Consider the following 72,089-nt stretch of genomic DNA (forward strand, 5'->3'; position numbering starts at 1 on the left):
TACTCAGCAAGTGCATCCAGATCCTTGAGCAAAAGCAATCCCACAGATTCCAAGACAGGAATAACCCAGTCTGTCTCTCCTAGAATGTTCTTTTTGTGCACTATGCAGACTTACCACCTTTTACAGTATGTAGGGTTTTTGATTTGTTGGGGCTAGCTCAAATGGCAGATTCCCTAGTGTTGACTAACCAGGTGGCCTTTGCCAAAAGTGTATCCCAATGCTAGAATGTCCCAGAACCCATTGCTCTCAGTGTAGTCTTTAACAGCTCATTGTATTGTTTGTTTTTCACAGAGGTTGATGTATGATGGGGGATGTGATATACCTACTCGATGCTATGATCTTTGGTCCAAATGTCTATGAGGTTGTTTTGGAAATGAGTCCCCTTGCCTGACTCAGTTCTTTATGGGGTGCCATGTCACTATTTTGTCTTATAAATTTGTCTTTTAAGACCCAGATAGTGTTTTGGGTAGTGGCATAGGGTATGTTTCCAGCCATCTGGCAGTTGCTTCTGCCATTGTAAGCACAAGGCACTCGCTTTAGCATGTTTGTGCGGGTGTGATATAATCAATCTGCCAGACCTCACCATATTGGTATTTCAGCCATTCTACTCCAAACCAGAAAGGCTTTAACTGCTTGTCTTGCTTGATTGCAACATGTTTCACAATCATGGATAACCTGTTCAATAGTGTCCACGGTCAAGCCCACGCCTCAATGATGCATTTATATGCCCATCTGTATGTTGCATCTGTTCCATGATGGCATGAAGTGTCATTGACCAGGGGTGAGTTTGTGGCATTTTTTTTTCATACTGACCATTATGATCAGGACTAAATAATCATCAATCAACTCTTCCAAATCTACAGAAATTGTTTAAACATAATAGCTCAGACACAGACCAGCAATTAAGTCTCACTGAAAGCTCAAGTAAGCATCTGTTGTTAAAAATAATAATAATAATAAGTAAAATAAAATAAATCTCTTCTTTGAAAGCTGTTACTCTTTTCAAGGGAAATATGTCAAATGCTCTTACAGATTTACAGTTTTTAATTATCTTTTTTAATCATTTCAGAAAGAATTTCCAAAATAGTTTTGATTAATTCATTTGCCTTATTTAAAAGAAAATAAACTTTGAGCAAGTCTGTCTTATCATTAACAATTTAAAATGTTTTAGATTAATCTTGTCTGTGAATATATTAGTAGCAACATTTCACATTCAATATTTTCATCCCATTGAAAGGAAAACACGTAAAATTTATATCCCTGATCCATGTATGTGTAGAGAGACATATTTTAATTTTAAGATTGGTTTGAAATTCAACAAAATGTATGATGAACTGGGAATCACCTGAGCTAGTGACCTCAGTCTATTTGTTTGCTGGGAATGGAAATTCCTAGCCTTTCAAGAGAGTAAGCCCTTTGAACAAAATGTCTTATAAGAAAAGTTCTGTCTATCCTCTTTCAGTGGTAAGAACAGAGCAAAGAGTTTTCCAAGCTGAAACTATTTTCAGAAATGAAAATAAGTTAAAGAGGAAATACAAAGTGACATATCACTTTCCCCAAAAGTTCATAAACTGACAGTAGAAATGTATGTGATGTTGGACAATGAAGCTCATTCAAATGATTTTCTAATGCATACATTTACTCTAGAGAATTCCTACATTGATTTTGGAAAGTTCCCCAAAAAAAAGAAAGTGAAGGTAACTCAGAATTTAGTATATTACTGAAATAAGTTAAGGTACAGGAAGCCTTCCTCTAAAGTAAGAACTAAAACCAAGTATTTTAAGTGAGTTATTTTTGATGGCTTTATGGCAGAAGATGACAAAAAGACAATTTTTGGCAGAAGAAAAAAATTGTAGTGGAAAAAAAAGCTGTCTGTTTATGGATAATTCTTAGAGATCTCTAAAATCTGTGCAGTTATTTCAGGCATAGTTGGTAGCAGTATAACCAGTACTCCCAATTATATGAAAAGGCTTTTGTTATGGCTGACTGTATTTGTTATGTATGTATGAATATAACCACAGCTTGAAAGGAAAGGAAAGAAAAGATGTCAAATACTAGATGAGAGAAATGAAAAAGAAGACTAAGGAAGAAAAAGAAGAGAAGGTGTTTAAGAGAAGGAGAGCAATAGAGTGAGAAGGAAAATAAGATTATTTGGAACAGAAAAAAAGCTTGAGAGATGCCTACTTGGGCATCCACTTTGCATAAAAATAAAAATAATAATAATAATAATAATAAAAAAAAAAAGCAGGAGGGAAGAAGGCACAAAGAGCTCAGATGCTTTCTGGAATGACAACCAAGAGCCTGGAAGCTTGGAAGCTCCTGCTCCGCAAGGACTTCTGTAGTGGTTCTGTGGTCTTTCCTAAAACCTAAGACTCACAATGTCTCAGTGTAGTCTATCTTTACTTCTTTGAGAAGTAAGGCAAGAGCAATAGCTTTCAGTAACAGTGTCTCATATTTGCAATAATGTCTAAAATTCTGTGATTAATATGTAATCCAACATTTGAGCCCTGTACAAACACAAAGAAACTGTGCCGATTTGAAAATGACACCCCTGAGCTTTCTTCAGATCATGCATTACTATATTCTGTGTATTGTTTCATGCTGATGTGGAATTGTCTTTTAGAATGAATTCCAGAAGGAATATGGTAATATGCCACAACTATGAATTTTGCTAAAGACTTGTTGGAAACCACGGGAGGAAGCAATGTCAGCTGGCAAATCAACTCCGCAGTGCTCTCTGGCTTAGCCCTTATTCTGTAAACCATATGCTTCTCCATGTGCTTCGTTTTATCAGCTAATGTTTCAGACACTGGCTGATACAAGATTCACAGTCTACTAATTTTCAGTGGCCCTCTAACGTTTTTTACAGGAGTGCTTTGGCCCTTTAAATGCTTTCAGGTGCTGAATCAAGGCTGAGATGTACTACAAGCTGTAAAGAAACATTTTGCTTCTTGCTGGTCTCTGCTTAACAACACGCAGTGGAAAACTCCTCATTTTTTTTTTCTAGGAATATCAGAGGGAAAAAAAAGTTTCATGTTGAATGGGAAAAGTCAACGTTGGATAGCTACACAAGAAATGTGTAAAGAAGTTCTAGGTACAGACGCAACATTAGTTAATCACAAAATTTTGGGCATCTCTACTCTTGTAAATAGGATAGATTTGTAAATTTATCTTAATCATGAAAGGCAAATAATTGGGTAGTTAAGCTTGACTAATATGGATCAAATTCAAAATGAAATTTAGATTGCAGAATATCAGAAATTCCTCTTGAATATTTATTTATTTATTTATATGTTTATTTATTTTCACTAGAGGACTGGTTAGCTTTTCAGATAAATATTTTTCAGGCTTTATTTATTTATTTATTTATTATCAGTCAATAAACCTATGTTCTTACATCTTTGAGGGTTTCAGGAATCTAAAAGTGAATTGCTTGTTGCATGGATAGGTGGAGTTTTCACAGCAGTGCTGTGAAATGGCCAGAACAGCAATAGCAACAAAATATCTGTTCTGTCACCCGGGACTATGAAGTCAGTGAAGGAGTCATTCCCAGATAGTGAGCATGACCTTATGGGGTCCTGTTAAAGCATGAAGGGAAAATAAACGGGTAAAAGGAAAATCATGTGAATTTCCCTAGGTCCCTTTCTCCTTTAGCAATAAAAAACTTTACTGAATTTCAGTGTCAAACAGGAGTGAAAAATTGAGAAGAATGGACTCATCAGATCTCATATCAAACCTCTCTCTACCCATGGTATTACTTTTTGGCTCTGCCTTAATGCAACAGCATTTTTATTTCAATACTTAATCTAGTTAAGGGGAAAAAATGTTCTGGATCATGCATTCTCTCTTCATATCTACAAATCTGATTGCCAGAATCCTACAGTGGTAAGGTTGTTCTTTGTGTTGATAGCACATAATAGAGATATGCATATGCTCATTTTAGTATGTTATCTAATTATCTATATGTCTAGTACACAAACTGCATACATATAAGACAAATGGTAGAGGAAAAAGAACAACAATAAGTATGAAATGGAGGTTTTCATCAAACTGGTTTTACTTAGAGAAAAAAAAAAAAAAAAAAGCTTTTAACTATAATAAATGCTTCAAGCTATTCCTGGAATAATCCAAGAGAAATGAAATGAAAATGAGGTACATGAAAGCTTCTGGGTTTGCAATAGTAACAGCTGTGTCTCAAGAACCTGGGCAAAGGAGTTTGTTATTCAAGTACGTCTGTTTTAAATAGCATTTTCAATTCAAGCATACATCATTCTCCATTAAAACAAAGAAAAAATCCAGGGTTATGCACACAGTACAAACACTATATGATCTTCACTAGACAGTCTTATAATCAAACACCATGTAATTAGTTCAATAATTGACTGCCAAAAATATGCTGTGATTCTATTAAATGTACCCTTACAGATTTGTGAAAAAGAATAAATATTCTAGGACCAATGCCCATTTACCCTGTTCTGTTCCACATGAAATAAATTATATTAAATCAACTGAATATCTGGAAAGAATTAAATCATCATCCCTTGTTGGCAAGCCTAAAGGAAAAAGCACAAGAAAGCAGTTTTATATAATAAAAGTTCTCATGTTTCATGGAGTAAAAAAAAAAAAAAACTGCCAAAGGGAAAGGGGTTTTTGTTGCTTTTGGTTATTTTTCTTTTCAGATAATATATTATGGATTTCTCTTTTGTTCCCTTTTATTATCTTTATTCAAAGTTACAAACATAGTACCCAAATTTATTTAAATTAAAATAGTTCAAACTCTGTCACAGAAAGTCCTATAGGAACAAACTTTTCTCACAAGCAGCTGATACAGTGACAGTCACTGGCATTGCACAGTAGCAATCTAAACAGAATGGCCCCCTCAGCAGGACTCTTTTTAATGACAGAAATGTCTAGAGTTTTTACTACTCTCAAGGTCTGTTTAAAGTAGCATGTGGGTCAAAATCTGCCTTTGTTAATGGTGTTTCAGAGGTGTAAATGAAAAGACTTTCTCCAACAGACCAAACTCACCACTGTCTTTAAATGATTTACCTCAGAGCTGCCTTTGGTTCAGTGCTGGAGTGTTACAAGCCTCATGACACTGTGTTTTAATTTATATTTAGTTTTGGTATAAGATTCTTGTATATTAGCTATTATCATTGAACTCCCATAAAATGTTCAACTCCCAAATCTCATTTAATCTGTACTCTGATGTGATAACATGTTGACTTTCACCAGCTAAGGCTGTGTCCTTCAGCTTTTACTAAGGAGAAACCATAAACTATGAATGCTATAGATTACAGATGAGATGTATATATCCACATAACAGATAGTAACTTAAAATTCTAGTTGCTCACAGAAAATCTCATTTCTGGTCTTAGCAACTCCATTCATTCATGGGACTCCTCTTACATCTCATGTCCTTCTTCAGCAGGTTTTAGTGCTTCTCTCAGTCTCTTCTATGTCCTGCTAATCTCCCATTGCTCTTTTTCATTAAATAAATCAATTTGTTCACACAGAGGTTTTTAACCTCTGTGGTGAGGATTCCCCAACCTTCTACTGAAGGCTGCATTAAAGAAACCTCACTTTGAAATGGAAAAATATGGAACTTTTCCTTTTGTAATTCTCCACTGTGCTATATATACTTGTTCCTTCCTGCTGTTCACTTCTCCCCAGTTCTGTTTTAGGGCCCCTCCTTTCTCCTGCTGTGATCTGAATTTTGTCACCATATCATGGAATATCCAAATTGGAACGGACCCATGAGGATCATCGAGTCCAGCTCCTGGGTCCCCAAAGGACCGCCCACAAAATCAAATCTTGTGTCTGAGAACGTTGTCCAAATGTTTCTTGAACTCTGGCATGCCATATTATTTCCTATGTTTCTTGAACTATTACTCTTATGCATAAGTTGTGTAAGGATCTTTGTAAAGCTCATTATTAGAATATCTTCCTTCTGATCTCCTTGACAGAAATTCCATGGTTTTTTGTTTTGTTTTGTTTTGTTTTTTCTCCCTTCTATCTCTTGACACACATGATCATTTGCATGTCCTCATGCACTAAAAATTTAGAGTTTCAAATCATCTTCCTTGCCTATTATTTTGAACACATCACACTGTATTTGATTGTTTTTACTGACTCCCTTTCCCTAGTTGATAGAATTCAAGATTCTGATCTTCAGGTAGGGCTAATTTATTTGAACCAAAAGCCACAGCTACATGATCAAATTCATATATTTCTGTGATTTTGTGCTAAAAACTAGGAAAGATTTTTATCTCATGTTTCACTGGACAGTTCCTTCATAATCTATTTCTCTTACAGTTAGAAAACTTTGACGTTTCCACCTGAATTTAAACATGGCCTATTTAGGCTCATTTGCTATGGTGCTAGCTTTTTTTTTTTTTTCTTTTTTTTTTTTTTTTTTCCCCCTAGTTATTTACAGTGAATCCTCTGACTACCAAAAAGAATCAGCAAAATAGCTGTGGGCATCTGGGCAAACAGCACTGTAATCACCACATTGCTCATCAAAGGACAGAAACAGAAAGAAAGCACACAATTTGTACAATGCAATTTGACACTGTTTCCCTTGTGCTTGCATGGAGAATTTTCCTCTGCACCAGAGATGGAATAATTCCCTCAGTTTAAAGCTGGATGAATCTGGATTAATCTGGGTTTCCTGACTTCAGGAAACTTGCACAAGCTGAAACTTCCCCATGAATGATTCCTTTACACATTCATCAGCACAGCTTTTTGTGAAAACAGAACATTACTGATCTTGAAACAGCACTGAGTCACACTACCTCTGCAGTTACTTTGAACACTGAATTATTCCTTTTCCCTTCCATGTCTAATCTACAGTTTGTGCACTTACCCAACACTTGGCACACTTGCTTAGATGTGTTGTTTAAGTTCAGGTTTGTCTCTTTTGGACAAAAGACAGTACTAAAATTCCGTTCAATGAAGAACATTACCTGAATTTTAGCTGTGTTGGTTATGCTAGATAAAAGGTCATTTATCAGTTAATCCAGATCCTGCTTCTGTTAATGGTAACACAGAGATGACAGAGCTCATGCAGCTAAGACCACATGGTAACTTGTTGCAGATGGTGGGCTGAGCAACTACTGACTGAGGTTTAATTTTAAGCGGTGAGAGTCACTGACACGTTATGCAGGCAATGAAGGAAAACAAACAAACAAAAGCCCCTCAAAAGACTATCCTGTAAATCAAACTTCTAAAAGACTTCTGATTGCACAAACTTGAAATTCTGTCAAGCTACTGGGATCCCATATGTGCATGTCTAAGTCTGCAAGAGTCTCGGTGTGGCGCATAAAATAGACTTTTGGAAAATGCCACATACGTTTCAAATAGAAAGTGAAAAGCAATGTTTTCATACATCTGTTCAACCAAAAAATAACCAAAAATATTAATGTAGTGTTTGTTTTTCTTTCTTTATTATTTTTTTTTTGGGGGGGAGAGGGTGAAAGGAATATTCCCCTTTAAGCATATGACTAATACCTGACCTTTAAAATGGTAGAGAAATTCAAAAGTCACTCTTCAACCAATATTAGTTTCTTTTACTGCCATGCTAATAGCAATCTGCACTTTTGCTGAACTGTTATCTGGGATGATATTTCTGAAAACTAATTTTTTTTAAGATGTTTTCCAAATATTTCATTAATAGAAACAGAGGTCTGACTAACATATTTCTTCTTGTTTACAGCTACATTATTTTGCAGATAATTTATAAATCACCATGCTAATTATAACAGCTAAAGAAAATTAATATTTCCCTTAGAGTCTATGAGAAAAATCTTGTGTGATACACTAAATTCTCACATTCTTTGTGCATTAGTGTCTCACAGGACATGTTCCCAAGTCTGCTCAGAAAACAAACAGTTTAAAAGAGAAATTAAAAAACAAATAAACAGAAATATTGGCTGACGGGTGGTGCGTCTCTCATTTGCAGTGCCAGAGGTCCTGGAGTCAGGCTGTGGCTAGCCGCATCACAGCCTGGCTATGTCTGTCTCATTTTGCACAGTTGGCTCAGTTGCTTCTGACCTGCACTCCCAGCCACAGCACCCATGGGGAGCCCATGCTCCCCACTGAACACTGCCATGCCTCCTCCTGTACCTCTCAACCCAGCTGCCTGGCAGCTGTCAGCTGGGACCAGGCACCCAGAAGCAGATGAGAACCTGCAACTGTTTGTTATAGTCCGAGTGGATCATCAAACAGGACCCATGGTCTTTCTGAAGCTCTATGAGGAAATAAATCTTTGGTTATAGCCTGGTCAGTCCCTCATCAGATGACCTAATGAAGGTGTTGATATATGCATTGTGTCACTCAAGCCACCTGCACGCATCTGTCAAGCAGCATGGTCTTGTCTCTGTCCACAAACCAACCTGTGAATACTGTCTTTTGCTAGGGAGAGCTGTAAGGAGGGCTACTAAAGCTGGTGTATCCCCTTGCTTACCCTGTTCCCTTTTCCTGGTGCTGTTGGTCATCCCAGGGACCATGGAGGAGAAGCTGTTACCTTTCTCTACAGACTGCCTAAAACTCCTAGTGCTATTTTATTATATGACTATAGACGGGACCTGCCAGTGAATTGTTCTGATGTAAAATTTGAGATACTGCAAGTAATTAATACTCATGCATTTTCCTGCAAATTCAGTGAAAGCAGAGATTGTTTTCATGTTACAAGCAGAGTTACATAACAACATTCAAATGCAAATAATCAAACAATTATTCTATTCTACTTTCAAGCATATTTTAGAAGCATATTTACAATTTCATATCCAAATATCATAGGAAAAGGGGTTAAATTTATGCTAATCAGGGGAAAAAACTTAAATCATAGGATCATAGAATCATAGAATATCCTGAGTTGGAAGGGACCCTTAAGGATCATCAAGTCCAACTCTTGACACCGCACAGGTCTACCCAAAAGTTCAGACCATGTGCCTAAGTTCACAGTCCAATCTCTTCTTAAATTCAGACAGGCTCGGTGCAGTGACCACTTCCCTGGGGAGCCTGTTCCAGTGTGCGACCACCCTCTCTGTGAAGAACCCCCTCCTGACGTCCAGCCTAAATTTCCCCTGCCTCAGCTTAACCCCGTTCCCGCGGGTCCTGTCACTGGTGTTAATGGAGAAAAGGTCTCCTGCCTCTCGACACCCCCTTACGAGGAAGTTGTAGACTGTGATGAGGTCTCCCCTCAGCCTCCTCTTCTCCAGGCTGAACAGGCCCAGTGACCTCAGCCGTTCCTCGTACGAAATGTTCTCAATTTCAAATTTGCTCAGGATATTGAGGACAATATGACACCCATTCTGCTATATAAAATCTTTTACTATTTTTATACATGACTTAAGTACAGTATGATAGTTTTTGTCATTTCTTTTGAATAAATGGGTAAATCAACATTTAATACATAATACAAATACATAATACAAAGCCTCTGCTCTACTGAAATCCAAATCTTTCTCTTATTGAGCCTTGTTTCTGGTTTATTTTTCCATCCCAAGCAAAACATTATGCATCTTTTAGTGATAAATATGATAACCCAACTCTGAACTGTACTTGTTTAGCCAAGCAAAAACATTCTAAAGTTTTCCATCTCTGTGGCCAGGAACAGACTTTTCCTGAAAGGGTCTAACACCACCAGTCCACAGGCTGGGTTGGAACAGCAGACAATAGCTTGGATGTTAATAAAAAACATTCTGCTACACCACATGCTTGCATACTCAGCAGTGCTATCTTATGTTCAACTATGATTAAAGAAAGAACAGAGATTTCTTTCCCAACCCCTCCTCAAAACTGATGAAAATTATACCTCTTAAAGAGCAAACTGTAAGTTTGGTTTTAGAAGAAAGGCAGCCATCTAATGTGAATAGAATATAACCCAAGTATGTCAGTCTGAAGCTCTGACTCCAGCCTTTGGGCTCGGCAGGATTTTCTGAGACTGTTTTCGTTAGTGAACTGCATTATACTCTTCATTTGACTGTATGCTTACATGTAACTGATAGAGAAACTAAGCACAACAAGCACTGTTGTCATCACCTAATTAATTTTAAAAGCACAAAGAGATTAGTAACAGGTTAAAAAACCCTAAACCATTATGATTTATCCAGCAAAGTCTTCAGAAAATGCATCTCTCCACCTCTCTTAAAGTTTCCATGGTGCAGTTATCTTAGGCACCAATCTCAAGATAGATTACGTTTCAGCATTACTTGCCAGTTGTGTCCAAACTGAAATTATTAAATATCCTGAAAAATATATATTCTCTTGAGACTTGTGAGTCTAATAAGGGGAAGAAATGCAAAATACAAAATTTATCATAAAGCTTATTTCAGACCTGTTTTAGCTGAGTTTGAATAATCAGAGCTTTCTCATTTCTAAGTGCTTTTCTAAGTTAACCATATGGTTTATTCACATATAATATACAGTAATAATCTGACAAGCTTTTCATCTCCTTGAAAAATTATAGCATACAGAAAGATGGAATAGCATATTGTGATGGATTTAACTTATGGGCTGATTGTACGAACAAATGTCAAAAAGGTAAAATTGGAAATGGAATTAATGGACAAACTTTGAATTTTACAGGAGAGTCATGCAAACAAGCCAGCTTAAAGATGATTAAAACTAATAGGTTTTGGACCATGCTTATAGTTTTCAAGAACATTTAATGATTTCAGAATTAGATATTGCAGGTTCTAAATCATCCTTTCCAATAGAAAAGTGTGAACCATTCATTATAATTATGGATTTAGTGTTTAATTTTACAGTAAATGTGCATAGTCCCTGTTAAAGCCAGTTTATAACTAGGAAATTCTAGGTCTAAATAGATATGATATTTACATGTGCAATAAAACCATATTCTGGGTTCTCATTTAGACAAGCATCATAGTTTGGCAGACCAGACTGCATGAAAATGTTCAGAGATCTAACTAGTAACAATCAATGCTACCCATATTTGGTATACAAGTGACAACTTTCAAATAGACGTGATATTTTTATTTTTATGGAAGTTATATGAAAAGGAAAACAACAACAACAACAACAACAGGACAGGCTGTACAAAATAGTGAAAATTAAGATTTGAATGACAGGAAGAAGCTACATGATGTGACACTTTAATCTGCCTACATCAAGCACAGAATTAAGAGATGACAATAAAAGTAACTTCAAAGGAAGAGACTAGCAACTGTCATAGAGCATGTAACTTGAAAGAAAATTTGAATCAAATTTTGACCAAAAATGAGGAATGATGAAGTGAGAAATAATACATTTACATTAATACATATATAATGGGTATTTAGTTGTATCTATGACTCATTAAAAAGTTATTTCCTTTCCTGCATGGACTGTTTATGCAGAAATAATTAAAACTAAACAGGACTTTACTAGCAAAAACAATTGTAGCTATCTTACATTTTATGTATAACTCTATTTTCCCTCATGTTTATCGTGATTTCCACAAAGGATGAAATATTTGGAGCACTCTAAATCCTTCTTTTGTACTCTGTTTAACTTTGATGAGCAAAATGGAAATGCTAATCCCTTCTGCAGACACATGATTTCCTTCCTTTCTCCTTCTCTCTTAGACATTTGTTTTTCTGTGCTCCAGCCTTTGTTCTCTAGTCCCAGTGAGGTTCATACGATGCACTCTTTTTCCCAGGGTCCTAGGGTGAATGAGGTTCCACAGTACAGCAATTCATGAAATTCAAGTGATACTGAGACAGGCAAAGGATGTGTCAAAACAGCTTCCTACCTCTCCATCCTCCCCCTATGCCTTTGGAACAAACAAACAAAAAGGACAGCCAGGGCATTCAAAACGTCAGGAATGAACACTCTAAAAAGAAAAATGGGCTGAATTTTAGCTCTGCCTTTGACTGCAGCTAGCTTCAATGATTCCAGGATTTCATGCTGTGGTCTTCCTTTGATCTATATAATTCTGACCACATATTTAGAATTTGAAAATAAACAACAAACAAATATTCAGGAAATAAAAATGTCATATACAAGAACAAGAAGAGGAAAACATTTGTTTGGACATGAAGCAGACTGTCTAGTACAGTATGCACCTTAGTAAAGTTCTTCATGAACGTTCAGTGGAAACAAAATGTAGTGCCAAATACTACTTTCATTTAGAAAATTAAAACCTGTCTAATTGGATTTTGTTGAGGTATATATAAGCAGGTTAGAGGGCATTGGTTGAGAAATCATATTATGAATTTTAAAATATATATTTTTAAAGTTCACAATAACAGCTGTCTTTCCAAATAATCTGGAGTGCATGTAGAAGGAATTACACCAATTTATGGTCTCTTCTCTATACAGAAATTAAAGAGAACAAGCAATCACTGGGGGCATTTTATTATAAAGGGTACATGTGCTACCAAATAATCTGAAACCTGACATAAATATGTAACAGTTTACAGTTATTTTAAAACAGACTGAGAAGTTCAAACATAAAGCTTAATATATAAATCAGTAATTAAAGTGATACACTGTGTAATATTTTATTACTTCAATCATTACTTCTCTTTTAGTACATGAAAAGTAAGCTACATATTAGACAGAACTTTTAGGGAACTAATGTAAACTTGTGTTTTTGTTGTTGTTGTTGTTTATTGTGTTTTTTTTTGTTGTTGTTTGTTTGTTTGTTTGTTTTGTTGTTTGTTTTAGGAAAAGAAAAAAAGAAAAAAAGCATAGGTTCAAATATATAAAGAATCTGCCAAAGAGATCAATTTTAAAGTTTAAGACCAATGTTTTCCATATCCACTGAGGTGACATACTTGTAACTTTATTTAGAAAAGATGTCTCTTGCCTTTGCTTGGCTACCCTATAGCCTTTGTCTTAGACCTAGTGCTCAACATCATTCAACCTGATTTTTTATTTATTTGTTATTTTTTCTGCTTTCTTTTGTAAGGGCCATACAGTCCCTTCCTTATACTAATGTTAATGTTAGCAATCTAGTGCTAATGTTAACATGCTAATGTTACCTGCATTTTGATCACTTAACATAGCATATCCTGTGAAATTAATGTCTATGGACCTTCCACACATGAGTAAAACACAAGTGTCTCCCTTGACATAAATAAGCATGTGCTTACCACATAATGCAAGTGACCCGGATTTATTCATGTGGCTGATGCACTTCTGATCACAAAAAATGATCACATGGAAGAGCTGAGGGAAAACCAGTATGTCTTTTTGAGAGACTGTGTACCCTGAGCTGTTGAAGTTACTGTTAACAGTATATAAACACTCACGTAATTCCTCTCCTGTATGTAGACTAGTCCCTGACCCAAAAGAAGGTGGCCTTTCAATTTAGTACGATTGTTTTTTATGAAGGTACATAAACATCTTCATTGACTGTTCTTACTCTATTGTTTCATACTGGGAGTATCTTTTAGTCAGGAACTAAGTAGAAGCAATCAAATGAATGACTCATTTTGGGACTCTTGTGTCACTCCTTCCAAAGCTGGACATCCTTCCCTCCTTGTTTAAAATCAACAAAAGATTTTACCAGAATTGAAGTAACAGACTAAAGATCTGTACTTCTGTCTAGGCTGGCAGACTGAAAACATGATGATAGAGAATCTTAGTACTATAGATAAACTCTGTTTCTGAGGAAAAGTTAGGATTTTTCATTCCATGGAGAAGCTACTATTTTTCTCCCACACATTCTTCATTATCACAAGTTTCTGGGGATGAATCTGTGAGGCCCAAAGCAAAGCAAAGAAAAAAAAAATACATTTATAGTAAATGGATGCTGACTGTCTGAATCAAAGGCTTTATAATCAAGGTTTTGGAAAAACAAGAGTAGGACAACCCTGAGGCTTTGGCACTGAGTTCAAGAACACAGTTAGGAGTCATTGCACCTCCAAGAGCTGGGAGAACTGAAATGGAAACAAAGCAGTCTCAAAAAACCAAGGGAATAAATTAATTCATTTAGCATTGCCAGCAATTATTCAATGGGAATGCATTTTAGCTGGGAATGTGTTAGGCAATGACTGCAGCTGGATATGCTTCTAGCTCAAGTCATGCTTCAAAAACTACTGAATGCAATGGAACTCTTCATTAACTTTAGTGAGCTTTTAATTAAGCCCAATTTACTAAGTCAGACAGAAAGATTTAGAGACAATCGGATAAGTTTGCAAGACAGTAACTTAAACTGCACAATGAGGCCAGAGGATCTGGAGAAAAAACAAATGTCTGTGAAGCAACTAATGAAAGGACATGTGAAGATCACTCCCAAATGTTCTTCAGTCAGACTCAGGAATTTCAATATCTTCTGTGATAACAGAAATCAGAAATCACCAGGCAGTGATCTGAATCAATAGATATGCCACTCAGTCTCCAAATATTGGTTCTTTAAATCATAAATTGTGTTCCTCCTGAAAAACAAACCCAAGCTTTTTTTTTTTTTTTTTTTTTTAATTTTTATTTTTGATCCTTTTATTTTAATTTACCAAACTTGAAAAAAAAAAAAAAAGAAGCAAAAATTTGCAAAGGATTAATTTGCAACATTTGTTCAGAACTTTGCTGTATGGTTTGTATGAAATGTCACCATCTTCAAGTAAGCTTCTATTACTCTAACAAAAAAAAAATAGCAATAGCAATAACAATATTTATAAATTAGCATTTGCCTTCAAATTCATTTTATTTGCTTATTTGAATCCTTTTTTTTTCTAGAAAAAACAACCAGCAAAGCATATTGTAGTCTGATAGGAATACAGGAAGACATAAATAATCAGATTAAGTTAAGATCTGTTAAGTCCAAGTGGTGTGAACTTTATTGGTTTAAATAATAAATAAATAAATAAGTAAAACTACAAACCAAAAGATGCAAAAGTTTCAGGCCCTAGATTATAATATGTCTAAATCAACTTAGTTATGTAAGGGATTGAGAAAAAAAAACAACCAAACAAACAAAAAACATTAATATAGACCTGAAGTTGCTTCAGGTAAGATAATTTTTCTTCAGCAAAAATATAAGATTGGAGTCTTTTGTACAAGAGTAATCAATGCACACTCAGCCTATACAGTCAATATATTTTGCAAATTAAAAAGACAAATTGAAAAGGAGTATTTAAAAAGTAAATCTTTTTTATACTTTTAGCATCTTATTTGTTGCTGTACTTCATCATTTAAAAGATTTACTTTCTAAATGCTGGCTCTCAATGTCTTTTTCATTTACAAAATATATCCTGTCTATGTGCAGAAGCATAAAAATTACCAGTAGTAATAAGAAGATGAAATGATGCATTTTACTGCAGAAGGTATAACTATTTATTTTGTTGCGAGGAAGGAATATACATCAGCTCTGAAAACAACTTGGTCATTAACTTCAGGAGTAAAGTACAGTACCTTTAGTAGCTACCTCAAGAGCTACCTCAAAGGTATTGACATGAAGAAAAATAGCAACAGGAAACAGTACTGTGATATTCCTGCTGTACTTATTGGAGGAAAGAATGTGAAGAAGGAAATGAAAGATATCTGATTTAATGATTTGAGGCCCAACTTTTTATTGAATCATGTCATAATGAATCTGTCATCCAGGAGTAGTCATAGTATTATAAGGTACTGCAGACTTGGCTCAATTGACAAAACAACAAATAATACTTAGTGCCTCACTATATACTCACATGGCCTAAAATATCACAACATCTATAATTATCTGCTGACAGAGGTGTTACTCTTCTACAGATTCTTTGACCTATCTGCTAAACACTTCAAATGTCTCAGATTGCCTAGACTAGCATCAGAAGTTTGATGTTGGACATTCAAATTATTGAGAGATTGCTTAAAATTTTAATCATGTTTTCCGTGTCTCATACAAATTTGGGTTTTCAGGTTAGTCTTATTTGAAATATGCATGTATATATGTATATGTGGTGGAAGTTGAAGAATATATGTGGTGAAAGCAAAGGCAATCAGGTTTCCTTAGTACATTGAAATCTTCTACATTACCATTACATTCCTCCATAGATAAGCAATGTTTTCTAGCTTTTCTGAACTTCTAGTATATATAGTATATATCTATATGCTAATGTTATATGTATATCTATATATACATATATAGATATATGTTAATTTATCTATATATGTATATAGATATATATATATCTATATATGTGTTATAGGATAATGTTATAATGTATATCTATATGCTAATGCTAGTATATATCTAGGATATTGATAACATTAGAAGGTACATTTAAAAGAAGACATGGAAGAATGATGAAAAACTTCAGATGAGTATGTTGTACAAATTAACAGTAATACAAAAGTAAGCACAGCATCAAGCAGTAAGCGATAATATATAAAACACAAGCAATATAGAAAAGAGGTAGATAACTTAACTTCTGCTAAGATTGTAAAGCCTACCCTGGTGTAATAAAGTGCATGCTACTACAATACATACTTATTATTTACAGTATATTATAGCTGTTTGTACCAATTAAGGAAGTGTTATTTTCCCTTCAAAATAAAAAACATACTGGAAAGTGTAGATCATGTAAGTATTGCCTCAGAAGTACTTAGAAAAGGAAGAAAAAAAAAGTAAAAAAAAAAAAAGTACCTCTAAATACATATTACCAACAGCATATGGAAATACATTAAACTATCATATTCAAAAAATGCCATAAAAATATATATATTTCATATTTGATTCAGTTTGTTCAAATCTTAATTTTGGAAGTTGGAAAATGTATATTTTTAGATGATCAGGACACCCGGAAGATTGTTTCTGGAATGCAATTAAGAGTGTTATTTTTAATATTTTAAGTAACAGTGTGTTTTTCTAGCTAACAAAAGGCTAAAGGTCAGCCTTGATGAAACTACCATAAATTCATGAAAGTTAAATTGGGAATTGTCTCAAAGTCTCAAAGTTCTGTATTGATTTTCTTACCAATTGGTTACATTCCTTTATACTGCCAGTTTTATCCTGTGCTTATTGTTTACATCTGCATACTGAGACTGCAATAAAGAAACTAACCGTAAATATATACAGTTCTTCTTTGTCTAAGCATTTTATTGCAAACTTTTTAATGTATTAAAACATCCCATCTATTCTGAGCGTTGATCATACATTGCACATATGTTCTTCATCCTTCCTGTTATTACAGAATCTATAATGGATGAAAATGGATGAATTAAAAACAAACAAACAAACAAAAATATTTCTTCTTTTTAGTCAGGTTTTTGAAGATACTGGTAGGAGCAGTGAGAAATTTTAGTGGAAGAGGTAAAAATCTGTGATGTGAAACAAATGTTATTTGCATACAATAGATCTTTGTTTGATCTCACTAAAATTCAGTTCGGCAGAATTAAATAGAAAGGTGTTTAAAGCCTGAGAAACTATCTGGGCTGAGGTCCCCAGTTGAGGGTAGAAGCTGTACCACCTCCCACAACCCCAGAATGCCACTGTCATTGGTCAGGGTCTAATATCTCTGGCTCTGCATTCTGCGTAACTCCATGTCATTTGAGAGATTGGAAGGAAAAGGTAAGTTTTGGTACTTCTTTCTTAGAACAGTTAATTGGATTTTTAAGTTTGGAAATAATTTTATAGTATTTGTTTGAATTTATCATGTAAAATACAGATTCAAATGCTGCAGACTGAGGAGACTATTTGTTTTTCTCTGGATATGTTCCTTCCTGTGAGGATGGAACACAATCTTCCTCAAAATATTTGATCTTACAGCTACTGCAGATGCCAATATCATTACAGCATGTTCCAATATATTACACATAAGGGAAGTAGAGAGAGACACTAAAATTGCTCAAGTTAATGCAGATACTACAGGTGTACATACATAGCAATATTTTTTACAGAGATTAATATTAAGTTTGCTGATTTTGTCTATATTTATAAAATTATATACTTATAAAGCCATGTGCCCTTTAAAATCTTTTATTCCAAGGAAATGTAAAATGTAAACAATTTTGAATAATGGATAATTTTATATTCAGGGTTTGTTCAGAGAAAAATTACACTGAATACGTTATTGTTATATTTTGGAATTAATATCATTTATATGATATTTATATGATCGTTTGAGTTAAATGACATGTAAAAAGGAAACAAGACTAAAAACATTCCTGTCAAAAATAGGCAGAAGAAAATATAGATAAATGTATGTGTATATATATATGTATATATATATCAGTATGTTTCAGAGATTGGATGTATTTTATTTTATTTTATTGTAAGGAAACAGAAAACCTTTAATAATCTTGGAAGCTAATACTGAAAGGTGCAATTCAGCTAAGTCTGCTCAAAGACAAGCCAATGTGATTCAAACTACTCCCAGCAGCAACTGAAAAGTCTTTTTGAATAAAGCAAACGAGGGAAAAATGAACGTCTTGTGTTGCTGACCATCCCCAGAGGAATTTCATATCCTCATGCCTAAACCAGATTCATAAAGACCTCTTTTCACAAAGCTAAAATTCAGGCTCTTGCTCAGCACACATTTCAAAAAAATGTCTCACGCATTTCTTAATCTCTTTTAAGTTTTAAAATGAAATATTTATGTATGTGTATAATGGCATCACAACAGGACTACAGTTTATGAGACATGCACTGCTTATTTTCATTGTCTGCACTTTTGGTGAAATTAGGATAAATCAAGGTGTAAGTAAAGAATGTTGAATAGACCCTTGTGTCAGGCAGCTTATATGATATACATCACTTATATGGAAAAGAGTGCATGAACAATAATATGTGTGATTAGTGTGATTTTTTTATTTTATTTTTTTGCTATTTTACTAAACTACGGAGCATCTTAATGGGTGACAATTCATTTTTGTAGTTCTGGCCTCCAAGGAGAACAGGTGACTGTACTATGCTGCCATTACTCACTACTTTAAAAATTATGTTGATTCAATGAAAGAAGGAAGGCTACTCTCAATTATAGGGATGGCAAGAAAAGTGACTACTTTTGATTTTCTTTCCCAAACCTTTGCAGAGGTCATGTTCCAAATATGTCACATCTTCTCAGCACATAAAGTGATATTCTGGCAGAACAGCTATTGGGTGAAAACATACTTTGATTATGCTCATCCAGAGGCAGCAAGGAAAGAGGTACTGATGTCTTCTAACATTTTGGTAGAGGAGAAAGACAAAATTATACTGGACATTTCAAAGGATGGTTTATTGTGATAGAGAGAAGAAAATATGTCTAGCTAAACTTTGGCTAGGTTCTCAAAAGGTCTTTTCTCATCATGCATATGAAATAGTTGAAGAGGAAAGGGGAAAGTGGAAAAAGATCAATATACCTTTTACCTTTTCATATCCTTTCTCACTGAGGCCAGTTTATTTTTATACTGTTCTGATATAGCAAAATTCTATAGGTCCTTCCTCAGTTTTCTAAATGGTAGTATGACAAAATTCATCTGCAGAAATTCTCTTATCCAGGGACTCTTCATGAAACAAACAAGAATAATCATTTGAGTTATCATGAATAAATATGAACATCAAAATCATTGTTGAATGCATACATGCATACAAAATCATGTTGCAAGCATTGCAATTGTAAGAATAAATTTTCATAGATTCCTTGCAATTACCACTTTACCCACGTTTTGTCCATTTTCTTCTCATTCAGGAAAGAAAGCAGAATGAAAACCTTCATAAATATTTTTATGGGATTTTTTATCTTTGAGACTGTTGGAGCTGTGCCTATCACGGACACTGTAATTTATGATTCTGAGTTCTATGATGTGTCACTTGGAGAGCTGCCTCACCCATTTGTCTATGTTGAAAATGAGCAGTCTGACCAATCAGAGGTAATCATATATATATATATATTTTTTTTTCTATTCTTCCAAAGTGCATAAATGCAGTGGCTACTGATGACTTTTGTTGTCCTTAAAAACATTTATCAGACAAACCTACTCATGAAGTTACTATTGCCATTTGTTAATCAACAGTTAACAAATAACACACTTTAGCAGTACTTTACATACTTTTATAACATACTTTTAACAGTACAAATAACACACTTTAGCCCATTCATAGTTTCTCCAGCCTACAAATGTGAACAAATTATTTTCTGGTTTGTGTGTGTGGTAACCTTTAAGAGAGCAGAAAAAGCTTCCCTCTGATCTCCTTGCTTTGCCACAAATTGTGTTAGAGACTGTCCCTGTGATTTATTTGTCTGGATGAAGGACTGAGGCAGCTGACTTACGACATCCAGGAATTCCCATGAAATGCTGTTTCCTGAGGCTATTTCTCATAATAATAAATATGTTAAATGCATATTTATTTCAGTCTATAAACACCAGTGATTTCTATTTCTATTAGGAAAGTGGGCAAAAGAAAGTAGGAAAGGAAAAGGGAAGGAACTTGAATTGAAAAACAAGAATAGAAGAGAGATTACTGAAGAAAAACTATTGAAATTTTGTTGTACTCTAAGACAGTGGAGCCTCTAAAAGGAAATGACTCAATTTATTGAGTTTAATGCTCTTTTCCCCTCCCAGATTCTTGTATTTCTCTACATTACTAAAAAGCTCAATAAATGCCAATCTCACTCTGCTTCTTAAACATGCGTAAAACGTCCGAGAAAATGATTTATGCACTGTGTGGTTCTGGACTGAGTGGGAAGAGGATGTTCATAATAGAGTGAAAAATATTTCATTTTAATAATAAAAATAAGGGGGGGGGGGGGGGGGTTGTTTTGTTTTTGTTTTTACAAATAGTATTTTTGTAGTCACTCACGTAACAGTACATAAATTGTGAAAATGTGCTCCTCTGAGTGATTCATCAAGGTGAGTGTTTCATCAATGTGAGCTCAACATTGTGCAGTAGCCTTGAAATCAAAGTATTAAGAGGGCATTTAAGAGTGAACATGTCCCAAAAGAACTGGAAAAATAAAAATCATCTCAAAGGCTGCATTAAGATCAGAACTTCACTCTTCAGGGGAAATATATTTTCTAATCTTAGAAAGACTATGAAGAACTCCAGACCAGAGGAATGATTGTGCCTTTGGTCTGCTTCCCAGTGACATGCAGAATCAAACACATTAATACATCTGGGCTTTCCTCACTGAAACTGTCACCTTTTGTCAATGTATGCTTGTGCTTTAATTTTTTTAGAGACAGTGATTAAGTAAGAGTTCCCAGGCTTTTCTTTCTATTTGAAAATGAACCCTGTCCTATGGATTTTTCAGTAATATATTGAATATTAGGTGTTATTATCCTGTGCTCTCTCTGTGAGATTCTGACACTGAGGGAAGGTATGGCCCGAGTTTCTTGAGGGACAGTATGGCCTAAGTTACTTAGAGAAGGATAGAGATAAGGCAAGTTTTCTGTGGTTCTCTTCCAGTTGAAAGGAAATTCAAGATGATCAATATTACACCCAAAAAGATACATCAGGTCTTATCTAAGGTTGCTTTATTTAGGAAAATACAGAAATGGAACAAGATTAATAAATAAATAAATATTTAATTTATCTTGTAAATTTCTTTTCCTGAGGAGGATTTTCTCCCATTGCTGAGCTTTTTAGCCAGCCTTCTTAAAATTCTTCAAATGAAGGTCATCCATCATAGCAGTAGGAAGGAATGTTACTTTCCAGATGAATGGACCTCCCTGTGAGAGCTTTTTTTTTTTTTTTTTTTCCCAGATCTTTAGCCAAAATCTTTCTTTGCTTACATTCCTTTTAGTATGTACCACCCAAAAGAAGCCTAAGCATTCATAATTTCCCAAAACCCAAAGGAGAATTCAGAGTGGTCAGTGTTGTAGAGATCATGCAGCTTTTATTAATTTTCATGCCAGTGTTTAAAGTGATATTTCAGACACTCTAAACAGTATTGCTCTCACTTATTTTAAACACAATATATTTGATTTCTCGATCATTGTTACAACTTTCCTCCCTATGATCCTGTTACTATAAAGATACAAAAGTCTGGTCCCTATGTGTAGCTCTATGTAAAAAAAATCAGTATTTATGCAAGGTCAGAGTTAATTTTTGTTATGCATAGTTTAAATGATGAGCAATACCACAGAGACCCAGAAAAATAGCAAGCCTTCATTTGCTCCAACTGCTCTGTAGTAACTCTTTAGCATCTGATTTGCATTTTGTTTTAGAGATCTCTGAATCAAGTCTTTAGCTTGCCAAAATAACGGAGAAAGGCTGAAATAACATTTTCTGTCATTGCTAACTGAATTTTAAGATTTTAAATTGAAGACATGCAAACATAAATCATTCTGTATAACAGATTTTTAGACTCACAGAACTGCAAACTTTTCCTAACACATTTTTAAACTCATAACAGAATTGCAAACTTACCAAGCTCATGTCCAACTGGTATGTTTCATAGGAGACATACCAGTGTTTGTACTTCAAATGAGTTCTATGAGCTTCTGTTTATTTCAGAGAAGTGAGACGCCTATGTATCTCAAAGAATTGAACTAAAGTGATGTCATTTACGTCCTTTCCAGAATATTATCCGGTGGGTCCTGTAATCCAACACAAGATGTTCAACCAGCAAAATGAAAGAGGTAGTTAGGAAAGGATTCCTCTCACTCATTCTGTGTGGTTAAAATTATGTGTTGCAACCCAACACCACCCTTCAAGATACAGATAAATCATTTTTTTCAGGATATCTATCTTGGTCATCTAACTTTAGATGAACCCTAGGTACCTGTCTCAGGTTGAGCTCTGAAAATTTAAATTAATAAAGTTAGGTGAGAGTGATTTTGGGTTCATGACTTCTTTTATATTTCTGACACACTGAAAGTTTTTTTCTTATGAAATATATATGCCAAAACTAAAGTCTATGTGTATGTATATACACACAGACTTCATTGGCTTGTGAACAGGTATCTGAGCATACTTTATTGAGATAATGGTTGTTTGCATTTTTCCACATGAAATCTGCCTGTGTCTCTTTTGCTCATAAATTTTGCATCAGCTTTAGGGTTTGGAAAAGTTATACTTAACAATGTAAATCAGAGGTTCTCTAGCACTGCTTGTCAACATCAGCATGTCTATTTCTTTCAGTCTTATCATTATATACAATATATATACAGGGAACACAATTTTTAGTGCAAAGAGTTTGCAAAGGGAAAGTGCTTGCAGATGGGAATTAGTTAGAAGACTTGTATTGAATCCTGAATCAAAGTTATGCATTGACATCATTATCATGTATTAGATACATCAAATTTAGGCTACGAAATCTGTGGTTTCCAAGTTTCTAGCTTAGTGAGATATGGAAGTCCTAGCCAACACTTTGCAGCCAAAGAGCATTTGTTACCAAGAAAACCTTAGAAACACATCACTTGGAAAGAAAATTTTTATAAAGACTTTAAGGAGAAAAGTATCAACCATATCAACCACAGATAATTAAAAAAAAAAAAAAAAAAAAAAAAAAAAGAGTATAATAAGTAAATAAATAGATCTGTATAAATAAATAGATCTATTACCAAGGTCCTGAAGGAGAAAGGGACTGCAAAGGCACATCATCACTGTAAGGTTATGTACAAGCGTTATGTTGGATTTATCTTCTGAAATTGACAGTTACAACTGCATAAATATGAGTTTCTGTTTTGCCCCTTTCCTTCATAGTATTTTTTTAAAATTATTATCAATGAATATTTATATCATGATTGGATCCAGGTATCTGATTAAATAAGAGACTTAAGAGTATCCACTTTTATAAAGTATATGCTATATCTTTGAGGAACACATCATATAGTCTTTTAAAATAATTATGAATTTGTAAAATTAAGGTATAATAAGCTAATAGCAAAGCTTGTAAGGGAATTAAATTTGAAGCTTTATCCAAATATAGGAAATTGTCTACTTTCTGAAAAGTTTTGAATACAGCTCTTACTTTTACTCAGCTGTTTATAACTGATTACATGCATGTCTATGGAGATATTTCCACAACAGATAAAATTTTCTGTGGATTAATTATTATGAAATACCTAAGTATTTTGCCATATAGCAAAAGCAAAGAGCAAAAATAACACAAGACAAGAAGGAAGGATTTGAAATATTATAATAATTCCTAAGTTCTACCACAACAGCCCACAAAGAGCTAGTCTCACCTGGTTAGCTACATGAAAAGATATAAATATCTGGTATACTAGCTAAAATATCAAGTACTTAACATTTTAATAACGGACATGCTAATAGTTATCACTAACATGGCTAAACTGAGAAACTGCATCCTTTCTCTTGTCTCAGACTGGGTGAGATTCTCAAAGTAGTTGTCCTGGTCTGAAGACACCTAATTTGGCCAACTTGGAGTCATTACTTAAACATAACTATCACCACATTTGAAATTTCTGTGTGAGAGGTGTCAGCTGAAAGATCACAGTGATATTATACCTTTTACAATAGATGTTTGCTACCTTGATATCTTTGATCACTTAAACATTTTCCCCCAGACATCCAGCCTCATGGCTTCTGGCTTTCTCTACAGCTTGAACCAGCCTCCAGTTTCTGCTTTTCAACTTCCGGTCCCAAATTAATTTTTATTAATAAAAGGGGAAATAGTAGCTGTGGGTAAAACAGTGGCAGCAATTGATGCTGGATATAGAGCTCAGACTACAAGTTCAAGCAGAAGTAGGAAATATATATTTTTTAAAATTGTGCAGAAAAGAAAAAAAAAAAAAGGGAAAGAAAAAAAAAAGTTCTCTATTCTCTTTTTGACATTGGTGTCCCTTATTTTTAGAGTTATGTAGCAATAACTATTGCTATCATGTAGAATGTCCCTCTGAATGGCAGGGAATGCATAACTGCTGTGCCTTTCTCCTCAGCACTTTACATATTCTTTACATATTCTTTACAGCATATTCTTGTTGTAAACATGTCACTAAATGATCGTTAGCTGATTTTGCATACAACAGGACATTCTTATATAGATGCACTTGAACAATTAGAAACTTTTATAGATTTGAAGATGCAGCAGCTTGTGAGCATTGCATCTGTATCACTGTGGGTGGGCTACATGCAAGTACCAGTTTGAAGATATTCAGATGAAATGTCTTAGCATTGTAAGCTGTAGGAATGAGAGGAAGCACAAATCTGACACCAGACTTTGGCTCTGATATCTGCTAAAAAGTGTGACTGTCTCTATAAGGTCTCCTGTGCAGCCAAAGGAAGATGGACAGGCACTTCAGGAAGTTGGTCCATGATATATGTGGGCTGAACCACACTTTGGTTGTGATTCTCCTTTCACTGTTTACACAGGGAGTTTAAGGAGACAGCTAAATCAGCTAAACCAGACGTTTTAATTCTACTTCTGAAGTGGAGAGAATACAATCCTTGTTAATAAAAGCAATCACAGTGCATTTAGGAAAAGCCAGGCTGGTGAATTGAACAAAAGCATGCTCAGCTCCAGCAGTGCCTGATCTTCCTGAAATGCATGAGGCAATGGGCTTGAGATGCTGAACCCTCTCCATGACAGGCAGCTCTGGAAGTCAGGCTGAGGTAGCTTCTCACCACAGGTCCAAGAGTTGACAACATTCCTAGTAGAAACTTCGACTGTCTGAGAGACCTCCTACTTTATTTGTATGTGTTTTGGGTCAGCAGGATCTCCTATGGAAGACTTCATTAAGCAGCTGGGACTAGTTTTCAGATCTTTTGTGCCTTTTAATAGTGCAATGAGTCCTGTTCTGATTTCTAAAACAGGCATTACATTTCCCTGCATTTTTATTTGTCTTGCAAAATTTCAGCACTGTTCCAAAGAATAATGTCTGCTGCAGGTTAGCTTAGGAATCTCATAGCTTTCAAACCAGAAAGGTAAAATAAAATCTAATTTCAAACAGTGTTGGAAAGAAAGTTTGACAATTCATACTAATGGAAATCCAGATTACTTCCATTTATAAATTTCTGCCTTCTCAGACAACAGAGTTGGTAAGTAAAATCCCTGTACTAATGCTGTGCAGCATGAATATTTTACTCACTTAAAATCAGACATAGCATAGCTACACTGGCTACTGATACAAGAAGTTTTAGGATACTCTGTGGTTAAAATGATAATAAGGTTACTTTTCCTTCTAAGATTAATTAAAAGAGCCTGAGAGACTACCTACATTTTCCAGGACAAAAGCCATAGGTATAAATTTCTATATAACTGGGTTACAAGTGCAGAGCTCTGTAACTTAGTTATTGACTTTTCTGAACAAAGTATGAATAGAAATGCATGTGTGTATGTGCATATGTGCATGTAAACCTCACTAGACAACAAAAATACTTTTTTTTTTTTTTTTTTTTTTTAAATAAAAGGGAAAAAAGAAAAGGTTAAGGGTTTAAAAGAATGGCCTGCATTGATAATGAAAGATATTGTACCAGACTATACCAGTTCCAGAACCCTGTTACAAGCAGCAAAACTGAGAATGTGTTTTTTATAGCGAGACTGAAGGTCCTGCACTCTGATAACACTGCAGTACAGACAACCTCCCAGTGAAGACCAGCAGTAGGCAGGAAATAACGTCTTAGAATATAACATACTATTCTTTTCCATGTTAGCCATCACGAAAACACATTAAAAATGAGGAAAACAGGCAGTCTGCAGCAACCTGGCATAAGATTCTTTGGTGGTCTCACATCCAAGATGATAAGGTAAAAGACTGCCCCATAACAGTTGACTCTTAAAGGAGTCACAAAGGTTAGTTTTCAATGCTGGTCAAGAAGAACATTGGCATGATGAGGAATCAATAGCTTGTGTCCCTTGTTTTCTGTGTGGAACAAAGTGACCCTGGCCAGACCACTCAGCATAACCATATAACCATGCAAGTGATTAAAATCTGAGGGAATGAATGTGAGCAAGTAAAATCCATTTACTTAGAAATTTTGTAAACAAATGTCCCCTTCCCTGGATCTCACACAGATTTCTGTTACAATAATTTCCCCAACCTAACTGTTATCTCTGAAGTTCTGTAAGAGAAAATGATAATTTATCTGAGCTGCAGAATTTGCAACCTAAATAGTTATCACAGCAAAATCTCACAGATTTATCTTTAATATAGAACAACATAAGAAAAGAAGGCCTTAAATGGAAAATTCATAAAGAAACAATTATGAGCTATTTTTGGAAAGAAAAACAAACCAATAACCTCTTCCATAATTAAGGCATTTTCTTGTAAGCATTTGGTAGTTTCAGTGGGGGAACTAGTTCCTTTTGGTGGACCAATGTGTGGTACAACAGTCCCTTCAAGGCTATAATGTCCTTTTTAAGCTAGGAACTTCAATTTGTGCTTTTAAGCATATTTTCTGCAGTTAAAACTAAAGCACTGAAACAGGACAAACTTCAGATTCTCCAGTGGGTTTAAGCTTATTACATGCAATACATCAACTTTGATCTTAAAAAAAATTATCAAAATCTTTCATAGGCATAAAACGATAGACAAAACTTCAGAAGTAAAATGTGGTAACTGATGGCTTACAGCCTTGCTGTCTGCCTCATTAAATCTCTATAATCTTCTTTATTTTGGTACATTGTGGATTTGGATTATATGGATCCACAGTTCTCATATAGCTTACTCATCTACATTTCCACTCTGTTCCAAACCTTCTGACTAATACTACACAGACTATTACCCCTGCCCTGAAATGTTATCATATAATTCAGCCTTCTAAGCCTTTTCTAATCTTTAAAGCTTTACATTTTTTCTCACCTCGTCCTTACACAAAGGCGTACCTACAGAACCTATCCCAAAATAAGTATCTGTGATTGGTGGCTGTAGCTCCTCTTCAAAGTTTTTTTCTCTGCAGACTGTGAAAGGAAGCTAGTTCAGACAAGATATCTATCTCATGGATGACTGGTTACATGAGTTAACTTTTACCAATTGTATTTTATTACTCATTGGTATTTTCAGATCCTTTTTTGCTTTTGATTTTTCATAATTTCCTGATCTGAAAGTGCCTATAAGTTGGCCATCTACTTTAAGCAGTTTCATTTGCAAATGTAGCCACATTCAATAAATATAGGAGGAAAAGGTGATATCTTAGTAAAGATATAACTTTGATATCTTAGTAAAGATATAACTTTGCTGATAGCATACTTTGTACCTAATATTCTGTACTGGTATTCACTAAATCCACTAAATCTCTTGATGAATTCCAAAGGCAGGGTAGGATAAAAATGTACCACATAGTTAGATGGCTAAAAGAAGGTGAAGTGATTGTTTTCAGTTTTCTTGTGGCATTTGTTATATCTATCTTAGAAGGATAATTATGATTTGAAGGCTTTCACATACTGACAAAGAGAAACATCCTTTAATTCTCTAGAATATTCTTCCTGTTTTGTGATTCTTCAGAAGATATATTATTTAGAGTAGCAAAGGAAAGACAAAACAAAACAAAACAAAATAAAACAACAACAACAACAGCAAAAAAGGAGAATAATTCCATTAAATGCTCTATAAATGTTTCTCTTTCTAATTTTTTTCATAAAGTGTATGCTGCCAAAAACAAACAAACATCTGGAAGACAAAGGACCATTCTGTACAATATATAGTTGATGAAACATCTTTGTCTTGTTACAATCTTGCGTGATTTATCAAATATGTAAAAGATAGAAAACTGCATGAATCAGATGACCAATAATAGGAAACAGACTTTTAGCTCTAGGTTACTGGTTCAAGTTCAACCTATATAGACCAAGAAAATATTGCTCATGTGCTTGGATTGGTTAACACATATATACTAGCAAACTCCTGTTCTGTTACCAGTGTAAAAATGGCAACGTCATTAAATTCCCTGTAATAGTTGGTATTTTTATGACAGTCACAACAAATGCAGGAGACTGAATAGATGTAATTTTTAACTGCTCAGAATAGTACATCTAGAAGTGTGGTGAGACTTTCATCTGTGCATCTCCAAAATGAGATAATGTCCTATAAGGAAAGAGTGTGAGAGAACAATCCAGAAACAGAATTACTAGAAGTTAATATCTCTGCCTATCCAACAGCTACAGTGACTAACCTACTAAGCAGCAAAAGTCAGAGAAAGCATAAAGTAAATTACAAATTCTAAGCTAGTATGTTCCATAAAGTAAACCCTCACATATTTAGAGAAGTGTCAGTCAGTGTAGATGACCCAAATCCCATGACAAGTGAAAGGAACATTTTCTTACATCTATAGGCTATTTGTGAATTCTTTTTTGAAAAGCTTGTTGTCCAGAATGGTGTTTTCAGCTGAACAGCCACAAAAGACATATACAAAGCTGTTTAGTAGGTCTGAAAATGTATGGATTGTGTTCAGGGCAGAGTCTTAACCGACTTCCCTAGAACTGGTGAAGAAGTAGAGAGCATATGCAAGCACTTTATTGCAGTATGAGCCTGGGTCAATAAAAGTCTGGAATGTATCTCTCCCTCTAGGCTTTCTCCATTCAGAGACCATCTGCCCCATTTCCTTTGTTCCCGAAGTCTTCTTTTGATTTGTCCCCAAGTCCATTCCTGGTTAAGCTGTCTTACTGTCAGTGATACAGATTGGAACATTCTGTCTGTGCAAAGCAACAAGGTACAACCTACTCTTATTTACACTGACAGGTCATAGTTCAGTTGAAGTTCATCTTGCTCACTTGATGACGATGCATTTTACAAAATTATGATCCTAATATCTATATTAGGGCATACTTATACGTAAATTTGGCTTATTGGAATATAAGTAAAGAATTTACAGAGACACTAATGTTTTTTCAGTCCAAATCTAACTGATACAGGTATAATATAGCAAAAGCTTTGTTCATGCTTGTAACCCAGACCTAGTGTCTCATGTGTGTTAGTTCCTTTAGCTTGTACAGCCTAATTTAAAAAATCCTAAGGAGCTGCCCAGTTTGGAAGCAATCTACATCTGTCTTTACAACTAGAATTTATGAGCACTAGTGTGAGCGATTTAACAACCAGTTCCCCACTGGACAGCAAAGCCAGCAGTAAGCAGGGGCTGGTCTAGAAAACTGAGAGGTTTGGTCAGGTGAAAAACTTAGATTTCAATAGCTTTATGGCACTATTGTGCTAGAAAGCTGCAGTGAAGAAAAATCTTTTATAAAAATTAATGTTATGCTTCAATGCTTTTGTACATCAGAGAAAGATGTTGTGATAAAAATCCTATAACTGCAGCAGAGGGGTGCAACACTCACAGGAGTGGATGCATTAACTAACTTTTAAACAACACCTCAGATGTTCAAAGCACTATAAGGACATTAATTAATTGTCCTAGATTTTAAAATTCTCAATGGAAAGCCTAGAGAAATCAAGATATAGCAGTACAGTAATGTGCAAAGGTTGCACAACTGTGCTGCATTTTCAGTGGCCGGGTCCTAACAGGAAACTGCTCTGCTTCTTTGCAAATGTAGGCCCCTCTGCAACAAGCCTGCCAAGTCTGCAATGCTCTTTTTATTAGTTGATATAACACAAGAAAATTGCTACATTTTTATCCTGAAGTCATCATAAAGCAAAATCAACAGAACGTGGCTTCAAAATTAGAATTAACACAATAAACATAACTAATTACACTAATAGAATGAACGATTTGAAACAAAAAATTGTTTCTTGTCCCATGAGGGGATCTGCCAAATTTATAGACTTTTTCCAAATCAAGATTTTATCCAACATTTTTACATATATGCTTAATTCTTCCTCCTACCGAATGCATCAACAGATGAATGAAGATAACCACAGACTTCAGTTATTCAGATTGAGAAAAGACAGAATACTGACAAAGTACTAACAACATACTAGCAACTACTGTGGGCACTTTGTGAATTCTTGGATAATATTTTAAAAGTATGTTAGTGGTTTTTTTTTGTTTGTTTGTTTTTGTTTGTTTGTTTGCTTGTTTGTTGTGCAAATCCCGTACAACTACATTGCATTTGGATTTATGCTGGTACAATTTACAATTTTATGGCCAAAGGTCTTTTTTTTTTTTTTTTTTTTTTTTTTTTATGCTGTACAGCAAATTTCCATTTGTCATCACACAGGACATATCCAGTTTTATTTATAAATGATTTGTTCAAATAAAAGTGGGAAAAAATTTTAGTACAAGTTCTTATTTAAGAACTATATGCAGTTTGCATTCATGTGTGTATACAACAAAACGTTTAACAATTGAGATAAAAATCATGACAAAAATCATAAGCATGTTAGAGTTTCATGTACTGTTTACACAACACCAGAATTCACTGTAGCTGACGGATAAAATGCAGCTTGAGTACTAAACTTCAGAATTTATGTGACCTCTAGTGGCAGTTTATGAATAACTGGAAGAGAGCTGTCAGTGAACATAAACAGTAACATTTCTTTCTTAATTTTTCCCAGGCAGAGATTGGTACAGCATTACCTTCTATAAATCAGGAGAGTTATTCTTCTGCACCATTGACAGAAGAACCTGAAGAAGAAGCATCAATGCCAAAATTAATTGATGTGTCTTCAGCACAAGGGTCTGGGGTTCTTGGGCCCCAAATTCAAGACGGTTAGTCAGAAAGAGAAACAAACATTGCATGCACAGCTTTGCTTTTGAGTGTGCCCACTTCACCTGCTTATGGATGTCTACCTCTCTTATTGAAAGGGAGATAAATAATTTCTGTACCTCTGTTACTAAACAGAGGTATATTATGGCCTATCTTGAAGTCAGATATATGCCTAGTCAAAATGTTACCACCCTATTTCACTATTAAAATGGCTGTGCATTGATTAAGATTTTTTTTTTTAAATATATTTTTCATAAAAAAAAAAAAAGTGAATTGGCAAACGTTACCAGTATTTATTTATTGACAAATTTCAACATAATTACCAACTATGTTCATTTTATGATGACTTGTTACACATTTTTGATAAATCGAAGAATCATAGAATATCTTCTGTTGGAAGGGACCCACAAGGATCATTGAATCCAACTCTTGGCTCCACGCAGAACCACATAAAAATCAGACCACATCTCTGAGAGCATTGTCACTTCTTGAATTCTGGCAGGCTCAGTGCTGTGATCACTTCCCTGGGGATCCTGTCCCAGTGCCCAACCACCCTCTAGGTGCAGAACCTTTCCCCAACACCCAGCCTGACCCTCCCCTGTCCCAGTTCCATGTCATTCCCTTGGGTCTTGTTGCTGTCCCCACAGAGCAGAGCTCAGCGCCTGCCCCTTCGCTCCCCTCATGAGGGAGCTGCAGGCCGCCATGAGGCCTACCCTCAGCATCCTCCTCTATAGGTTAATGAACCAAGTGACTTCAGCCACTCCTCATATGTCTTGACTCTTCAACATTTTTGAAGCCCTCCTTTGGACACTCCCTAATAGTTTTATACATTTCTTACATTACAATAGTTTTATGCATTTCTTACATTGTGGCACCCAAAACTGCACACAGCACTCGAGGTGAAGCCACATCAACACAAAGCAGAGCAGGATAATCACCTCCCTCAACTGGCTAGCAATGTCACGATTGATATACCACAGGATATGGTTGTCCCTTTTGGCTTCCAGGATACACTGTTGACTCGTATTCAACTTGCTGTCAACCAAAACTCCCAGATCCCTTTCCACAGGGCTGTTCTCTGTCCCCTAGTCTGTACATACAGCCAGGGTTGCTCTGTCCCAGGTGCAGAATCTGGCACTTGTTCTTGTTAAACTTCATATTGTTGCTGATTGCCTAGCTCTCTAATTTCTCAACATCTCCCTGCAAGGCTTCTCTACTCTCCAGGGAGTCAACAGCTACTCAAAATTTAGTGGCATATGTTTTTATACAAAATATAATTAAAAAGTTAAAGAATTTTTGACCATGAAAACTATAAACTTAAGAGAACAGTTTAGAAATTTCCAGTGAAGCTAATTTTCTGATCTTCTGAGTAGGTCTAGACAAAGAAGAGCTTTACACATCTCACTGAGGAATTTAAATTATAAAACAATCTGTCTCTCTCCCACACCTGCATTGTGATGCTAATAATTGGGATTTGTTAGCAGCTACTCTAAACTCGTAGTTGATGAGTACTAGAGTTATTCACTCCTGTGATTAGTCTGTATTGCATGGTGATCAACACAAAAACAATACAGATAACACATAATTCCTAAACACTTTTACTATGCTTAAAGTATAACTTTGTACCATAGAAGATAACTGAAAATAAAATGGAGTTCATGCTTCCAAAATAATTGTGTGTTCAATGAGGAAATATGAATCATTCCTAAGTCTGTTTTTTATACGTATTTCTAGTGAGCACTGACCAGACAAACAAAATTATACTGATGTCAAAACAAATAAAAATGGAAATGAGAATTTCCCAGGAGGGTACTGAAAAACCCACACAATTTCCTTCAAATTTCAAAACTGTAGGATGTTACACAACATTTCAAGTAAATATTGCATATTATGAGTCAACCTTTTTGAGCACTGAATGCAAACCAACTAATGCATCAACCGAAGCTATGCATGGGAGGCTAGAGGCTGTAACATATCAAATCAGATTATTTTGTGTTTTTACTTTTTTAGCAACCTATTTTCCTACCAGATGTTGTTGCTGTTCTTGGCTTCATACTGGATAGAAGACTACAGTGCTCAGGAACAGCAAGACAATTTAATTTTTCTTTTTGGCATAATTTTGAATCCTCCCCATATCCATGTCCTTTTTCAGCTTATGTCATCCAGTGACAAGTATTACCCCTTTAGGATAAAAAAGGGGACACAAGAAGGAATTTTCTTCCTGTACTCTGTTATGATTTGAAAAAAAAAATAAATAAATAAAATTCAGCCATACTAAACTTTATATTTATCATTGTTGGAATGGTTCAAGGTGTGAGAATTTATTTTCTCCCTGTGTGAGGTTTATTCCTGTAGCCAATTTACATTGTCCTGTGGAGGCAGTAAGGGAAAGTACATAAAGAGTCTCATCTTTCCAGAAATATTTTCCCTGGATGCCCAAGTAAAGATTCTCAAACAAAAGAGTATTCTGGTCTTAAATTCTTTAATCTTGCCTGAAAAGACACCACATATATAGCCTGCCTTTCAGCTAGTTACTGCTTATTGTTGTTAAATGACACATATTATTAAAGCAAATCTTCTATGTAGCCACAACTGAGCTGGAGAAAAAAAACTCTTCTGAAACAAAAACATTTTCATACTCATTAATTATGCTACTATTTTTTAACTAATCAGAACAAACATCCATCTGCTACAAGGAGGGGAAAAACTTTAAACAGGAGTATTTCTATGGCAGTAAAAGATGAGAAACAGATACACTAATTTACACCATAAAAAAAATAAATATATATTAAAAATGCAACACTTATTTCAACTAGCAACTTTTTCTACTCATAATGGCTTTCAGACAATCCAGTCAATGTTAAAATTCTCACTAAATATGAACAGTATTATCAGGAAAAACTTCTGACTACACTGCCTTCATACAGGTCTATGATTAAGATGAAATGGCCTGCTTTTTTAATTTTTATGAACTTCTGGTGATAACAAAATGTTTCGTTAACACAGTCTTCAAGCTACCTTAACTCAGACTGATAGAAAGATATTTCTTCCTGATGTTAATTTTCTGAATCAGAAAACATAAATAAAAAGCATGAAGAAGAAACTGAAGTTTTTCTCCATAATTCTGTAGGAAAATATTAATTTCCATACAAATTACTTATAAGTACTATTTACAGAACCAATTTCAGTCAATACCTGTTATTTCTCCACCTAGATGGAAGTAAATTCTTGCCGTATTATGGGGAAATTGAACTTTGGCTGGCTGCTGTGACCTAATATTCTATTATTATACTCTGAGAAACACAGCATCAGAAGAAGAAAGCTAAGACTTAAAACACCTTCTAATAGGCAATTAATAATAATAATAATAATAATAATAATAAAAGTGATTACTTTTAAGAGAGAATTTAAACACTTTGTTGCATTTATATGTTGTGGTGATCAGGACAGAATAAGAATTTATCATCAATAAAATCCTTTAAGTACTTAGGTGAACATTTCATGGGCAGCCTGCTCTGTGGAACCTGCTTTGGCAAGGGGGTTGGACCTGATGATCTTTTGAGGTCCCTTCCAACCCCTACAGTTCTGTGATTCTGTGATTCTGTGATTCTGTGATTCTGTGATTCTGTGATTCATTGCATTAATTTACATATCATTTTGTACATTTTCTTGTAACAAACTGTTTTCTTCTAAATTCTTTCATAGGCCTTCCCACATGCCTTTTGTGTACATGTTTAGGGACAACAGTCTATTGTGACGATCACGAGCTTGATGCTGTTCCACCATTGCCTAAGAAAACAATGTATTTCTACTCACGCTACAATCGAATCAAGAAGATCAACAAAAATGACTTTGCTAACTTAAGTATGGATAACAGTAATGTTCCAATTAGCCTTAATTTCTATAATTTTTTGCTCATACAGATCTAAACCATAATGATTCATTTTACACTATGTTTGATGCTACTAAGACTACACACATAAATGAACATTTGGAAAAGTGCTTTGCTTTGCCTAGAGATCAGTATTTCAAATACAGGTTCTCTGTCAAAATTCTGAATTAGTAGAAATAATAAAGTTCATCAATGTTTTTGCTATTAGTTGTTAACTTCAGATGGGCAGAAAAAACAACCCTTATGGAATATTTGCACTATATCAGAAAGTACTTTTTTTTTTTTCTAAATAAGATAGATATATGTACTCCCAGATAGATGTACATTCAAATATTATCAAAGTATCTGTGTGAAAGGGATTTTATTTTTAAATAAATATATATTCATATGTTCCCTCCATCAATATCTAGAAAATTCTTCAGTAAATGAAACTTGCTAATAGAAAATCTTTTGTGGCCTAAACTATCCAAAATTAGTGATATTTTATTTTCATGTTTCTTTTTTTGAGATATCTTAAAGATACCTGATTTATTTTTATTTATTTTTCAGAAAATATTAAGAATATCCTGACTTAATATAGTCAGGACCTGCTATACCCTCACCAGTCTGAATATCAAAATATTTTGTCTATTTTGTGTTTCTGACCTAACTTATATAATGTGTTTATATAACAAGAAGGGACACAATTACCATATATAAATAAAACATGGGGAATAAACACTAAGAGAGAAAAGTAATTTAAGTCAAAATATACAGCTGGAAAAAGAACAAAATAGAGAAAAAAAATAATAATTAAAAATGATGAAAAATGTTCTGGATGAAAATCACAATTAAGCCATAGATTAATGGTCTTAAAACTAATGTATATTAATGCACTGATATATATATATAATCATATATATATACATATATATATATATATATATATGTATGACATATATATATATATATGTTTTTCTGTTTTACCAAAAGTAAACTTAATTTTCTTGTATTTTTTCCATTGGAAAAAGTTTAAAGTTTGAGTGTATTTCAGAAAACAGTCAATGTGTACAACTTCTTACTTTACATTCTGGTAGGAAAATATTGAAACTAGAAAGCATGCAGAACTATATGTTCATTTCTCTTTAAATGTTTTTTTTTTTTTTTTTTTTTTTTTTTTTTTTTTTTTTTTTCCCAAAGGATAACCATTTAAAAGTTTTCAAGAACACACATATATTTTAAAATTATTGATTTCAAAATCCTTCACTGAAAGACACTGTGTACAATGACACAGACAATTTTAAACAAGATGAGGGAGATGTTGATCCCCTTCCTTCAGAGAACCATTTGAATGTCTATCATTGCAATATATAAAGAGAAAAGGTTATCACATAGTCAGTCAGGAATTAGTCTGATTCAAGACTCTTCACTTGTAATTTAAATTACCTGTTTGCCTTTTCTTTTTCGAAACTTTCAAGCAATACATTTTGAAATTATTGTTGCATCTTCTTTCTCTACCAGACAATTTAAAGAGGATTGATTTGACTGCAAACTTTATATCAGAGATCCATGAAGATGCCTTCCGGAGACTTCCCCAACTTGAGGAACTGGTGCTCCGTGACAATAGGATAAGGCAACTTCCTGAGTTACCAGCTACCCTGACATTCATTGACATTAGTAACAACAGGCTTGGCCGCAATGGAATACGTAATGAGGCATTTAAAGTAAGTCTAGGTTTTATGGGAAAATCTTTTCTTCCTTTCTCCAAACTAAAATAGGATGTATTCCAAAAAGCATCCAAAGTGTTCCTTTTACAGTGGTAAATCTGTTAAGATTATAGGCATCATGACCTTGCTGGTTGTCAGGCAAGCAATAAAGATAGAACAAGGTGAATGAGCCTTATCAACTGGACATGAAAACCTTATTTCTTATTGTTTTACAAAGATCCACACAAGATGTGACAGCATGCTATGTTTGTTATCTATCAACCATCTACCCACATTACTAATACTTAGGGAGAACAGACTGGAATGTTGTTTTATCTCCTCTTGCAAGCAGGCAAGAGGGAAGGGCAAAGCTATGGATGCCACTGCTCCAAACTTACCTATCTACTTATCTATCTTGTATCTACATGTTAACTTATTAGAGTATTTATTACTTTCATGTACATACTTTCTTCACACCTTGAAAAGAAGGGAAATTGGAACCTTGGAATGATCATCCTTTGACAAGAATTTTGGTGGGCTGATGTAGTGCCCCTACTTGCATGTGAAATCTGAAGTTTTTAGTCTGTGTTGGAAATACCAAATATAATACAGACTAGCTTCACATGCCAGAAATCTACTTGTGGAATATTCATTTGTCTCTAAGAAGCTAGTTTTAACCAGACATCTCAATGCCTCCTTTGGAGGACAGCTTCTAAATGTAGCAACCAAGAGCACTTACTGAATTAAATATTTTCTCCTAGTCCAACATAAGGAAAGTATTGGGAATAGGAATGATGAGCAAATATTAGTCCCTGGAATTGAGACTGTGGCCTAGCAGATTTTCTTCTCACTCTGCATGTGGGGTCCTAGCATTTATCTTTCACATTTACCAAGCACCTTTACCCTGATATCTTAAAGAACTGTGTCAAAAGGAATTAAACTCCAATACTGAACTTAAAGAAGTAATTAGGTACTGTAACTCATGTGCAAAATGGGGCAAAATGAGAGCATTCTATTGAGCTTTATTGGCTACCAAGACAACTTTATAACTTACTATTATAGTTACCAGATAAAGCTGCTTCTTCCACTAAGCTGTGTGAAGAAAAAAAAAAAAATCAAGTGGAATGAGAATTTTATTTTTAGCTTAAGCATTTTTTACGCATTTATATTTTTCTTTAACACCAATAAGCTTCTGCAAAATTGAATAAGCTTATCACAAAAGCAAGAAAACAGAATAGGAAGCCTTTCTGCATAATGACTGGGAGAAGTGGTATTTTGACGCTAGAACAACATCACTGAAATGAAGTCTCTAATTAAAGACATTTCAAAGACATTTTTCCTTTATTTTATCCAAACAGCTTATCTTTAACAATAATAGCTCTCAGCCTGTACAAAAGGAAGTCTTTGACTGTCTTCGAATTTATCTCTTTTCATCCATATCACGCTGAAACAAAAGGAGTTCATATCTAATGGTGCTAATTGTGGTGATAGACTTAAAAATTACATGCTAATGATTTTCAGAAGTGTCTAACATTTTCCTCTGCCTTTATTCTTCATCTTCCAGGATCTGCATGAACTGCAGCATCTTTACATCACTGACAATAGTTTGGATCATATTCCATTGCCACTTCCTGAAAGTCTCCAAGCACTTCATCTTCAGGTAGGCTACAAAAGTCAAATGTAGTGGTTCCATGCATCATGTTAGCAAGTAAAACTGGAGTTTTAAGTATTATTATTATTATTATTATTATTATTATTATTATTATTATTATTATTATTATTATTATTATTATTATTATTATTATTATTTGTTTGTTTGGTTTTTATTCTATTTACCCAAAAGTATATGTACTTGAACTAAAAAAACTTTTGAAAACATAAAAATAATAACTTTATCAAAGTTTGGTTTAAGGAGTCAAGAGAAAAATTGGTCTAAACTAGTAAAAGAGACAGAAATCCCTCAGACTGCTCTTGGAAATCTTTTTTTGTAAGAATGGAATGCTTTTTATTCCTAAAGAAAGTTACATACTGTTTGTATCTACACATGGTATTTTTCATTCTCTTAATAAAGGTCATTCACAGATTATATCATTATTTCAGTCCTTCATTTTCCAAACTCTTTCATTTGACTATGTTGGAATATCTCATTCACCATCCTTCTGTATTTTTAATTTTTGTATTTGATATTATTTGTACCTTTGTTTCTGCCTTCTTCCTTTTAACACTTTCATCTCTGCTTCTTTCTCTTTATTTCCTCTTGTACCAATGACCAATTTTGTTTATCAGATATATTTATTTTTATTCTAGAAAGCTTTGGATACATGTCCTGCTTTACCATAAGTAATTTGACTTCTATCTTTCAATAAGTAGATCTGAAGAAATATTCTGCCTGTTAGCTGACTATTGTTTTCACCTTCACATGCCAGTAAATTAAATATTCTGAGCTATCTGTTATCTGAGTTATCTGTCCAAAGCTAGTGAGCTGCATTCTTTTCACACCAGTTTCTGACTAGAAAAGTAATATAGAAAGGAAGAATTTTCAGCTTGTCCTCATTTTAAAGGTGACTTTTTTTAGTCACAATTTCCAGAAAATCTTGGATTCTAGCAATTTGTTGTTGAAAATGGTTCACTTAAAGAGATGATGTTCAGTGAAGAAAAGGTATATAAGACGAACTCACAACAAAGGAATAAAACCTAAAGGATTCATTTTTCCCTGTATGTGGGTTAAGCTAATGTGAGAGGGCCTGAGGGAAAGTAAGTTGTCACAGATCAAACTCCAGATTTGTGCCTTTACAAGCAGAGGCACATCAAGATGGTAATTATGGTTCTGTGATTTTTGAACTGTCCTGTGCTGTTTCCAAGTTGCATTAATAAGGTGGTTCATTATGATTCTTGAAATTAAAATGCTCTATTCTACCATTAAAAAACTGTCTTTGCTACATGATTTGAGTTATGAGTTTTGAAACTTTGCACTGGCCAAGGGATTTTACCATCTCTTGTGACATTTCTCGGCTGCCGACACAATTCTGGATTCAAATCTCTCTCTGGGCACTGCAAATACATCTATAACTTTTTATTCAAAGATTAAAAGTGTATTTTCAAGCAACTATTCTGATAGATATTTGGCTTTTCTTTTTTAGAACAACAACATTCAAGAGATGCATGAAGATACTTTCTGCAAAATGAAAGATTTTACTTATGTACGTAGGGCTCTTGAAGACATCAGACTAGATGGTAATCCCATTAACCTGAGCAAAACACCTTATGCATATATGTGCCTACCCCGTTTGCCTGTTGGTAACCTCATCTAAACTGTGACAGAAAGTAATACTTACATATGTTACAAGACTTTTTAAGACAAGTGATTAACTCACTGCTACACTAAGCAAGATAATTTTTTTACTTTTTTTTTTTTTTTTTTTTTTTCCAAACCTCATTAATTTTGGAAATATTTCTAATAATAATGAAATTGATTAATAAGGTACAAAGGATAATATGGAATGTTAAAAGACAAATCTATTATCTACTTAACTGCAATTTGTATAGTAATATCAAGAAGAGTATTTTAGTAAAAAGTGTGCTGAAAACAATAAATGATCAATGTAAATGCAAAATTTTATGCTAAGTTTTAAAGTTAAATAATTTTATATGTTAAACCTGTAACATAGAAAACAAAGAATTAAAAAGAAAATATACGTACACAATTGAATATTTATCCCCATTTCATTTAAAGCAATATTTATTCCCATGGAGACACCCATATTTTTCTCCTTTATTACACCGTACATTCTAGAAAGCTTTGAATAAATGTCCTGCAATAGAGACACCCATATTTTTCTGCTTTCTTACCTGAAACATCCCTTCATTTTGAAAGAGTAAAAACAGTATTCCAAAAGGCATATTTTCTTTAGAAAACATCTTTCTTTTCATTAGTAATGAAATGTAGAGATTTAGTTTGTGTCAGGTTACAGAAAAAGTATATTAAATAGTTATTGTCTGCAGAAATAATTTGTCTTTATAAAGCTGATAAGGTCTGATGCTGTCTTCTTTATCTTTGATAAACTGACTTATCAGTTTATCTAGCAAATAAAAATCTCACATTAAATGGCTTATTTGAGAAATACTGAGCTTTATTCTGCATGGAAAGTGGGGAATAAATAAATAAATAAAAGGCCCTTGATGACCTACAGTCACACAAAATATTGCAGCTGAATGTATTAAGGACCAGAATTCAGAAACACAAGTCATAATGGAAGCAAATATACTTGAAGAGCCATGGATTGGTTTCCAATTATTACTGAGCTTCTCTGCTTTGCTGTTTGAAAGCACTACTAGTTAAAGTTTAGGAAATTCTCTTCCTTTGGATAGTCTGAACAACTATTCTCCTGTTGGGGGGGTAGGAGGGAACAACACAAAACTTTAACATATTTTTCTAGCGAAAAAGTCCCCAGAAATGATTCACAGGGTACAGTGTAAGTGCTTGATCATTCCATTCTACTGTGAAGAGCAGCAAATAATACCTGCACATCTTTGATGATAAATGCTTGATTTCAGACCAAAAATCTCAATAAAACAAAACAAACCCTTCCACTTACGCAAGCTGGCATTTGTTTAATATCAAACTTTTCTTTCATCTAAGTGAAAACACAAGTGCAAATGACATGTTATATTTCTGTTGGGCCAGGCAATAGAAAGTTTGCACAGGGACCACATTCTTCACCCTCACCCTTATGTTTTGGGAATGTGTACAACAAATTTAGACAAGCTAAAATCAGAGTTGAAGAAATACAGCAGGCTACAATGACTATGCCTTTACGACTATGACACAAACAAATTGGCAGTCTTATTTGAAATCCAATAGGCAGCAAAACTACCAAACAAACAAACAAACAAATCAACCAAAAAAACTGGTAATAGCTGGATGCTTCACTTCAGTTTAAAGCAATTTTTCTTTGTTTTCTGACACAGAACAAATTGTAGAACAGCTCTCTTCATGTTAGTATTTCCATCCAAAGACATGAGTTTTTATTATATATTTGCTCTTAGAGTTGAGGCAATATTTATTTTTCCACCTCTCAGTCCTCTTCTTTAAAAGTAGCTGAAAAATGAATGATTATAAATAAATAAATAAATAAATTGAAATCTCAGCTACAGACTTTGCTTCAGGTCTAATATCTGACCCGTTTTTATTGTTCAAAAGGACAACATAGAATACATTTTTTAAATATTCAGAAATTATACTGGTTTGTTCTGTAGCTATTTCTTCTTGCCTTTGGGACTCAGCTTCCCCGTTCTTGTCAATCTGTATGTAAATAAAGACCACTTTTAGATTGTTTTGTGAATCAAGTGAAAACTAAAATAGAGGAGGAAAAAGATTGTATGTTCTATTGGACACTGACTACAGGGAGTGATACTTTAATGTTAGAGATTAAGCTACACTGGAATGGTACAATAAGTTTTGTAACACTCTTGCTTAAAATCTCTGTAACATGCTGTTATTCTTGTTAACTGTAGTTATGAAAGAAAATGTGTGTTTTGCTGCCCAAAAAGCAGAGTCCAGCAGAACAGTAGAATAGTGGAAAAAAAGCAAAAATTTTTGAGTAATAGAGCATGAAGTCTGAAGTCAGGACGAAGTCCTGAGAACATGAGACATTGCCTTTTTTTCCTCATTGAACACACCACCATATCTTGCAATTTATTTTCTTCCTGTTTTATTTTTCTAATAAAATAAAATATTAAATTTACATCAACTGAGATGACTTAGACACAAATACAAATCAGCTACACAAATAAGGGATGGAGCAGGGGATGAATTTGGGAGGAAGGCGGTGAGGTAAGCCAAGGACAGGATATGGAGTGACATGATGAAGCCAGAGGGGGAGAAAGCAGAGTTGAGAGCAGAGAGAGTTCTGCTTCTGGTTCTTTCTTGTCTTGCTGAAAGGTGGAGGGTGAACAGCTAACCCCCAGAAGTCTTAGCTGCATCTATTTTTATGCTAAAGATATTCTAGCCATTCATGTCATTCAAAACATAGGTCATCCATCCTCATGCCATCAGCAGCTCTTCACATTCCCAGTGGAGCATGTGCTCCAGGAAAAGATGAAAATTCAAAGGCTGGTGGTGAAGTGAAGGACAGTACTAAAGCCCCTTTCACAGTTGCTGCAATAGGCTGCATCTGTCCCCTGAGGGGTCAAGCAGGGGTCAAGCACCCACTTTGCTGCCTGCACCCACTTTTCTGTCCACACCCACTGATCACAGCAAGTCTTTCTTAATCACAGCAAGACACATATCAGTTGGTGAGGAAAACCCTTGCTAATCATGACAAGTGTGATGCACCCCATATATAGAAAATAATGGGGGATATGGGTGTTCAGTTACCTTTCCCAAACATATTTTATAGCTTGTACCTGCAGTTTGATGATGTTTTTGCAAACTGTTCTCAAATCAAGTACAGAGAAGGAAATGTATGTTGAGGAAAAAATAAATAAATACATAAATAAATAAATAAGAGCAGAAATTGCCATGGTAGATAAAAATCAACTATTGTACTTCCAGAAGTCAAGAAATACTACACAGAACATAATCTCTTTAAACTCTGTCTTGGAAAAAACCTCAAAAACTACAGAGAAGAGCCCTATCCTTTGTATAGTGGTCAGCTATACTAATCGAATGCAGACCTTAACCAGTTGCAGAAATCTAGCCAGGGAGTCCACAGTTTCTGTGCATATATTTCTCTTTTTGTGTGGTTTCTCTGAACTTTTTTCCCACTTTTTCCCACTTTATAAATCAGACTTTTCCCACTTTATAAATTAGACTGAGCCTAATGGAGCTCAACTGTGACGCTCAGGTTAAGACCCACTTCATGTGAACAGATCTTCTGAAGCTCACTACCAAGTTTCATTCTTCAGAGGTCCAGAAGTGCTCAGCATGCAGAGGGCATGTGCCACCTTGGCTTCTCTTCCTCTGAAGTTCAGTATCCCACAACAGCATTGCCAAACATAAAGTCTGTGCTCGTCTTTCAAACAGTCTTGCAACTTCTCCATTCAAATATATGCCATACATATGCCTGCATCAGGGAAATGTTCTGATTTTTGCAATCATGAATATGTGATTCAGGCAAAAAGTCAATGTGATTTTTCACCAAAAGGAGAACTTGTATCAGAACTGCACCAAAAGAAAAGCAGACAAAACTCTACAATGTGTCCTTTGGTTAGAAATGTGATGCTTGGCATTCACCAGTAATAAAAAGATAATGCTGAAGATGCAGAAAGTAGACAACTCTATTCATGTCAACTTATTTTCCCAATGACTGTGAAGACTCACAGGGAATATGATCAAAGCTGTGAGTAGCACCACAGCTACTATTTTCCACTGACTTTTGTAAGATAAAAGTTTGTAGAAAATTTCTACTTGAGATATCTTCACCCTGCCTTCACAAAACAAATGTGCATGAATCTAACTGATTTCAGCAAAAGATAGATAAAAACAGAAGAACTAAGAGTCTTTAAAAAACTGTGTAATGTAAAACTCAGCATTAGACACTGAGGATAAAATCCCAGTTATAAAAATGTTAATGGCAAAATGCCTGCTGAGTCCAAGAAAAGTAAGTATTCCTCCTTAGAAATTTTCTGCTTTCAGTGCTGTGCTCATACTATCAAGCCATGCCTTCTAGGGGGTGAATAAAGCTACATTTTATTCATTACATATATAGAACGCCTCTTGTGATCTCCTTTATTGTTGTGAATGGATACATTAATGTAAAAATAGTAATGTTTTCTGCTTTCTGCCACTGAATCCTTTCACCTTTTATTTTATTGACACCTGCAAAAACATTATCCATATTCTTATTTGGTGGCATTTAAAAACAATGTTTGTATGAATTTCTGTAATTATTTCAAGAGCAACATATATGAGATCTAGGGATTTATTAAAAAGAAGGGAGGGTGAATCCAAATTTCAAGCAATAATATAGAAAACTTACAGCAGGTAAAAAGAAAAGTCTCAGATATTAATTTAGGATATTTTTTCAACTATGAATGTAACAAATAGAATAAACCAATAGATTAAAATTTATACTCAGCAGATACACTGGTGCTCAAGTCTGACAAACAAAATGTTATAGTAGAAAACAGCTTTCCTTTTGTCTTGCTCTACAAGATAGCAAAATCTCCTGTAATGATCCCCAAAATGGTGGCAATACGATACTGTGTCACAGTGAATTCTCTCTCCAAAGAGATATCCTCTCCTAAGCAGAGGAAGGGTTGAGACACCAACATTCAGTAACCAAAGCTCCCAGATTCTGACAAAGTTTTTGGTGTGTAAGAAGAAAAATAGAAAACTGAGTTCAAGTATGATTTTAAGACTTGTTGAATTGTCCAAACCAACAAGATCTGAGCCTCACTTCAGAGTCACCACAGAAAAGGTCAGAAAACTTATTCCTCCAAAATGGCTTTTTTCATTGCTTTTCCCAGTTTTACACAAAAGAATAAATCATCCTTTGAAACTAATTACCAGGATGGGGAACTAAATATATGGCCTGAGAATCGTGCAGGTATTACAGAAATAGATTTCTTTTTTTAATCCACAGTATAATCTGCAGTATAATCCTTACACCTGAACTATACATATGATTGTTTTAACAGTTAATGTATGCAATCTTTAAAATAAAAGATCATAGCAAGTCAGTGTAGGAGAATAGAGAACAGAGGGTGGATTTGAAAAAGTAAGGAAGCAGGAGGGACAGAATAACAGGAAAGAATCTTATTTCTCTGAAGCTGAAAATTCAAACATTCTTGTCAGCATCTGAATCAGACAAAGTTTTTAGGAACAGACACAGACCTAGACCACCCTAGCATCAACTAATTACTTCAAAATGAATTCATGGAATACAAAGGGGTATATTTTCAACACGGGAAGAAAGGTGTACTGTTTTTTTTTTGAGCAAAACAACAATAACATTTAAATTCTCTGCCACCTCAGACTGAAAAGCATATACATTATTTGTATGCAGAGCCTAAGTACTTGAGAATCGAATGGAAGATACTAGGTTCTCTTTGCCAAATACTCAATCTTGTGGCAAGAACCTGTAAAGTCTATTAAGAATGAAGAAGCGAATCCAAAAAAACAGTGATTCCCAGCTATTCTGCAACCTGTAGTTGAAGAAATCGGCTGTGCTTCACTGAATTCAGTTTCTTACCTATCTCCATTGGCCTTCTGTGCACAATTTTACTCTAAAAACACAAAATTTGGGTGCCTGCAGATAACACCTGAAGTGTCTGAGCTGCTGGCTGCAGGGAAAGACACCAAGCAAGGTATCATTCCTTCCACACTGCAGGACCTTGTGCCAGGGAATGTAAAACAGCTGCAGCTCCTGACAGACAGTTAACGAGACCAGGAGCATGGCAGCCAGCCTTCAGACCTGCCTTAACCTATTTTCCAGGTTGTAGGATGGTATTTCCACTCATTCTGCATTCACAGTCTGAAAGCCAGTATTCCATCAGAATTCCTGAACTGACTAGGCCTTACACTACCCTTACTATCAGAGGTAAAGGAGTTGATATTATTCCCACTTGAGAAAATAGTTCAGAGATTAGCACTAATAGTGCCAAGGCTATGAGTTTGAGTTGTGTGCACAGTCTGTTCTGTTGCTGTTTTCCACCACACCTGCAAGTGGATAGAATCATTTCTTTTAAGGCTAATTGCCACAAGTTCCTCAGTGCTAGGAGGTCCATGCTCTTAGGAAAATAAATAAATAAAATAAAATAATTAAAAAATAAAATGAGAGATGGCTTTAAAAGAAAAAAAGAAAAAAAAGATTGCTGTTACATTTTATAGACTGTTCAGTGCAGCAGTTGTGTGTTTGACATCTTCTCAGAACATCTGCTGCAAGGACTGCTGTGAGAGGAATGTATAACTTGTGAATCTTGCCTTTGCCTGGGGGAAGGAACTGTGCTGGGGGAATTTCAGATGTCTGAAACTGTAGCTATGCTACTCTTGTGCCCTTCTCAGTAAATCCTGTTAACTTGAGCTTTTTGCGGTGATGTAGCTATTTCTGCTGCTAAATTCTGGAACTACAATGACACGCACTTGTCTCAGTAACAACCCACTGATGAGAACATAGGTGCTTTAAGCCACAGGACCAATCTGTCTCAGTTTGGCAGACCCATAGGAATCTCAACTGTTCAACACTGTGCAACCACTTCAAGTTACAGGGAGTTTGTGTTAAATGTCTGGTTTCTACTTAAGAGCTCATCCAAAGGGAATCCATGTAGACACATTCTTCAGAAAGGCTGAAGATATCAGTGTTCACAAAGAAGATAAGTAATGACATCAAATCAAATTAAATCAATCAGTGTGAGTATTAAATTACTTTTGCATGTCTAAAAGACTTTTCCTTGACATATTGAAGGTGAAGCAACAACAGAGCTTGGAAAAGTTGTATTTGCTCAGTCAATATAAGACATCTCTACATCTGCCCTCCTAGCACCTTTGATCCCTTTCTCAAAACTGATTACAGATAAGGGGACACTATTAACTGGCTTAGCTGCCAAGTAATCTTCGTTTTAATTTGAGAAGGCCCCCTAACTGCTGAAATCAGACCCAGAGATAAAGAATAACAGAATATTCAGAACCTTCTATAGCTGACGGTAAGACAGAGAAAGATTTCAAAAAGGTCACTGTGGTTAATAACATCATCAGACTGCAACTATATACAGTGAGACTGAGATCACAAGCTATATCTGGAGTAACAGAGACACTTTGATTAAACAAAATCTATGAATCTTCATTTCCTTTTTCAGTCTTCCATGGAGCTGAGCTCAGTAAGGGTCAAGATTCATAAAGAAAAGTTGTAGCTATCTGTAGAAAAAATGCATGAGGGATTGTTTAGTAACATACATTATCAGTTAATCATCTCATGTACTACTACTGCCATCATGCGTTGATAAATGGTAACACTGGACATTATACCAAAGCCTAACCTTAAGGATAGGTGTACCTCTTCACCTCTTCTTTGTTTATGTTTCCTAAGCTTGATGCTATGCACTTTTTTACCTTACATCTTTAATAAATGCTGAAGGAAGGGGAAGTTCTTCCAAGAGGAAAATAATTAAAAAAAAAAAAGTACTTTTTTTTTTTTTTATAATCGTACTAGGAAAAAAGCAAGAAAAAAATCATTTTCTCTGGAATATTACATAAAAATATTTTACATATTAAAAATATGCTATTATTTTTTATTTTGTATATAAATAAGTAGAATATAAATGTCATCAGAGCAATTTATGTCTCAGGGTATATTGTACAGATATTGCAGTCATTAAGTATTAAAATTAAAATCATTTCAAGTCCTTGACAACATCTCTCAGCAAAAGACGGACACAGAACCTTATGTAAATGTGCATTTGCATCTCATAATACAAAAACATGAGTCTGACCTGTCACTATTAGTGGGTAGAGAAGGGGGCTAAAGCAATACATACCCACTTCTTCCCAGCTGCATGAGCCTTTAGGACTTTCACAGAGACAAACACAGGAAAAAAAAAATATATAAAAAAAAATCTGAGCAAACAAAAAGCCTTATCTTTGTGTGGTGAGAATAAGGACACAATACTTGTTTTCCCAGAAATAAATGTATTGTTTAACACCTGTCTTCAACCTAACTTTTATAAGGCTTTGTCTCGCACCATAACAGAGACCTTTATTTGTTTATTTCCTCTGCACTCAGTGAAGCCAACAAAAGGAATACTACACGGAGTGCTTGGAGTGTTATAAATATAATATGTACAGGGAATGAATCTTGAGATAGGCCTGCTATGTATCTTGCTTCCTTTCACTATGAAAGGACAGGAAATACTTTCAACAGGTGTTGTGAAGGACTGCATGAAGGATTTGCAGCCAGGAGAGCAAGAATGATGTTTTGGTGGACTTCTGTTAGACTTGTGAAAGTTATTTAGTCCTTCTGCGTCTTTCTCTGCCACTTGGCAAGAGTAATGTTCATTCACTTTATGAGGTGCTTTGAAGGAAGGAAAAATTAGGACTAACATTAAAGCTAGACCTGGTTTTCTGCCTGGGCATGCATGGGAGGGCTGTGGAAATGCGCCCTGCCCTCGCCAAGCTGACCAGATGTGAGGTCACAGAGGGAGATGCTCCTGTCATTGGTGTCACCTAGTGACACAGACACACCCCAACAGTGCCACCAGGAGGGTCTGTCATTTTTCCCCCAGGCCACTCCAGATGAAAACCTCTGGGCACAGTGCAGTGGGAGTGCAGGCTGCCAGGATGGGGCAGAAGAGGCAAAGGGCTCCCTCATGGGCCTGCCAACCAAAGACCACCCCTAGGGACTGGGACGCCATCCTCATTACAAGGCAGGGCCCTGGTGGGAGAGGAGGCTGCCCCTGGCACTTCTTGGCCAGCTGCACCATGCTGCTGGCCACAGCCAACTGGCAGCAGCACCATGAGGCCCAGCAAGGCAAGGGTGGTGGTGACAGGCGAGGGCAGATGTGGGAGCAGATGGACATGTGGGGCTTGTTCTGGCTGTGCAGGAAGGCTGGTAGAGGCAGAAGATGGCGGCAGAGGCACAGAAGGAAACATTTTTTTAACCGAGAGACAAAGATAAGGAATCCAAGGAAAGAGAAGTACCACAGGGAACAGGACCACTCTGTGTCTTCTTCAAATGGCAGCTGGGTGCAGGAGGGACCACACAATTCTCCCACACAGAGACTGTGGCACAAGAGGTCTGGGGGGGCACACTGGTGGCATGACAGCAGGAGGAGGAGGAGACACCACCGCTGCATGAAGCCTCTCCAAGAAGCCAGGGCAGGTGGGCAGAGCAGCCCCAGAGAGGCTTTGCAGCACAGGCCTCCCCCAAGAAATCAACAGCCTCAGACCATCCATATTGCCCGCAAGTGTTACCACAGTTTCTCCTTGGGACTGCAGCAGCCCTGTGAGCCAGCAGCGGGCAGTGATGGTAGAGTCTCATGCAGTCCCCCACTCTGGAATGTGAAGAAGCACTGCGGGTCAGACAGGTCCCACATTCCTCCTGAGCTGCTGCAAGAGATGACTAGGTACCTCTACCCCATGAACATGGCAGGGTACTGCCTGCCGGGGATGTGTGCGCCCCACAACACCAGCCAGTACATTATGGATCAACATCTGGACGCATGGAAAAATGAGCAGGAAGAAGCAGTGGCAATGTCCAGAGAGAACAGTATTGACTGCATCATGGATGAGAACTCTCTCACAGCCCCTCTCCCTTCCATAGCCCAGAATGAAGGAGACATCTCTACAAAGGAAGAGGAGGACAAGGAGGAGAAGAGCATGCAGCTCACCTACGAAGACTGGAAGTGCAAAGCTGATATCCACCATGAAACCTAAACTGGGGTGACAATGCAAGGAAAGTGTCTAACTTGTAACATCATCAGCTATTAAGAGCCAATAAGCTTTTGACATTCAGCTCCCTAAATAAATATATATAATCACTTCTAATCTTGCTGCATACTGCCTAGTGATTCACATACACCGAGATAGGGCTTGCAAAATAAGAGCCAAAAAAAAAAAGCCTAGTATTGTATATGACAAAGCAGTCAAAACAGCTGTCTTGAAGAGTTATCTTTTAGAGACTCTATTCCCCTCAGGTGCATATATCCCATTCAGGATGGCTTTTAAGTACATTATTATGTCCTACTGAAATAAGAGGCCTTACACATATGATTAAAAAAATGAATATATGTAAACACAGATTAGAATGGAGGCTTAATTTGGACATTAAAAGGGAGAAAACTGACACTAAAGCCTGCTTAACCATGGCTAAAGTGTGTATTTGCGTGTATACATAAATACATTGTATTATAAATGCAGCTCAAAATTAGGACAAAAAGAACAAAATAATGATAAAAATTTTAAAAAATGGGGGTACAACAGCCCAGTCACAGTGCACACACCTTGACCTGTCATGAGCGCTCATATCATTTTCATGTTACCAAAGGTCAGGAAGAGAATGAAGTTTGTTTATATATATTCACTTCATTTTTCAAGCTGCCTCAAAGTGTAGTCATGGGAATCATCACAAACATACTAGTATTTTTGTATCAAGGTGAAAGAGACATTAGCCTTATGTGTCCACTTGCTATTGGGAGAAAAAAAATATATTCAAAAGAGAAAAGCGGCATTCAAAAACTTCTCTTGGTTGCTGCTTAAGAGAGAATGATGCTTATGTGGGTTGGGTATTTAACAAGGTGAAAACAAATATCTTGTCTCTGACACAGATATTTGTGGACAGACAAAGATAGAATAAAGTGACATAAGCCTTTTCCAACTTTGGTCTGAGCTGAGACAAGGTCTAAAATGCAGCTGGTTGTTGAAGAACTCATTTTTTGTATTTCTAGCAAAGCAGCCCCCTAACAACCAACAAGAGAAATAAAATCAATATTAATCAGAATTTTCCTATATATTTCAATATTTTTTCCGCGTAAAATAACCATGTATATGTATAGAGCTGTATGTATAAATATGCTTTTTTTTTTTTTTTTTTTTTTTTTTTTTTATTGTAAAATTAAGTGTCAAAGTAGCTATATACTCTCTAAAAGGTTAGAACTTGAAAAGTATGCAAATCACTCATATGGCAAAAATCTTCATTTTTAGCTCCATAGCTTGAGATGGCTAATGTGCTATTATGGACTCTAATGGGTGAGGATGATGTAGAGGGAGTAAAGCCAGAAGAAAAAATTTGGTATGTCATAAATGAACTGACAGAAATTTCTACTTCATAGCAGACTTCTCAAACCCTGACTTATTTGAAAACTATAAAATTCTTCCCAAGTAAATGTAATTTTCCATTTTTTACTGTCTATAAAAATGAGTTGAAGCAGTGCTAACCATGAAGAAAACTGTTTGAATAAGTGTAAGGTTTGTAGCCTCACTGTTTGTATCCCTTACTGCTATATTTCTGACTTTGAAAGACAATAAAAGCTTGACAAAAACAAACAAACACACAAACAAACAAACAAAAAAACCTCCAGTGTATTTCAGATTTAGTTCTTAAGTATTTTCAGTCTCATTAAGAACATTTCTATATAAAGCTTTTATTTTTTTTTTTAATTGGAGACTAATATAGAAATCTTCCCCCTCCTCCCCCCCTCCCCTTGTGGATGAGAAGAGGTTTCTCTGATTATTAAAAAAGAAAAAGAAAAAAAAAAAAAAAAAAAAAAAAAGCACATTTTCCCTATGAAGATGATTTCTAAAACTGTCTGAAATTTGAAGAGAAAAATGGTTTTCTTCTTCCCTACTCCTAATTTTTAGTTGGGTGTCTGGATATGTCTGGAGAAATACTTCGACAAATTACAATTAACATGACATAGCAAACACTCAAAAAAGATACTACAACTTAGTTGCACACACTGCCAACATGTAGAAGAGTGATGTCCATGAAATGAATATCATTTAATTCAAGAGCACAAAGAAAAAATTAATTTTGAATTTACTCCACCGGAGAAAGAAAAAAAAAAAAAAAAAGAAAGAAAGAAAATAGAAAACGGAAGCTCTTCTTACAACAGCAAAGAGCGTTGGTAAGTTTTTGCTAAAGGATTTTAACTACATGTTGTCTCAAGAAGTTAAGAGCCAAACATAGGGAACTCATAGTAAGAAGCAGTAGGTTTTCTGTTTGTTTGTTTGTTTAAAGTGGGGTAATGTAGCAAGATATTTTTCTCTTAAGTGCTCTCACAGGTAAGAAGGGAGCAACACTAACTTTATGGCAACATTTGGATTTGATCTTGCTTGTCAAACTACAAGTTCTCTAGACAAGCGATACCTAATAATTTCAAGCTGATGTATGTGCTTTCAAATATGTCAAGCATATCAACAGAATGAGGATATGAAACATCTACGAGTATAGTATTTTTAAGTGACTAAAGAAAAATAAATCCTTCTGAAATACAAATTTTCTAAAACATGGGATATCTTAATAAGCATTTCTGATGTCAGTGCCAAGCTGATTTTCATGTACCTCCAAGTGTCACAGAAAGGCTTGGGCTGGAAGTGACCTTAAAGACCATATAGTTCCAACCTCCCTCCCATGGGCAGGGATACCACCCACAACCTGATCTGGAATACCAGATCAGGTTGCCCAAGGCCTCATCCAGACTGGTCATAAATATCTCCAGGGACATCCGCAGCTTCTCTGGGCAGTTCGGTGCCTCACCACCCACTAAGTGAAGAATTTCTTCTTAACATCTAATCAAAATCTCCTCTCTTTTACTTTAGAACTGTTCCCCCTTGTCCTATCAGTATTTCCCCTCATTAAAGGTCACAAGGGCAGAGCAGAGGGGGACAATCACCTCCCTTGACCTGCTGGCCACTCTGTTGATGCAGCCCAGGATGCAGTTGGGCTTCTTCACTGCAAGCACAAGCTGCTGGCTCATGTTGATCTTTTTGTCCACTAGAACCCCCAAATCCTTCTCCGCAGGGCTGCTCTCAGCCTTATCTTCTCCCAGTCTGTACTCATGTCTGGGTTTGCCCTGACCCAGGTGCAGCACTTTGCTCCAGCAGAGGCAAGGGTCCAGTCTTCCTTGTCTTGTGAGTCAGGGTTAGAAGCCATTTTACCTTCCCCTTCCAAGGACATAAGGCAGGGCTGTCACTCAGCCTGGTCAGTCCACAATCAATATCATACATCAATCTCTCGCTCAGATTCTTGGACACTACACTGCCTAGTCAGCTCCTCCCACAGGCAACTTGGTTTAACAGTTCGCCTAGCTGGTCATTCTTGTACCCACAATACCCATCTCTGCCTGCAGGCCGTAAGGGGACTTCCAGATTCTGGTGTTTCCTGAAACTGAGGATCTGGGCAGCTTTTTTTTTTTTTTTTTTTTGTCCTCAGGAGGTCTATTTGAGAATAGGTGTCTGCCTGGGGAGGTTGTGGCCCCTCTGCCTGGGTTTCAGCCTCAGCCCAGCAGTTGCGATGGACACTGTTTTTCTTTCAGTAGAAGGCTGCTTCTTCTTGCTCCAAGAATAGAGAAAAGCAGCTCGCCTGCTGCCCTCCTGCGCAAACTGCTGTGCAAACTGCAGAGCCATGCCCTGGCTGCCCTGTTCCTGGCTGCTCAGTGCTCTCTAGGGGCTGCTTTTGTACATATCATTTACATAAAAAACTCATTATGTAAAAATCTAAATCACTAATATTTTTAGGGGGTATAATTAAGTACATACTCAGCTTGGTAAATGAGGACAACAGGGTATTGTTATGAATGCCATTAATAGCACAACACAGACCTGCCAATATCTTTATTATAGTTTAATGAAGCAGCAAGGCAATTCTTACTATTTATTTTCTGATAGCAGAGCTAGAAGAAAAAATCCCATTCTTCATATCCTGAATATGAGATTCCCAGAACTGTGAGATTCACAGAACTAATTATGACCTTCTGTTTCTTCTCCCTGGGAATGTATCATACAAGCAGCACAGATATGCAGCCTCTGTCCCATGTTCTCGTGTGCCAGGGACAAGAGATCTGTGTTTCATTTTAGGTATTTTATGCAAACAAGGACCAAAAATAATCGGAGAACAACCTCACAGCTGCTAGTTTAGAGTATTATCTCCCTGGGAGATAAGATATTTGGATTCCTCTCCCCACTCCAGTGTGCAATTTATGTTACTACAAATTCATATAGACTCAAGAGAACAGATTAAGGCCACACTGTCTGGTCTCCAAATCCTTTTGAGCTGATTTTCTAGATGGTTGAAAATAGAAATTCAGACTTATTTAGGTAAAGGAAGAATGAACACTCAGGTGTCCTGAATCCTAAGTAGGTATTTAAATCACTGAGCTATTACACGTTGAAGAAACAGCATCATCCTCACCTTTAGAAACTTTGAGAATCTCCTCTTTGAATTTTTGTAGCATAACCATATTAGAAACAGAGTGTATACCATGTATAGGACAGGGTTGGCAACAGATGTATTAATGTAAAATACCTTTGATTTTATTGAAGATCATAGAACAATTCAGTCACTATATACTTAGTATTTTCATTATTCTTAACAAAATGTGGCATTGTTGCAATTTATGACTATAGCAAATTTCTGAATTTCTATGAAATTTCATACCTACAAAATAGAGGAAGGATTAGACAATAAAAATTGCTGCTTGTTATTGACATCCTGAGCTTTCCTGAACTAAAAAGGCCTATTTTTGAGAATTATGGAGAAACATGATTTTGTTATGAGATGAACATAATTATTTGTCTAGACAGTTAGTAAATTCTGTAAGGACAAAAATCTACATTAAAAGTTTGTCACCAGTGAATAGGCCTAACTTATTTGCACATATGTACTGGAAACCAGTTGCAGCCTTTGACAGTGCATGCCAAATTACCAAAGCTAACATTAAATTTTATTTATACTGACCACCAAGATTCATAATCTTTGCTTTTTCTTTCAAAAATGTATGGTCCCTAAAGGTGCAGATCTTCCACTTTTTTCTTCAAAGACCACATGCTAGTTAAACCTAAACACCTTTTAAACCAGGTTACCCTAACAAATTAAGGACCTGTCAGATTTTCTCTCTGAACAATCTCAGTAATGGAAAAAGGTTCATAAAATACTCCATATAACTAGAAAAGATACTGGAATATTTTTTGTGCTCTATACTCAAATTGATTCATAATAAATCTAGATTACTGATAGTTGGTTTCTTCAATAGCTATGACCATAGCTATTGACAGGTTCAGAGAGATAGTTAGCTAATTCTTAAATAAGGCTATGACATCATTGGGGATAATTCAGCTAAGCATGATGTCTCCTTCACAGGTAGTTTATCCTACAGCTCTAATATCATGGTGACAGTTGAAGTCTCATTGCTGCTGTGGGCCTCAGTTTCTTAGACACCGAGTTGTGACAAGTGGATGACTCTATGGTGGGTATGAGAATGGCTCTCTGAAGGGCCTTCCAGATCCCTTGAGAAAACCGCTAAGGAAAATTGAATAGGACTATCATGAGAGCCTGTTAAAGAGAAAGAGCAGGCTGTACACATCCTCATTCCATTTCCACAGCAGTCTGAGATTTAAAACAAAAAAAAAGCTGTTGAGACAAAAGTCAGACTAAGCTAAGTCTGAAGATATAAATACTGGAAAGAGTGCAGTAAAGAGCCACGAAGATGATTAAGGGATTGAAGCCTGTGACTTATAACAAGTGGCTGAGAGACATGGCACTGTTCAGCTTGGAGCAGAGAAGGCTGAGGGATATCTTATCAATGTGTATAAATACCTGATGAAGGGTGTGAAGAAGGCAGTCAGGCTCTTCTCAGTGGTGTCCAGTGAATGGACAAGAAACAATGGATACAAACTGAAATACAAACAATTCCATTTCAAAATCTTTCACAGCAAAGTAGTCAAACAGTTGAACAGGTTGCCCAGAGAGGCTGTCAAGTCTCCGTCTTTGGATCTTCAAAATCTGACTGAACATGGTACTGAGCAACCTGCTCTAGCTGACCTTCTTCTGAGCAGGAGGGTTAGACTTAACAACCTCCAAAGGGGCTTTCCAAACTCAGACATTGTGTGATTCTGTAAGCAGTTTACCTTGGCTGTTTTATTCTTCTCAGGCAATGCAACATTGCTGTGGACCTCTACTTTGATAAAAAAGTGATTCTACTGAAAACACAGTTCCATACCTTTAATGATTTGTATAAAAATGCTCCTTTGCATTTACCAGCCTAACGATGATAAATGAACTTTCTGAAAATCAAGAAAGTTTCTACATTAGTTACCATTTAAATGGGATGTTGGGCTAAAAATATATACATCTGAAATGTAAACATTGGACAATACTTGTAATTATTTCAAATTAAGACACATAAATCTAAGAAATTTGAAGCTTGGGAATTTGCTTAAAAGAAATAATAATAAAAAAGTAATAAAATTAGTTGTCAAATGAGACAACCAAATGATTTATTTTCCCTTATATATTGATATCATTACAAAAATACAGAAATGCAACATCCTTCAAAGTCTGTGAAATCTAATCTGGGACTGCAAGCAGTAGGCTGATTATCATTCTGTGTTTGCTGTCTGCTGTTATTGCTGCACTTGAAGAGAGATTTGGGCACCTTGCTCTGACAGATGTTTGGGAGATGAGAATGCAGTGTTTGAAAATGATATAGCTGTTTACAAATACTGCAATTGAATTACTTTGTGATTCCAGCTTTCCCCATCCAGAAGCTCTTCATTCATGGTAAGCACTTTGTCTAAAGCCAGCTCTCTCTGTCTTTCCTCTAATGTTCCCAGACTGAAATTGAACATTTTCCCTGTTCCCACCTCAATCCCTCCATAAAACTTCATGTAAACCAGAAAACTAAAGTGCTCAGGGGACTATTGTACAACTGTCCTTACCATTAACACTGAGCCTGGCATCATTTAGGACTGAAGCAACTAATGCTCTTCCAAGCAATGCCCAGAGTGAGCATGGTCTAGAGACCACTCAAAACAAACAAAAAGCAGTCTGGATGTGGTCAACATACATGTATTTTGGGTGGAAAGGGATTTGAACTAGATAGATATAAACCATGACATGTCAGTTGGTTGCAAGGCCAGAGAACAATCCAAGCCCCTTTTTATCTATTCTGTAGATCCTTCTTTCTTCTTTGATACATCTTTTCTCTCCTCTAGATTCAAATTAAATATTTTTTTCTTCAGAGGAAAGAATAAGATCTCCTTAGACCTTAGCCCCAACAAAGCCTGAAATGGATCAGAGGTGCCCAAATCCCTTTGAACCCTTAGAAGGATCTAACCCCACATTGGAATATCTGCTTTTATGTATGCACACAGGTGAATAGCTTGGAGGGCACATAAGCTCAGAGCAGCTGGAATCCTGAGACAATCAAACTTTTAGAAGTCTTTTTTTTTTTTTTTTTTTTTTTTTTTCATTCACAACAGAAGAGGTATGCCCTAAAACAAAGTCACTCTTTAGTTAAACAAGTTCCTGCTCTAAAGCAGGGGCAGTTGAAAAAGGTTCATAATGATTTTTAACAGGAAAATGACTCTTTTTCATATTTTTCTTCTTAGAAACAGCTAAAAGGAATTTGGTTAATCTTTCAGGTTAAACCTGAAGAATAATCCAGCAGAAAATTTCAGTTCCATGCTTAAAATCTGGAAGTTACAAACACCTGAAGACCAGGTGTTACAATGAGAATTACCATTAATAACAGGCAGTGTTACTAGGTGTGCTTTGAAATACACAAAAAAAATGGTGAACTCCCCTTCCAGACCCTCTTTTTTCCCCCCCCAAAGGCAGAAAAAGCAACTGTTCCCCCATTAACTTATACCTGAAGAAAAGTATATTCTGAAGAACAAAACAGTGTACCAGATGGAATTGAGAAACTTTGGTCTGTGGCAAAGCTTTTATACCGATAGCTGAGACAGGAATCATCCTTCAGACACCTGCACAGTCAGTTGTCCCCTACAGAGACTCTATGACAAGGCTCTGACATAAAGGGAAGGAAAAACGAGCCTTAGCCCAGGCAAGTACACGATGCTCACACTGAGCTCAGCTTCTTACCTCAGTCACAACCTGGCCAGATTTGGCCCTGAGAGCCAAAGATGATTTCTGAGGCATTACACAGTTCAGTTTGGTGCAACATTTTTGCAGACATGTATTTGGAGATCTGAGCAGTATACAGTCTTCACATATCCACTCCTCAAGATACTCATGGAAAATTTCGGTCATGTAGGTAAGAACAAACCTGGAGAGCAAACAACAGAAAGCCAAGGTTTAAAACATTTCCAGTCAGAGGGCTTAACTGGTGTTTTACCTGCAGTGGTGGTCCTTTTGCAGAAACACAATTTATTCTGGATTGCACCTTTGCACCAGACCCATGCTTTTGTTCCTCGCACTGAACCCCTTCTCCATTTAGCAGAGCTTTTTGCACCAAGTGAGAGTAATTTAAAACAACCAGGTTACAACTTCAAGATATCTTTCCAGTTTCACTAACAAATGACATCTGAGCACTACTGTTGTTTTGGCACTTAAGGGATAGTCATCTTAGGATGAGTCCTATGCAGTTTAAGAGCCTCAATAGTTTGCTACTTTTAAGAGACTAAATAGTTCAGGAAAGCATGGATAATATGCTATATGCTAACAGCCACATAAAAACCTGAGCTTTCTCAAGTCCTGGCATTCTGAATGATAATTTAGCTGCCTGATAGGCAGCTGATTCTGACATTGATCTTTTACTTGATATTAGTAGATGTGCACTTGATCCATTCACAAATTGCTTAGAAAAATCTGTTTGCACTCTGCAAAAGAAATATGTGTCTCTGTATCTTTTGGTCATCCCACCTCTTATTTGGGATGGGATGTATTTTTAACTGTTACTAAGAAGCAAGAACAAAAACAAACAAACAAACAAACAAACAAACAAACAAAAAAGAGTCTGGTTTCAGTCCCAAAGGGCCTTAAGGGTTGAGAGTGGGAGACAAAAAAAAAAAAAAAAAAAAAAAAAAAAAAGCTAGTTAAAGTTCCTGGTAAGTAAAAAACATCAAAAGCATCAATCCCCTGAATCCCACTGCTGGTGGGAGTACTAGAAGTAGTTTTCCATCTGCTCAGCCCTAATATGTAGAGGTAGGGAAAAAGTCCAACAGAGCAGTTCCCTTCTGACAACACAGTTTGTCAAAACTGAAACAGTTCAGGGTCACAATTTCAAATTGTCATCATTTTAAAAAATAACAATGGTGGCAGAAGGGAGATTCTGCTAAAAACAAAATTGAACATTTTTGTTTCCAAATATATATGTATTTTAATTTCTATTAGTATGAATCTGGTGAAATTGAATTGTCTATATATGGTAAGACTGGGATGAAATGGCATCATATGGACCAGAAGACTGCTCAAAAAGTCCATTATATCCCACTGCTATGTCTTCTGAAGATACCACAAAGAGTGCATAAAATCACTTTAGAAATGTTTTAATAAGACATAAAAATCTCCGTACAGATTTTTTTTTTTTTTTTTTAACGTTACTGCCTGTACAGAATAGAATTTGAAGGCACAAAACGATCCTGAATATGAAGTATAGTGGTTATTTTACATACAGAGTTTGAAACAAAACAAATAAACAAACCAAAAACATTGGAATATGTTTATGGAGGGCCCTACTGTTGATGCAATATGACACTGAGTTTACCAAAGCTGCACGCAAAAATAAATAAATAAATAAATAAATAATTTGTTACCACTCTAAGGCTGAATTTTCTCCCCTCTAGCCACAGTTAGAGTTAGGGTTATCCAGGTTAGGGTTGTCTCTGCTCTTAAAGGTAGAAGGAGAAGACCTTCTTCTAATCAGTTGTCTGAGGAGACAGAGGTATTCTGAGATATTGTAAATGGTGTTTTGTGGTGCCCAGTAAGAAAACTCACAAGGTTACAAAAGATGCATGAGGCTTTCATGCACTGACTGGTGGAATGCAGAACCAAATAAACCTACCTATTCTCCTTGGAAGTTTTTCTCTTCATAAATTTGCTCTTTTTCTAACTAACCAGGCTCACACAGACTTTTTAAAGACTAACAAATTATCCAGTCTGCTGTCCAGCACAATGGAAGGTGCAACAAAATTATTCTCCTAAGACTGTTTCAGTGGTTCCATTGGGAGATCCTCTAACTGCCTGGGGATTGAACTGCCCAGCTATTTATATTGCAGCTTCTCATTCATGATAGCAGGTAAGTAAATTGTTTGTTAGATAAATTATATTAACCCCACACACGTCAAACCTAATTCTCAGGCTGTATTAGTAAGTGAGTCCTTTAAATCCACTGGGCTCTATCACTTCATAAAAAATGTATATCTCACCCATGTTATTTGAAATCCAGAGAGATTCTTCTTGAATTTGTTTTCACCAAGTGTCTCTGCCTCCTTGCCTAATTACCAAAGAGATGTCTTGCCTCTAGAGGCAAAGTAATTTAATATGTTTTTCTAGTTGCTACAGTAGCTGAGTCATAATACAGGGTTTGTGAAATTACATCCTTTCTTTGGCTACAGGCAATAAGATACACAGAGCTGCATGAATTAGTGTATATGAAGGAGAGATTCAAAGAGATAGATTTTGAAAGCATAAAGTCTACTTTTAATCCACAAAAGTATCTCTAGTGTAGAAAATAAGACTAAAAAACCCACTGGCATCTAACAGTTTTGGCAGAACATTTATTCTGAAATAAATGTGAATTGTGGTGTGAATTGTCTCTAAAAAAAAATCCTCAGATAATATATTAAAATAAAGTAGCTTGAAAGTACTTCTCATGCATTTTTCACATTCCTAAGCAAATTCTTTGTTAAATCATATTAAAAAAAAAATAAAAAATAGTTTCTTGAACAAGAAGATGGCTAATTAAAACTGACATGTCCAGAAATTACATAACTTCTGCAATATACTGAGAAGAGATCTATTAGGGAAAGATTTTTTTTTTCTTTTGTAGCATTTCATCTTTTTAATAAATGCACATACTGGTTTAATTGGTAGCTACCTTGGCCAATTTTTTTGATTAATTAGATGTAAACCTCTTCATTATTTGGAAGTATTTTATGACTAAAATTCATTCCTTCAGTGCTCAAAAATAAGGGTTCAGCAGGGCAGAATACTGTTTGGATTATCATTTTTCTGAGAATAATTCATTTTAAAATGAGGATTACATGATGGATCTCTCTTTATCTCAAGAATAAAAACAAAAAAATACTCTCCTTCTCCCTCCCTCTCACCCTCCCCCCTCTCCCCACCAAAAAATAAAAGAGGGAAGACACCAAATAAGATAAGTATCCTCATAAAATGTCAGAATAAAATGCCTTGGAGAAGGAATTAACAAAGCAATCAAACAGACAGCACAACTGAAGAGAGCCATGTGACTGGAGGCCCTTCTAATGCCACACATGTTCCTACCAGTCAGCATTTCTTTTGAAAGCTGGAACACCCTTGTTTGCTCTTTAGTGACAGATTAAGCACAGATGGCAATTCAACAGCCTTGTCTGTGCATGTTGGCCCAGAGAACGTGACCTGCATCTGTTTTAAGCAACAGACTAATGTGTTTGCTCAAGACAGCAGCAGGCATTGCTGAGTAATCCTGGAATTCACAAGAGCCTCTTTTCTTGTGTTTGAGACTTTTCCAACGTGGAAGAGCAGGTGTTCACATGTGCTTGATCTAGGATGAAAGATGGCTTTCTGGAACACTTCTGAACTTTCTATTTCGACAGATTTTTGTGGAGAACATGAAAATGAGCACATTATGTTTCAGAGAAAGGTTAGTGGAGTGCTATGCCACAAAAATTTCATTCTTAATATGTTAAGGCAGCAGGCCATAATTCAAATGTGGGTTTAAAATAAAAAATCAAAATATTTGACACAAGTCTGAAAGCATTTACCATACAAATGTATAGCATTTCCTGCAGAACAAAAATTATTTATTTAATTATTTGGCGAAGTAAACACAATTCTATATATTACAAGTTTGTCATGTGTATTCTTACCTCAAAAAAAAAAAAAAAAAAAGCTAAAAGTCAATTTCTGGTACTTTGGTGTATGTTTAAGGCAATATCCTGCTTGTTATAAGCAGGCCATAACCTGGTACAATACCTCCACCTCCATATTGATCTTAATGTTTTTTACCCTTGAAGCTAGGCTGCTCCAAAGACCTAAAAGCCTTTTTGAAAGTCTAGGAAGTACACTATCCAATTTCCCCATCCCAGTTTTCCTGTTAGACACAACTCTGGGGATATTACTTTGAAGGCAGACATTTAGAGGTCCAGGCAACGCATACTGGGATCCATCTGTGCTGCACTTGTGGACATGTTCCCACACACAGAGTAAGGATCAGACTCCCATGTTGATGTGATAATTGCACTCATACCAGTGCCTACATGCACTTATGAGAGTATTGCTCACAAGTGTTTCTGCACTAGAGGCGAGTGTTGAGACTTCTCCAAAATATCAGGTTTTCTGAAAATGTGCTTTTAATTCAACATGAATGTTTGTGGGTTTATTTGTTTGTTTTGTTTGTTTGTTTTTCTTTAAAATCCAAGAAAAGTTTTCTTTTTGCATAGCTTTCTCTTTGGTGGTGGAAAAACCTTGGCACATAACCTGTCTTTCATTCAAAAAACTGATAAAATATAATTAATGCAGAAAATAAGGATTTTCTAGGTAGAATCCTAAGGTACTACCCACGGGTTTGATACAACACTGAGATCCTAATGGCCAAATTCAGCTTTATTTTTTTTTAAGCTACATGAAATATTCACCCTCTGTGCCATGACTTTTTACGCAGTCAAATTTTGTAAAGTTAAATGGTCAAACTTATTAGTAGGGAGTTCCACCTGCTTGTGTCACAAGGTACATTTTTCCAAAATCATGTTCCTTCATCCTTTTTCATTGTGACTGTGTTGCACTAGAGCAAAACAATCATGGAATGTAAAGGAACAACTAAACATAACGTAGAGACAATGGTAATTTCCACGCACTTCTGTGGTCACACTATTTATTTAAGGCAAAAAAAATTCCAACTCTCAGATAGTTCAGGTAGCATAATCTGTAATTTAGTAGTTAATTTTAACAACAATATAACTTTACTTGTTTAAGTCAGTTCATAAAACTAAACTCACAAACAATATTAACTTGAAGTTCAGCTTTAAGAAACGCTTTTTTTTTTTTTTTGCAATTCTTCCAACTCATTACACTATTATTATTATTATTTTTTTTTTACACTATGGATCTTTTCACAATGGATCTTTTTGCTACTGCTTTATAAGGAGAATAGGATAAATTTTCTAAATACTAAGGAACTGAAGACAGGAGGATTTGGAAGTAGGATATTAAATCACTTCTTAATACAAAACTCCTGAAGCACATCCTCACACTCCAGTGAATGTCTCAGTAGACAATACTCCTAAAAACATGACAAAGCAATTTTTTGTCAATTATCAGCACTCAAAATTGCTGTTTATGAAATATTTTTGAAAATAATAAAGTAAAAAAAAAAAAAAAAAGGTATTCATTTTATTCATTTTTACATGCATTTTTTCTTCAGCAAAAACTTCAGGAAATTTGAACTATAAAGTTTAAGATCATATCATTAAATAATAATTAAAAAATATTTTAAAAGAAATACAAGTAATAGTTGCTGAATGTCTCTGCATCATCCTTGTCTTAATAATACTTGAGGGACTAAAAAGGAATCAAGCAATCCCCATCTAACACATACCATTACTTGTAACAGATGGAGCATATGAATACATTTTTTAGTATATGAAAAATAAAAATAAAGGATCCTGTGAGGACATATTTCAACTTTTTTTAGCCTTCTCAGAATTGGCCAAATTAATGGGTAGCATTAACATGATAGAGATTTTGAGAACTGATACTACTTTTTGAGCTGTCGATGCTATAAATAATTATTTTCCTGCTAATTTATAGCTTGTTGTTTTCCATTCCACTCCATGAATTCTAATTTACTTTTTCATTACTTTAAAAAGAAACCTGTGTTATGCATTATGTGAAAAATAACACCTTGCTCTAGCAAATGATTTTCACAAGTGGTGTCACATACAATATCAATGTATGCATCAGAGATATTCTTAGATAATACAAACTGCCAAATCCAATCAAGTCAGTGTTGCTAGAGCTGTTTATTTCACCTGGGGACACGCATTCCACAGAGATTTCTACTTTCAAGTTATCAGTAACCAGTGTCACACTGAATACACTGATTAGTTATTAGAGCTTTAACACAGACTGTTGTCCCTTTAATTAAAAATAATAATAATAAAAAATAAACAAGCAAACAAACAAAAAAACCCAAACACTGAAAAAACAAAATGCTGCTACTCAGAACTACCCCAATACTGATGTCTTTTTCTTATTTCTTTCTCTCTCTCTTTTTTTTTTTTTTTATTTTTATTTTTTTTCCATGAACACAGATAAAAAAATCTGTTCAAAACCAAACTGGTAGGAACCTGTGTATATCACCTGTGTATATCAGAGCAGGCCAGACCTGCTGACAGAACTAAATGTTTTGAAACTGCTATTAAGACTACATTCTTTTTCTGCTCCTCTCCTATTATTTATTTATTAATCCTGAACTGCTCATCAACCATCATGTTTATAATATAGGAGAAATTCAAGACAAGAAATGTGTCGTGGACAATCTCTCCCAGCCACATGCCTTAGCTGGACCCAGCCAGCAGCCTTTGCAAACCTGTGTCAGATGTCCAAGAAAGTGTCTCTGTGACAGATATGCCCAGGACCTGCAGCCCAGCACCTGAAGACCTGCCCTTCTAACCTGCTGGTGTTGCCCTCCACCAAGCCTGCCACCATGGTGGTGCTGAGGCTCATGGCAGAGAGCTATCAAGAAGGTCAATCTGGTACATGTTGGCCATCGCCAGAAGAGCTCTCACAATTTCCACACACCCATCAGTTTGCAGGAGAACTCAGCAAGGCATGCAGACATCTGAAATACCACAACCTCTCCTTGTGCAGGACCTCGTGACCCCGATATAGCAGGAATGGGCCCTTACAAAGCCAGAAACAATACACCAGGGCTGTGCCACAGCTGGCAGTTTGCTAGTTGTTGGGACTTCATATTCAGACACAGAGGTCAACAGCAATACTCCCAGCTATATCTTGGTACTGTATCCCTCTCCTAAAATTGAATTTATGATTGAATTTATGAAGTGCACAGGACCCTGCAGGTCAAGCTTTCAATGTCTGGAATTAAGAAACCTGAAAGAGAATTGCTCCCCTGAGCATTCAGACCTTGATCAAATTCCCATAGAACTGCAAACAGGAAAAATAAATACACTTAAAACATTCTGGAGAGACAAGGAAAAGCCAGGTAGGTAATGTTGACTGATATCTATTTAAGGCACACAAACTGAAACTGCAGCAAGTTTTAACTACTCCAGGAGAACTAAAAGAGAGATTGGTATGACGTCTTTTTAACTAAAGATGACTTGGGAAACAAAGTATTAAAAGACTTACAAAAAAAAAAAAATCAAATAAAGAGACATTCAAAGGTGGAAAAAATAATCAATGTGAAAAATGTTATAATTGAATTCCTGAAATTATTGGATATATTAAAAGGAAAACTCAGTTCAAAGTACACACATTTTAGGCATCTTCTTAACAATTCAGTACTGCAGAAAAATCTGGATTATAGCAGTGATATCCTGACTTTACTGGATAATTACATTTGGAAAATATCCAAAGAAAGATTTAGATGTTTTCCAAATCTTTCCCTCAAAATTCTGATCCCTTCATTTCTTCCTACTTTTTTGATAGCACTAGTGCCTCTGTAGCTTTCGTCCTCATCAACAGCATTTTTGTACAGTATTTAATCTTGTACATCTAGATTGGGTCTTAATCCCCTCCCCCCCTTTTTTTTTTCTCCTAAAGAATATCTGAAAGATTTATTGGTGTGCTTGTCTTCTTGTATCCAAATAGGTATCTTCAATAACAGAATAAAAGATTTAACTTTCTATAAATACGTTGCTAGAGGAACATCAGCTGTATCTATGGCAATAAACTAAAAATTACATGGAGTTATTCCCAGGCCCTGAAGTGATCAGTTTATAATACTAAATTGTCAGAACAGGTCCTGTGATGATTTAGCCCAACTCAGCTAGCACTGCTCCAAACTCTTCCTGGATGCTACTCAGGAGTTAGCAAGGGTTGAATACCATTCTCATCAGGCAGTTACAAGGCCAATCTGCTTAGAAGAGAGTTTTGCAGGTCAGAATGGTCCTATTCAGCTCATTCATGTAGATGGATGCTTACATCTACAGTCTTTGCATCAGTCAAAGTCTAATATAGTCTAAAAGTCTGATATATATCCTGAAAGGCTATATCTATATATCTGAGTCTTTCCTTCAAGACTCAAGCTCTTTGCCAATTTTTATTTTGTCTTGTCAGAAATAAATAAATAAATAATGAAGTAAGCAAATTTCATGTGACCCAAAAATTATTAAATTCAGGCTCACTTAGAACAGAGAATTTCATGGAACCTTCTATTTTCCTCTCCTTAACTGAACCAGAGGCATCACTGTCTCAAATGTTTTTTTTTTCATCCGCAAGGTTAATAAGCTAAGTAAAAGAACATGACTAAAATTAGTTTGCAGATTAAGACACCTACACTTTCTGTTTACACACTGACATCTAAACTCTCAGTGTAAAACAAATCTCCCCAGTACAATGACAGCCTAAAAGCCTTGTTCAATGTATCTGAGAAAGTCTACTTGAAGATTCCTGAATTATGTGTCACAACCTACAAACTGAATCTCACTCAACCCCGTATCTCTACAAATCCAAAATGAATTTGAGATTTTTTTTTTTTTCTCCTTTGACCTTATGTTGATCTAACCATGTTTAAAGAACATGGCTAAATGAGTCCAGTTGAGCAGCCACTAAAAAGTGCAGCTATGAAGTAAGGCTCAAATATAAACAAAGTTAAAAATAAAGGTCTTTCCTCTACTTTAATATGGCAATTAGCAAGAAATTTGTCATCTTCACATTTCATACTCTAGTTAATTTACCGTTTTATTTTGGCTTTGATTTCCGTTCAAAGATATTCTGTCAACATTTTGGAGAATCTCAATTGATCTCCCTGATATAGGATCAAATCAAGCCTGACAGAAAAAAGCAATTGATTTTTGGTGTTATCATTAAAATACTTTCCTCCTTTTTCTTGTTTCTCTGAAGTATTGATCCATGAGAGATATGGCTTTAAATATATGCCTCAGAAAAGCAGTGAATATCTGTAGTTCATTAGTTCCACTATGTCTTCAGAGAGATTTGAAGTATCTTTACAGACAGTTCTTGTGATAATTCTTCCTAGTGCACCTGCCTACATTTATAGAATAAAATATCAACTATCACTGGAACTTGACCCAGTACAACTTGAAACATCATGTAAATATAACAATAGCAAGGACTGTGAGTTGGACTGCACACATAAAATGACTGAAAAACATCTGTTTTCCTTTGGCAACATGTTTTCAAATCCTGGCAAAATACCAAACATAGCACATGTCTGCTAGAAAGGCACAATGAACAACAAAATGTCTGTAAAAGTGTTCTTTCAAATAGCTCTTTTTTCTGCAATAAGATTTATATGAGGAGTTTAACGTGGTCATCAGTAGAAGACAGCTGAAAAGATAACAAGCATTGACAGTACCTTAATGTAATTGAATAGGTAACGCATCTACATGAAACTAAAATACTTCTTCCTTGAGTTCACACCAATCAGTTGAGCTTTTAAAACTGTCAAGCAAGACGTATTTTTCTGAGGTGGTCCATAAGTTATAGCAAGTGCTCTTGGTCAAGAGATTGGAAAGTTTCCAAGCACTGTATTCCAAATGACACCACCAGGGTAATCACTTTCAGCCCTCAGACACAGAACTGCCTGCATAAGTGTCTCTTTGTAGAATTCACTGCTCTAAACCTTTACTTAGTCTCAAAACACATCTGCCACATATTCCTATTGTATTCATATGGTTTGGAAAGATTAGTCCCTTCATAAAGTAGCTCAAAAATAAAATATTTTTAAGTATTGGTATGCATACTTACTGGTATGCAGTAAGACTATAGCAACTGCAGCCCTGAGCTTACAGATATATGAAGAAATTGTGACTTTGTTTCATTCCAGGAGCCTCTAGAAAATCTATGAAAGTTGAAAAATAGCATTGACCTTGACCTGTATAAAATAGAAACACCCTTAGGTCACCATACCCTGTGCTATTAGTGATTAAGTGGAAAGAACAAGGAATAACACTTCAACATTTTTTTGTTAAAATAAGAAATTAAAAAACAGTGGTAGTCAGCAATTCAAGATACATTCTGTGAAATACTGAAAATCCCTTCACAGCCCTTAATAAAGTTTCTATGACCTCTTATATTCCTTGTCTGAAAACCATCACTTCTCACCACATCCCTTGATTACATTTGAGAATGGGATTTAAATGCCACAGGGCATTTAAAGTCAAGCAGCTTTCCTAAGAGGCTAATAGATTTGATTCCTACATATTTATTTATTTTTTTTTTAGAAATGCTTATAATTATCTTGATATGTATTTTGAATAGAAAGAGGAAATTAATTTAAAGCAGATCTTGTAGCTTGCTTAACACATACATTTATACTTTCCATAAATCAAAGAAGAGAAGATGCTTTGTGTACTTAAAAAGGGGAAAAAAAAAATGAATCGCTTTAAAAATAATAATAATAAAAAAAAAATCTAAAAAGCATCTCCTTTATGACCTCCTGCATTTTTAGACTTCCAATGTACACGTAGAAATTCTCCAGCAGCTCTGACAGAGCTCTTTGACAGACACGCTCTCTCAATTCATGGGCATTACCCTAGCTTTTCAGTTCATCCTTTTTTCTGTTGCACAAAAGGCTTTGAGAGTAATTCATATTTCAAGTTGGTGGCAACATTTTTTTTTTTTTTAAATGTTGTGTTGTAAAACTAAAACGAATTCTCTTAGTTTCCAAAGTGCTTGAAACCTTTTAAACTTATTTTCAGCTTTTCTCTCATATTTTCAAATTCTAAATAAAAAACCCTCAAAACTGACTCATTCTAAAGATAACAACAACAACGTTATGACATTTCTGAAATTTTCCACTGTCCAATTCTGTTCTATTTCAGGATGAGCTAAAAAAAAAAAATCTTCACTGTCTGAGAGGGCAACGTGCTGTCTGACATAGACCTTGAACTTTTCCCCTTGTTTGGTGGAGAGGATGTACCTCCTTTTCCAAACCTTTCCCCAAATTAAATGTTATTAAAGAAACGACTACACTTTGATGTATATGACAAATTTACTTTTGAACTGTAATTTGTAGAAATTTATCACATGCAAATGAGTGGTTGGCCTTTTAATCCTCTCTAAAAATAGCAGAAAACAAAACAAAACAAAAAAAAAGAGGAAACTTTCCTTATTGTCTTTGACCAACCATTTGTCATCTAACTATCTCACTGTATCTACTTTTCACTGTTGACTGTATCTACTTTTATCTGTTCTTTTTGTTCTTTTCTTGCTACTGATAACTATGAATTATGTACAATAGCACAACTCCTTTCCATATTCTTGTCTCCCCTCTAGGAGCTCATAGTGCTCAAACATTAGAAAACTGAGCTATAAAAGAGATTTTGTAAAGTTGAGAATTCATCTCATATATCCAATAATTTATGTATGTTTAAAATCTCTCTAAAACTTCTAATTTTTGCATTACTTGCTTGTAGTGTACTAAATAAGGGTACCATGGTAGCTGTGGCTGCTAGCTAATAAGATGATTATTTTTATCTTCTATAGCAGTTAATTGGAGTGGGTCATATACCTGTAGGCAATCAAAAAAAAGAAATCAAGAGGACCAAATTAATCAGGTTTGAATTTAAAATGTCTGCAGGAAGATTCTTTCAAATATCAGAAGCTAGCTTTGAAGAAAGTGCCATGAAACAAATATAACTCTTTAGAGAAGGAAAAAAGTTTTCAGTCTAAAACCTGGAATATAAAAGGAACATCTCATAGGAAGAATATTTAAGTCTTTTATTCATAAAGTTACATCTCAGTTTCATTTCCTTCCTCACTGAAAAGTGTTTTTCCTGCTTAGTACATGCATCTGAAATAAATGAGACCAACAGGAGTCTTGCCAAGACTTAGCTTTCACACTAAATGCTTTACATGTGAAAAGACTTTTTTTTTTTTTTTTTTTTTTTAAATAGCAGTCTTGACTGCAAGAGAGTTCTTTATCTTAGCTAGGTTTGATGATTCTCGGACTTTTCTGCTTGCACATTAACAAAAAGAAAGGTAGATTCACAGGAAAAGAAACTGAGTAATTAAACTTTCAGCCTCTATATTTCATTGCATTTGAGACACAACAGCAAGAGGGTAACTCAGTACTGTTGTGAAGTACAAAAATGGTTTACCTTTTTGAAGAATGCTTTTGAGTGCAGAAGTTTTCTGTGTTATTTACCTGTAAATTATTTATTGGAGGTCACTCCTCATACCATCTCAAAGCACAGTTTGATATTAGCTTCAAAAATACAAACTTTGGCCTGTTTCCTCTTCTCCTCTCCTCTTGATTTCAGGAATTTAAGGTGCTCTAACAGCTGGTAGAGCTGTATGTTAACTCCAGTACTGTTGTTCCATGAGAGAAGCTCCTTGTATCTTGTTCTCCTTTCAACCAACATACAAGTGCTTCAGAATATCAGTGTTTAAAACTGTTCCAGAAATCATAACGGTGCAGAGAGAGGGAATACTTTTGTGCTGAAAGACAGCAATTCTGCAACCGGAGATTCTAGTCTCTTAATTTGACGCAAGAGGCTTGGACACAGCTAGGATCCACATAAACCACTTCTGGCAGATCAGACCTATTACCAGACATAATCTCTGATAACTAGTTGTAACTCAGAAACTTACAGTCTCAAAATACATCACATGGAGGCCCCTTCTTTTCTCAATCAATATGTCCTCTATTGCTACGGATTTTATCATGGAAAGCCTGAAGAAGCTTTGCTTTCCTTTTTTAGTCTTCAATTTTCTGTGATTGACAGTTTCTCTTTCCAAAGCCTTCCTCAATATAGTCTTCCTCCACAGAATTCTCTTCTGAGAAACCAGCTGCTGCTATTTTGCCTGGAATAATTAAGTTCTTAAGTAGCTATTTCTAATAATCTGCTTGAACACAGCAGAGGATAATTAAACCATTTATACTTTCTGGGCGGCTGCTTCACTTGGGCATGTTTATGCTCTATCACAATTTCCATGTGTGTCTCGTGAGGCTCTGTGGTTTCCTAAATTCCAGTCAATACGCATTGCCTACAGATGTCTTGTTCATTCCTTAAGACATTGTGGTTTATCAAGTGTATCATTCAGTAATCACCATGCTATGTACAGAAAAGCTAACATCTTACATTCTTCAGCCAGTTCTTTCAGCAGCAATAGTACACCTAGTATTGGTCAGAAAGCAGTATCAAACCTGAAACATTAAAACTTCGATCATCAATAAAAAATCTTTATAAATAATCATTCAACCCTTACAGAAACTATCTGTGTATTAGGTATCTGGATGAAACTAATTTAGGAAGCAGACTTAGTAGCCTTA

At 35.4% G+C, this 72,089-nt stretch overlaps 1 protein-coding gene across 1 annotated transcript; it reads left to right on the forward strand.

Moving 5' to 3' along the window:
- Nucleotides 1-19,605: 19,605 nt before the first annotated feature.
- On the forward strand, nucleotides 19,606-40,377 carry EPYC (epiphycan). The gene is made up of 6 exons (XM_032205749.1): nucleotides 19,606-19,782; nucleotides 31,264-31,417; nucleotides 35,121-35,279; nucleotides 36,808-37,010; nucleotides 38,557-38,652; nucleotides 40,133-40,377. Exons 1-6 carry the CDS (start codon nucleotides 19,615-19,617, stop codon nucleotides 40,301-40,303), a joined length of 951 nt encoding a protein of 316 aa, XP_032061640.1. The 5' UTR covers nucleotides 19,606-19,614; the 3' UTR covers nucleotides 40,304-40,377.
- Nucleotides 40,378-72,089: the final 31,712 nt, after the last annotated feature.

Source organism: Aythya fuligula, chromosome 1, assembly GCF_009819795.1.
Source record: "Aythya fuligula isolate bAytFul2 chromosome 1, bAytFul2.pri, whole genome shotgun sequence".
In the NCBI taxonomy this organism is placed as follows: domain Eukaryota; kingdom Metazoa; phylum Chordata; class Aves; order Anseriformes; family Anatidae; genus Aythya; species Aythya fuligula.

Bases quoted from the DNA above. Each gene is read 5' to 3' on its own strand.
- EPYC (XM_032205749.1), top strand. From the start codon at position 19,615: ATGAAAACCTTCATAAATATTTTTATGGGATTTTTTATCTTTGAGACT. The intron at 19,783-31,263 runs GTAATCATATAT...AATTTTTCCCAG, and splicing joins AGCAGTCTGACCAATCAGAG to GCAGAGATTGGTACAGCATT. The intron at 38,653-40,132 runs GTAGGCTACAAA...TTTCTTTTTTAG, and splicing joins TCCAAGCACTTCATCTTCAG to AACAACAACATTCAAGAGAT.